We start from the raw sequence: 72,089 nt of genomic DNA, 5'->3' as shown, positions 1-72,089 counted from the left end.
TGAGAAGCCCATCCTGTATTTCTAAGCTAGTTGAGACATTCACTGTCAACACTATGCCGCTAGTGATCGCGAAAAGAAATTGTTATTGAAGGTCAACTTCCATTGAGCTCGAGCAACCGGTTTAAATGTACCCGGTCACATAAAATGAAAACAATAATTGTTAATTATTAGTAGTTTGCAATTAATGGAACACTTTCACCAATTCGGGTACCCTCCCTAGGCCTTCAATATATTTAAACACTTCAAAGACCGCATTGTTGTCGGCTCACCGCTCTACCCGTCGCAGCGCCAATAATTCCGCACCATCGCGAATTTAATGGCCCAAAGCAATGAACTTGAACACAAAACAGCTCTTCAACAGCAGAGAGTGTGGCGGTGCGGTGCGATGTTTACCTACTACATGTTGTCGCTGCTTTGGATGCACCATTCAATTTCGTGTTTTGGATGCTGATTTTCTTTCCGCGCCGCAACTGCACCACCAGGCATCGATCGACTCTTCCACCCCAACGTTTGTTTTCGTGTGCCTAGGCAGGTTGGGACTCTGAAAAACTAATTGTTTTCGGTTGATGAGCAAGGCGCTTGTTAATCGTTGAACAAAAATTACATAATCCGGGATTATCGAATCGATCGTTTTTTGATCAAATGTTAGTCTAAGCAAGAAACCGATGCTTCGTTTAGAGCTCACTTATAAGTAGGTATACCTACTCTTTGCCCACTCCGGGCAGTCCAGTGCAGTGGGAGTCGGAGTTCAGAGCGGTTATTGTGATGTTTGTCTGAACAGGGCCGATCAATGAGAGACCGACGTCGGTCGGTAGATATGACCATTCACTGTTGTTGGGGTCAACCGATTCAAATTTTGCCCAAAAGTACCGCGCGCGCTGTGCCCATCGAGTTCATTGAGATGTTGCATAAAATTGGATCATACCATGGCGGGTGAATCGTTTAATGAACTGAAACTAAAAGCTTATTAGGCCACGTTTTAGTGGGTATATAAAGGAAGACAATGCGCGGGCAAAAAAAGTTTAAACTCAATTACGGAGTCAGCTGTGAAGATGCATCTGGTGGCTTTTTGCGATTTACTTGAACTATTCCTCGTTTATGATGTTTAGTTGTTACGTGCTGCTTGCCCAGTCAGCGATGTGTCAGTGGGTCGCTTCTGTTTGTTTGAAGCGTGAGCAAGACACGTATTAGATGAATATGGAAACAGATGGATAATTTATACATTCGTGACCATTTATGTGCGTGTATCCTTATCTCGCGTGTTGTTCATATAGTGTTTGTTTTTTGAAAGTCAAGCCCTTGAGCACAAAGTGAATGAGATAAGTGAGTATCCTCATGGCGCTGTGTCTGAATGGCGCTATTATGATGGCCCTTGAACGTATTTAATTTTCGGGTATCTTAGACCGTACTAAAAAGGAATAAATCTATCCACGTAACGGTGGTGACACTTGATTTACGAATTTATTTCAACCTCCATGAAGATCCGGTAAAAGAGCCTGTGATAAGGCTCCGCGTTGGTGGCCACCAGCAATTAATGCTATATCTCGGCCTGATAGCAAGACTGGCACATTACCGCGAATTGCGGAACAAAAGTCGACAAGCCATCCGAGATGTCAAAAGAGCCGAAATGTAAAAAAAAAAACTTCAATCCCTATCCCAAGTAACAAAATTAATTTTATAATGCTTTTGAAGTATTCTTCAACACCTGTTCTTTAAAACCATCAACTCAACCATAAACCCGCCATAAGACCAAAGAGGCCCATCCTAAGATGCTCTTGAAGAGTTGTTTTTAAATTTCTCTTAAAACTTAGTGTACTTCCCAAGTTGTCCTCAAGGCGAATTGCTCTCTCCTTGTAGAATTCTTCAAGTGCACGATAAAACGATAATAAATTTGTCAGTGTTGTTGCTGATGACGCTTTTATGTCGACAGAAAAGTTTGGTGAATTAAATTGAAATTAAAAACACAATGAAAATGACACATTATTGTAATCGGGATTAATTTATTACACAAATTGGAAATATTTCCGTGTAGTAACAAGGATGCCAAATGCCAAGCAAAATTCATCGTATATATGTTGCAAGATACTTCCAAAATCTGCAACGCGCTTCCATTATAACGCACTAATAAAATATTTAAAAATATTATTCCTGGTCATGCGAACATTGCTCATGAGTTTTCTCAACATGGCATCCATCGATGGTTTTAATCAACATCACCATAAGATCTTCTTAAATTTCTTTCAACTCATGCCAGAGCTAAAAGCATAACTCAAGACTACTAGGATTTATAACATTCTCAATGCAGCGTAATTGGCCTCCATCAAGAACGTCTTAAATTTATTTCATCTTAAGCAAGGGTAAGAAGTATTACTCAAGAGTACTCAGGTTTATAACGCTCTTGATGTAGAGTTATGCAAACTCCGCCGAGAACGTCATAAATCATGTACGCAAAATTGTAAACAAACAATAAATTATCGCACCACGGTGGATTTTGTGAATATCGTCCGATGAATTTAATAGGGCACTGCACGCCGCGGTTGCTAGGGAAAATTCTTTTAAGTCCTTGACGTTTCGTGGCCTTGTTGTTTACGATTTGGACTTAGAAAAATTTTGCTGGTTTTACTGAGGTGCACCCAGGTGGGCAGGGTGGCTTTGATTGAAATTATCAACGCGTGGTTCGTGGGTGGCGGAATGCGCGCGTTCGGGCTCCTACTTGCAAGATTATGAAACCTGACTTGACTACAGTTATGAAGTTCAGCAATTTGTAAAGCATGATTAGCTGATGTCAGGATGAATCATTGACCACATGGTCACCACTGGCCACTCCGGGAACTTCCGGGATGACCCGAAACAACCTGGAGAACCGGTGATAGGGGTCAATTACGTTTATTTAGCAAAACATGATGAAAAACACCACGGCTCTTTTTTTATGATTTTTCGTCAATTCACTTGTGACTGCATAGCAATACTGGCCATGGTTCCCATGTGCCACTTCCGAAACTTTCGGGATGCCCTGAAGAACCGACATTAGAGGATAATCATATTCTAACAGAAAAATGTGTCATGCGACGGATCTTCCTTCATGAATTTTCATAGATATGTTTGAGGTTGTATCGATGCTAGACATGGCCCCCATTATTGGCCACTTCTGGAACATCCAGGTACCCCGACGGAAACGACAACAAAAGCTAATTACGATCATACAACAAAACATGTAATGTGACTTTCATGATTTTTAATTCCTATGTATGTGGTCGTATCAAAAGTGGCCACACTCTTGGTTGACCATTTCTGAAACTTTCTGGGGCGCCCTGAGGGAACCGATGGCCAGAATCAATTTGGTTCATTCAGCGACGGTTTCATCATGTTTTTCGAGAATATGCTTGTGGTTACTGCTAAAACTTAGAGAATGCCCTCAAGAGACTGATGGCATAATGAACAAACGCGTTCATATGACAAAATGTGGTGTGTAACGCATCTTGGCTAGGTCCAGAGAAATATCTGACAGGATAAAATAATGCCTGATGGAACTTCCGAAGGATTCCCTGGCGTAATTCCTGGAGGAATCCCTTTCAAAATGTTTGAAGGCATCCTCAACGGAATTTCTTGAGAAACGTCCATCTGGGAATTCCTCCGGGTTCTCCTCCTCCAATTCCTCCAGGAGTTTCTCTAAGAGTTCATTCTAAATTTTTTCCTTAAGTTAGTATGAGAGTTTTTTCCAAAACTTCTCCGGGAATTTCTTCTGTAATTCCGCACAACTCCTCTGGGAGTTTCTTCTTAAGTTCCTCTGGAATTCCCCCCGGCAGTCCCTTTTAAATTACACCAGGAGTTTTACGTAGAATTTCACTGTGAGTTTGTCATAATTTCCCCCGAGAGTTTATGCTGAAATTCTTCCACAGGCAGTTTCTCATGAAATTCCTCCGGGAATTTTCCCAGGAATTGCTACGGAAGATGCTTGTAGAATTTCTTTAGTTCATTCTAGAATATCTCTGGAAGTTCCTTCTGAAATTCCTCCGAGAGTTCATCCTGGAATTCTTCCGGGAGTTCACTCTGAAGTTCACGCGGAAACTCCAACGGTAGTTCGACCTAGAATTTATCTGTGAGTTCGCCATAGTATTCCTTCAGAGTACCATCCGGGAGTTTCCTCCTAGAATTCCTCTTGAAATTCCTCATGGAACTTCCTGGATCCCAAAAATGCTTCAGGAGTTTATCACAGAATTGCTCGGATGTTCCTCTTGAAAAACGTCCGGGAGTTCCTTCAGAAAATCTTCCGGAAGTTCCTCTGGAAGTTCGTCCTGCAATTTCTCCTAAAGTTGTTTCTGGAATTCTTTCTGGAAATTCTTCTGGAATCCTTCTAGGAGTATCTCTGGAGTTAATCTGAGAATTCCTCCTAAAATTCCTCCTTTCTTACCGAAATTTCTCTGAAGGGTCACTTTGAAACACCTTCTGAAATTCCCACAGGAGTTGCTCGTGAAATTTCTCATTAAATTTCACAGGGGACTCTACTTTTATTTCTTAGGGGGGTTTGCCTAAGAATATCTCTAGGAGTTTCTCCTAAAACTCTGGGACTTCCTATTGAAATTCCTTCTGGAGTTCCTCCTCCTCTGAGAGTTCACGCTGGAGCCCCTACGAGAGTTCATCCTGAAATCCTCCGGGAGTAAGTCATAGTATTACTTCGGATTCTCCACTTGAATACTCTCCACGAGTATCCTCCTGGTACCTCTATGAGAGTTCCTCGAAGATCTTGGAATTCCTCTATGAGTTCGCTATTTTATGTCTTCGGATGTTCCTCTTGAATACCCTCCTGGAATTCCTTCGAGATTTCCTCATGAAATGTTACCAGGAGTTCCTTCTGAAATTTCTCTAGGAATTCCTTCTGGCAGATCCTCCTGGAAATCATCAGATAGTTCCTCCTAGAATTCCTGCGGAAATCCTTTCGGTAGTTCCTCCTGAAACTACTTCGTGAGTTCATCCTAGAATTTCACAGGGAGTTTCTCATGATATTCCTGCGAGAGTTCATGCTGGAATTTCTTCGGGAGTTCCTTCTTGAGTTTCTTAGGTTATTATTTTGAAATTCCTTCAGGATTTCCTCGAGGAATTCCTGCGGGAGCTGCTCGTGGAATTTCTCCTAGAAAGTCAACGGAAGTTTCTCCTGAAATTCCCACAGGAGTTTGACCTGGAATTTCCGTAGAAGTTCCCCTGGGATTTCCTCCCAAAATTCCTATGGCGATTTCTCCTAGAACTCCTTCGGTAGTCCTTCCTGTAATACCTTCGAGAGTTCGTAAGAGTATTTCTTCAAATGTTCCTCTGATTGTTCGGATCCTGGTGGCCGCTCTAGCTACACCAAAGTTAAGGAACTTCTGGGAGATTCCCTGGTCTTGTTCCTGGAGAAATCCCTATCAAAAGTCGTTTAAAATAATTTGTGGTGCTAGTGATTTCTGACAGATGCTGTGCCAGTTATTTTTCCAGAAGCTCCACCATGTATCATTCCATGAGTTTCGTAAAGGATTGTGCGTAGTGTTTCACCAGGGATTTTTCTGAAGATTCACTACTAATTTATCTTGAATTCCACCACTGACTGCTCCAGAAGTTCAGCTAGAAGTTCTTCCAGAAATTTCTCCAACAGTTCCGGAGGGTATTCTTCGTGGTGTTTATCAGGGATTTTTCCTGGAAATCCATCAGGGGTTGCTCTTAGAGTGCTGTTTCATTCCCCCAACAGCGGGGGTAAAAAAAAGAGTACTGCAGGTGATTACTGCTGCCATTCCTCTCAAAATTTCTTTAGAAATTCCGCCATACAGGAACTCCGCTAAGAAATTCATACAGGAACTCCGCTAAGGACTCCTCTAAAATTTACGCAAATTACTGCTCTTGAATTCCATCTGTTTTTTTTTTTTTAATGAGATTCATCTAGGAGTTCCGCAAGGGCAATGCACTGCATCTGGATTATCTCTGCCAGATATTTATTCAACAATTCCAACAGAGATTTCCTCAATATATTAGTCAGAGATTCCTCAAACATTTTGCCAGACGTTTCTCAAGAAATTCCGTTGAGGATGCCTTCAAACATTTTGAAAGAGATTCCTCCAGGAATTACGCCAGGGAATCCTCCGGAAGTTCCATCAGGCATTTCAAAGGAATGAAGGAATTTCAAAAGGATAACCTAAGAAACTCAAGAAGGAACTCCCGAAGAAATTCCAGCATAAACTCTCGCAGGAATATCATGAGAAACTCCCTGTGAAATTCTAGTTAACTGTAGTCAAGTCAGGTTTCATAATCTTGCAAGTAGGAGCCCGAACGCGCGCATTCCGCCACCCACGAACCACGCGTTGATAATTTCAATCAAAGCCACCCTGCCCACCTGGGTGCACCTCAGTAAAACCAGCAAAATTTTTCTAAGTCCAAATCGTAAACAACAAGGCCACGAAACGTCAAGGACTTAAAAGAATTTTCCCTAGCAACCGCGGCGTGCAGTGCCCTATTATCAGCCCGGTACCGTTGCCAACCAAGCAGACTTTTTTCGATAATTGCCCCCAGGTATCCCTTTTAGGGTTAATAAAGACAAATCAATCAATCAATTAAATCCCTATCTTGGCAACCTATGGCCCAAGGTCAATGTCCTCAGCGAAAAACTCGGCACCGTTGACCCGAACGCCATTGCAAATGAAATTGGCAAATACTGAACCGAATTGGCCTTCCCCGACAGGTAATACGATCAGAGCTTTGTTCCGGGCAGTGGAGCTTCCGCAGTTGACGTGGCCTACTTCAATATTGGTCTCGTTTGCAACCAACTAGGCATTAACCAACCTCTTCTTGTATTAGTTAACTTCAACGCGCCCTGAGCTGCAGCCACGGTAAATCAGGATGACTTTGGATATGTGGAATGCCCTCCGGATTCCGACCGAATGCTCTGATGTGCTGTCTCTCCAAAGTGTTAAAGCAAATGATCAATCGGCGATTGACACACTATCTGTGTGCAGACTGTGATGAGACCCTAAAGCATGTGCTCTTTGAATGCCCAACCCACCCTTCGAAGAGCAAAGGTCGAGTATGCAGGTGGTACAATGACCGTCATAAATAAAGATCAATCATATAGCTGTAACGATTTCTAATCATACCTACATGAAAAAATGATGCAATACACCTTTCAATGATTGCACTTCATCCATTTTTCATTGTTTTAGTAGGGTACATGTATCTAGTAGAAAACTATGTGTACAAAAATAACGAGAATACCAACGATTGTCATCAATATGTTAAAAGATAGCTTAGTTTACATGCTTTACTTGGAAAATATAGAAAAGGAGCCAAAACTATCTTCAGTATTTATTACAGCGTGTGCTAATGATAGGAACCCTGTACCAGTTATGGTTCCATTTTTAATTTCGGTTCCTTTTCGCACTATTTGCATGCATTCCTAATGGGATGAGCCATAACAGATACACTATGGTGAAAAAGGGTGAAACGATGCCGAAATTTTAAGGTAAATGATTTATTTCTACTTTAATTTTTGAGCATAATGTGGAGTTTGAATGAGTGCAACCATGTTTTATGAACGTCATCTGTTGTTCACAAAAAATTTCTTGTTGATTTACATCGTTAAAGGGTGAAAATCAACTATGGCGAATAATTGTTACCTTACCTTACCGGTCAGGCTAAGGCCGGGGTGGCCTCTGCTGTACATAGTAGCCGCCTCCATTCCACTCGGTCCATGGCTGTTTGTCTCCAGTTCCGCACTCTGCGTAGGGTCCGCAGATCGTCCTCCACTTGGTCGACCCACCTAGCTCGCTGCGCTCCACGTCTTCTTGTACCGGTCGGATGACTCTCGAGAACCATTTTAGTCGGGTTGCTATCCGACATCCTGATGACGTGACCCGCCCACCGTAGCCTCCCGATTTTCGCGGTGTGGACGATGGTTGGTTCTCTCAGCAGCTGATGCAGCTCGTGGTTCATTCGCCTTCTCCAAGTCCCGTCTTCCATCTGCACTCCGCCGTAGATGGTACGCAACACCTTCCGTTCGAAAACTCCAAGGGCGCGTTGGTCCTCTGCACGTAGGGTCCATGTTTCGTGCCCATAGAGGACGACCGGTCTAATCAACGTTTTGTAGATGGTTAACTTCGTGTTACGGCGAGCTTTATTCGATCGTAGAGTTCTGCGGAGTCCAAAGTAGGCACGATTTCCTGCCACAATGCGCCTCTGAATTTCTCTGCTGGTGTCGTTGTCGTCGGTCACCAGTGAGCCCAAGTACACGAATTCTTCAACCGCCTCGATTTCATCACCGTCGATATGAATTCGGGGTGGCGGGCGCGGTGATTCCTCCCTGGAGCCCTTTGCCATCATGTACTTTGTCTTCGACACATTAATGACTAATCCGATTCGCCTGGCTTCCCTCTTTAGTCGGATGTACGTTTCCGCCATCGTCTCAAATTTACGAGCAATAATATCAATATCATCGGCGAAACCAAGCAGCTGAACGGACTTCGTGAAAATCGTCCCACTCGTGTTTATCCCCGCTCTTCTTATTACACCCTCCAAAGCAATGTTGAACAGCAAGCACGAAAGACCATCACCTTGCTGTAACCCTCTGCGAGATTCGAAGGGACTCGAGAGTGTCCCTGATATTCGAACTACGCACATCACTCGATCCATCGTCGCCTTGACCGACGTATCAGTTTATCCGGGAATCCGTATTCGTGCATAATCTGCCATAGCTGTTCTCGATCGATTGTATCATACGCCGATTTGAAATCGATGAACAAGTGATGTGTGGGCACGTTGTATTCGCGGCATTTCTGCAACACCTGGCTTTAGGACAGAAGGTCGAAGGACAAATGGTCGAAGGACAAAAGGTCGAAGGACAAAAGGTCGAATGGACAAAAGGTCGAATGGACAAAAGGTCGAATAGACAAAAGGTCGAATGGACAAAAGGTCGAATGGGACAAAAGGTCGAATGGGACAAAAGGTCGAATGGTTCATGTTCTTGCTCATTGAGAGAAACATTATGGTGCGTTTATAGTAATCATATGGGGCTGTCCATAAACCACGTGGTCATTTTTTTGGGACTTCTCAACCCCCCCCCCCGCGTGGTCATTAGTCCATACAAAAAATTTTATTCGTCCATACAAAATGCTCATTGGCCGAACCCCCCCCCCCCTCCTCATGACCACGTGGTTTATGGACAGCCCCTATGTATTTCAGCCACTGACATTTCTATAGGAAATTTTTCCTTCTTTTGTTTATAGGCTATTCTTTCAAGTTGTGTTGGTGTAGTATTTAATGGCAATTTAGTTTGATGTTTTGTTCAGTAACTTTTCCTTCTTAAATTTATAGGCTGTTCTTTAAGTTTTGTTACTGAATAATTTATCGACTATTTAGGTACATATAATTTAATCAGAAATTTTGCCTTCTTTAGATCAATAGCTGTTCTTTCAATCTCTACTGCAGAAAAAAATACTACTTGTGATTAGTGATCATCCAGGATGGTTCATCCCCTCTTGGATTTATAGGTAGTTCCGACGAATTACACTGTATAAGTATAAATAATTTCTTCGAATTTCGACTGCTGATGATTATGTTGGGAGGTATGGCGTTCAGTCTTTGCAAGAATAACTCAAAAACGGATTCTTAAGCTTTCATAAGTTATTCCTCCAAAGATTGAAAGCCATACCTCCCAGCCCGTGAACCGTGGTATAGTACATTTTTTTCATTATAGGATTTTGGAGGCATTCCAAAGAGCTTCAGAGCATTTTTCGGCGGATTTCACAAACGTTACGGAGGCGTTCTATGGCGTTTTTGGGGGTTTCGGAGGGCCTGAGGTGCGTTACATGGGGTTTCTGGGGGTATTAGGGGGATTTTGGAGGCATTCCAAAGAGCTTCCGAGCATTTTTCGGCGGATTTCAGAAACGTTACGAAGGCGTTACATGCCGTTTTCTGGGGTTTCGGAGGGTCTGAGGTGCGTTACATGGGGTTTCCGGGGGTTTAAGGGGGATTTTGGAGGCATTCCAAAGAGCTTCAGAGAATTTTCGGCGGATTTCACAAGCGTTACGGAAGCGTTACATAGCGTTTTCAGGGGTTTCGGAAGGTCTGAGGTGCGTTACATGGGGTTTCTGGGGGTTTAAGGGGGATTTTGGTGGCATCCCAAAGAGCTTCAGAGCATTTTCGGCGGATTTCAGAAACGTTACGCAGGCATTACATGCCTTTTTCTGGGGTTTCGGAGGGTCTGAGGTGCGTTACATGGGGTTTCTGGGGTTATTAGGGGGATTTTGGAAGCATTCCAAAGAGCTTCAGAGAATTTTCGGCGGATTTCAGAAATGTTACGAAGGCGTTACATGACGTTTTCTGGGGTTTCGGAGGGTCTGAGGTGCGTTACATGGGGTTTCTGGGGGTATTAGGGGGATTTTGGAGGCATTCCAAAGAGCTTCAGAGAATTTTCTGCGGATTTCAGAAACGTTACGAAGGCGTTACATGGCGTTTTCTGGGGTTTTGGAGGGTCTGAGGTGCGTTACATGGGGTTTCCGGGGGTATTAGGGGGATTTTGGAGGCATTCCAAAGAGCTTCAGAGCATTTTCGGCGGATTCCAGAAACGTTACGAAGGCGTTACATGCCGTTTTCTGCGGTTTCGGAGGGCCTGAGGTGCGTTACATGGGGTTTCCGGGGGTTTAAGGGGGATTTTGGAGGCATTCCAAATAGCTTCAAAGCATTTTCGGCGGATTTCACTTTCATGAATAACATTACTTTATATCCTTCTATAGTCTAGTTTACGAAACGACAACAGTGTTGATATTGATATTAACACTCACGGGCTTGGGCGCAACCTCCTGTCAAATTTTCATTCATGAAATAAGCGATCAGCTGATCCGAAACGTAGATGGGACACACGATACCTTCCATCCATTCCTCCGGTAATACTTCCTCCTCCCAAATCTTGGTAATGACCCAGTGTAGTGCTCTCACCAGTGCTTCTCCACCGTATTTTAGAAGCTCGCTTGGTAGTTGATCTGCTCCAGCGGCTTTGTTGTTTTTCAACCGGCCAACCTCCTCCTCAATCTCTTGAAGGTCAGGGACCGGAAGTCTTTCGTCCTGTGCACGTACTCCTAGATCTGTTACCACGCCACCTTCGGTACTTGCAACGTCGCCATTGAGGTGCTCATCGTAATGCTGCCGCCACCTCTCGACCACCTCACGCTCGCTCGTGAGAATATTCCCGTGATTATCTCGGCACATGTCGGCTTGTGGCACAAAGCCTCTGCGCGAGCGGTTCAGCTTCTCGTAGAACTTTCGTGTGTCCTTAGCGCGGTACAGTTCTTCCATCACTTCGCGATCTCGTTCTTCCTGCTGGCGCTTCTTCATCCGGAAGACTGAGTTCTGCCTGTTCCGCGCCTGTTTGTAACGTGCCTCATTCGCTCTCGTACGGTGTTGCAGCATTCTCGCCCATGCTGCATTCTTCTCGTTTTTCAACTGTTCACATTCACCGTCGTACCAGTAGTTTATGTAATTCGAAGTCGCGAAGCCTTCCAGCCATCTTCAAGTGTAGCTGCGCCAAGCTGCTCTTCCGTTGGTAGGGCCACTGCTAACTGCTGCGCGTAGTCTTGAGCCACTTCTACGTTACGAAGTTGCTCGATGTTGAGCCGCGGCGTTCGACTTCGACGCGTGGTGATAACTGTCGAAAGTTTTGAGCGCATGCATACAGCTACTAAGTAGTGATCCGAATCTATATTCGCACTGCGGCTAGCACTGCGGTATGTGCGGACGTTGGTTATATCTGAGAAGAATTTACCGTCGATTAGAACGTGGTCGATTTGGTTTTCTGTTTGTTGGTCGGGTGATCTCCAGGTGGCTTTGTGGATATCTTTGCGGGGGAAGAAGGTGCTTCGGACTACCATACCACGGGAGGATGCAAAATTTACGCATCGCTGGCCGTTATCATTCGATACGGCGTGCAGGCTGTTTCGCCCGATTACCGGTCTGTACATTTCCTCCCTTCCTACCTGCGCGTTCATGTCGCCGACAACGATTTTCACGTCACGCGGCGAGCAACCATCGTATGTTTGCTCTAACTGCGCGTAGAACGCTTCTTTCTCGTCATCGGGTCTCCCTTCGTGTGGGCAGTGGACGTTGATGATGCTGTAGTTGAAGAAACGGCCCTTAACTCTCAACATGCACATCCTTGCGTTGATCGGCTGCCACCCGATCACACGTTGTCGCATCTTGCCCAACACTCCAAATCCTGTTCCCAGTTCATTGGTGGTGCCACAGCTTTGGTAGAAGGTAGCCGCTCGATGCCCGCTTTTCCACACTTTCTGTCCAGTCCAACAAAGTTCCTGCAACGCCACGATGTCGAAGTTGCGGGGATGTAATTCGTCGTAGATTATCCTGTCGCATCCTGCGAAACCTAGTGACTTGCAATTCCATGTTCCAAGTTTCCAATCGTAGTCCTTATTTCGTCGCGTGGGTCTTTGCCGATTGTATCGAGTCGTATTTTCTCCTATGTTATTCGCAATGGGGATTTTTACGGGTGGCTTATTGGGCCTACGCCAACACTCCTGTCTCGCCGGAGGGCCATCGTGCCAGTTCTGTTTAACGTCCCAACCAACACTGGGACGACCACGCTGATGGGGCCACCACCTTGGATCTAGCTGGGCGTGGTGCAGCGTTTCTTACTCAGCCGCTGGATGCCAGAACAGACGCTGTTTGAGCCGCACCTCCTTGGTGAACAGACACTCGGATCGTACCTCCTCAATCTAGCTGAAGTCAGAAGGACAACAGTGCCCAGGCTGCACTACCAGCTAAGCACACAACTCTTAGCTGGCGGTCTTTGTCATCGTTTGACCCGTGGAAGCATGAGGTAGGAACTTGTGAGGACCAGAGCTATATTGGACGCTCTCCTTATCGACTCACCGTTTTGCAGCCCGAATAATTGTTACTATAGTCAAAATTGAAACACTTACCCTAATCTTATGTTGAGAAATGTTGTTTTTTGCAAATATTGTGATATCTAATAAGATTGGATAAGTTGCATACACATACGGTATGACAAAAGACAAGATTCATTTAAGAAAATAATTTTGAAATTTCACCAAATGTTCATACGTTTTGTTTCTTGATGAGGCGCATCCATAAATTATGTCACGCAAAAATTGTCCATTTTCAACACCTTTACCCCTTATGTCACACGTTTTGTATGAGACCTCTGATTTTTTTTGTATGTGTTATCACAAAAACCAAAAAGTGAGGAAATGGATCCAGTTTCGCCTTAAGTCATAGTGACCGAACATCGAGATGGTAAATTACAAATGAAATGTAAGGCTTGAACATTATTTTCAGCCATTACTAAATATCACATAATAGGTGTCATAATTATTTGCAGTGTTCATTTGATAAATCGTGATGTTTCTGCTACCAACAACTATGTTCTTACGATGTTGCTGAGAACATATTCGATACTTAATGTTATGTTATAATAATGTATTGAAAATCATCTTTTGTAACATCATGAAGATGTTTTATAAGCCGCCAATTTTTGCGCTTTTTCGGTGATATAAGTGTACAAACATAAGTTTTCCATAGTTAGAACAAAACATACACGTTATATGAAACATGTATTATATACATTATTATAACAAGTTGTGGTACTTGGGTAAGGTTTTGGTCGACTAATGCAAGAAAATTCATGTGCTGTGAGGATTATTAAGAATTCTTTGATAAGAATTCTTTGCTGGAATTCTTTTGGAAGATCTTCCTGGGATTCCTCCAGAAATGTTTCTTCAGAGTCATGGATTTCTCCAGAATACCTATACCGATTCTTTCAGGCATCTCTACCCGAGCAGAAGAAAATAACAAGAGAATAACATATCAAAGTATTTATCTCCAATACTACCATACCTTGATATGCCCTTCATTAGTCTTGTTATTTCAATAATGAATGCATACATAAAATTTTAAGTGCTGTATTTGTTATCCCAAAGTTATTGAATAACAAACTAATAACATGTCTTGTTATTAAATGTTTCATTTGTTCGACGACTTCATGATGTAATAGCAAATCTTGATCTTCGGTTATTTTCACTGCAAGTCCAACAATACCAAACTCTGCTCAAATAGCTCCAGCTATTATTGTGATGTTCTCATAACATTTCGTAGAATGACGCAGCAATAATAATTTGAGGTATTAGAGCACATGTTGCTCTTCATGGTATTTGTAAGGTATGCCCTTCTGCTCGGGTAGGCATTCCTCCTGGTATCTATTCAAGAAACTTCTTTAAGGACTCCTCCGGGCATTTTTGATGGGATTTCACTAGATATTTCTCTAATAATATCTCCTAGGATTTCTCTAGAAATTCCATTAATGCTACCCGGATAAAAACTAACCATAGGGTGTATGGTGAAAACCATTCCTGCACCATACAGTGTACCAGCTACAATAAAGTGTATTGTAATGAAATGGTTCGCTATACTATACATTTACATTGGATTTTTATGTAACAATATATTATACTGTTTTTCTTACGTTTGAACAGGTTTGAACCATTCGCTTTTCCGAAACATTATTTTTCCTTGAATTTTTAATTATTTCTGGTGTTCGATTTGAATAGATCGTATGTTTGCTGTGATTCCTATGCAGATTCGACCTATTTAAATCGAACACCAGATTTATTCAGTTTAAGATTTTTTCCGTGCTTTGTTTTGTTGATGTTTGTGACTTTTTTGATGCAAAGGAAAGGAAAGAAAAAAAAGTGAATAAGTTGAAACATCAATTTAACCTTTTGGAATCGATTTTTTTCGCCGCTGTTGACGCAACCTCGCTGGTGTCGAACACGTTTGTTATTCTCGGTTTCATCCTCGGGGTCATATATGACCCCTCCGGCTCCAAAGGGTTAATGCCAATAACATGTTTAAATCAGTGGTAAACCAGATGTCCTAAGAACTGCAGGTCCAAGCAGGGGTCCAAGAGATATGGCGGGCTCGAGGGCGGGCTAGGTGTGTAGAGTGCGATGAGAGAAATACTAATGCAATGTAGGCCAACCCGGAAAGATGCAGGTCAGATTACCGTAAATCAGTAGATGAGTTCAACACTTCAACACTATTCTTTCTGTATTTGCATTTAGGGGAGTTTTCTCCTCTTCTCTCATGTGAACTTGCCTTCGACCACAATCGAATCAAATGCGGTTGACAAACTTTATCTTTGACGTAGAGCCATCTTTAACATATGGACTGGACTGAACACTGAAATGACTTTTAATATAGGTTCATCTGCGGGTTCGCTTTTTAACCTACCTTATATTTGAATCGAACTTGACAGTTATCTCATGAGTTGTTATGTATTTCAAACTTAAGTCAAACTGGTGCCTCAATATTGCAATAACGGTTAAGCACGCTGTAATGATATTTATGTACCTCGTCACCCACTTCATGCAACTACATTAGTGGTCTAATAACACTTAGCGCGCTCGGCATAGTTCCATCATGCCGCTCAAAGTGTTGCCACAAATAATGCTTAGTTTGCGAAACCCGGTTATCTGGCTGGTGGGGAATGGGAGCCTAAGCTTCAACTGTTAATGCAATCAGAAACTACTCAGACTTAGACGTGGGCGATCCTATATATGAAGGGTTATCCAAAACGCTCTGGGAATTCCCAAAGCGCATTCTAATAAATCTAATAAGCCTAAGATGCCATTAACAGGAGGAAAATGGCAAGATAATATAACAGTATATGGTTTATGTAATGTAAAAAAATTCAACATAACAAAAGAGAACCATTCCAAAACCATTTGATTAAATGTATAACCAGTAGTGAAATTACAATTAAAAACAATTTATTTACGGTACATTTTATTGTTTGAAACCATTCATGTATCATACAATGTACGGTATATTTAAACCCACGTATCAGTATTTTGAACAATTCATTAACAATAAAATGTATGGTTTTGCAAAAAAATATATATGGAGAAAAATATTTTTTTATATTGTTACGATACTTAACAACCTGTATAATATATTGTAAAAATCTTATTTACAATTCACGGTATGGTATCCAACATTACATCTTATTGTTTTTGTATTTTTATTTTTACAGTGGTGTCTATTGTAAAAATATGGTTCTAAATAGTACTGTTACAATATAACGTTCGGTTTTTCTACTGTATTTTTTATTCGGGTATCTCCAGAAATTCATGTAGGGATTCCTCTAGAGATTTCCATTGAGATTACTTCAGCTGGAATTCCTGGAGCATGACCAAGAGAAGTTTCAGGAGGAATTTGCATATGTAGCAATGGATAAAATCTCCGGTGAAATTCCTGCTTGAGTCTTTAGAAAAATCCCTGCAAGATTCACCAAAGGCGTTTCTTGAATGATCCTAAGAAGACTGCCCGGAAGAATCCCACCAAGAATGCCAGGAGACGTCTCTAGAGGGATTCCTGTAGGTATCACAGTAAGAATTTATGGAGGAGTCCTAGGAGGGAAAGCTGAAAGAATCACAGTAGAAATCGCTTGTGGATTCTCAGCTGGGTACCCAGAGGAATTCCATGTGATTTTTTTTGGTAAAATCGCAAACATTGGCATTGCCAGCTTTTTTTCTCATTTATTCTCCTTGATAAACACGAAAAAATGCCGGATGAAAGAAGAGGCCAGTATCCCCTCTTCCATTCTTCTTTTTCTTATGTTTGTTTATGAAAATGATTAAGAAACAAGAAGAAGTTGGCTGCGCCAATGATCCCAGGATAAAAATTCCGCCAATAAAGTCTGCAATGATATAAGTAGAAAGAACAGCCTATAAATTAAAGAAAGGCAAGTCTCATATGGGACCATTCATTAGAACCACGTAGACCAAATTTCGGTCACCTCAGGCCTCAGAACTTTCCCCTCCCCGTCGTAGAATTTTGTCCATACAAAATATTGGAAGTTTGTATGGAACGTAGACTATGGATAGACCCCCTCCCACTGAAACTCTCGGTAGTTTATGCACGGTCCCTACAAAAAATCTGCAAGGGCCAATAAACCAAATGGCTAACAATTTTAGCTCTTGACGTTCTGAAAACTTAACATCAACTGACAAAATTAATCAAAATAAGAAACAAAACATCTAACTACATAAATATAGTGATCTCTGGTTTTCTTTGAATTAAATTTCCGAAAAATGGGACATACTGGAAAATAGTATAGAACCAATACATCATAGTAGGGCATCAGCCAAAGAACACTGTTAGATTCAATCAAGATAATGAGTATATATGTCAACTGGATCGCTACACTACATCATAGCCACGAACCACTCCATTAGGCCGAACAAATGATAGATCGATCGAATATCAGGCTTCGAAAGAACAGTCTATTCTCAAAAGAATGGAAATATCAGATCAAGTTGCCAGTTTGGCTGCCAGTCTATTTTTAAAAAACTTAAATTGGAAGAACGGCCAATTATTAAAAGAAGAAAAACTACCCTATGGAATTAGTCGTCTGCAAATAACTATATGACACATATACTCGAAAGAACAGCCACTGATGAAAAGAAGGAAAAATTCACAGCTAATCTATCCCAAACTTCTTGGATTTGGCATTTATGTTTAAGACTTTCGGCTTAAATGATTTTTGGTAGAATTGCTGGACATCTTTTCTGTCATTCTCATCACCAAAAAGCCAGCCAGGGGGCGTGGTCTGTGGAGTAAGTATTCGGAACTAAATTATATAAGTTTAAAACAAATGTTGTGGGGGTATGGTTATTGGGCTATCCACTTGAATGGCAAGTCAACTTTTTAAAGAAGGGAATATGTCAGATTGAAACACTTGTACTTTTCATGTCAATAACTATAAGTTCAAAAGAACAGCCAGATTAAAAAAATAACGGAGAAAGCGGTCCCTAGGAGCATATGATGGAGAAGAATATTCATACACTAATAACTGAGCGACCACCACCTTTTAATCGGTCAACACTTTTTTTGGTGTTCGGGGTACAGTGTAGGCACGTTGTATTCGCGGCATTTCTGCAACACCTGGCGGATGGCGAACATCTGGTCCGTTGTAGCGCCTTCACCCATGATCCAGCCTGATATTGTCCTATGAAATGTCTTGCGATCGGCGATAGATGGCTGCAGAAAATTTGAGAGATTATTTAGTAGGCAGCACTCAGTAGTGTGATCGCGCGATAGTTCCCGCAATCCAACTTTTTTTTTATTCTTAATCACTTAACCTAATTTACAGCTCTATTGTCCACTGGGGCACTACGTGAGCAATTTCGATTGACAGCTGCACTTACATTTTGTACAGAGCCTAGATTCTATTCTTTTTTTTTCTGCTGCTTTCACTTTTTCTACTTTATACCTAGTAGAATGATGAGCACAAGGATGATGACGAATGACCGTTGTTCCTTTCCAGTCCGATTGGGGGTCCATTATGAGTTGCGGTTCGCCGATATCCAAATTCCGGGTCCGATAGAGCTATATGCTCCGAAGAGGGTCAAGGTGCCAACTGCTCTCGGGGGGAAGAGCAACTGACGAAATATTGCAAGTGCCGGGGCTGGGAATCAAACCCATGACCATCCGCATATGAAGCAAACGTGTGACCAACTACGCCACGGGCCCCGGCTACAATCCAACTTGTCGCCCTTTTTGTGGATGGGACACACGATACCTTCCATCCATTTCTCCGGTAATACTTCCTCCTCCCAAATCTTGGTAATGACCAAGTGTAGTGCTCTCACCACAAGCTCGCTTGGTAATTGATTCCCGAAGGGTTGTCTCCATCATTTTCATGTAGAAACTCGCTAGAACTTTTTTTTTCATGAATTCTTCTATTAAGAATTTCCTACAATGATATCTCTAGAATTTTCTTCGCGGTTTTTCTACCAATTCATTCAGAAATTTCTCCAGAATTATTGTCTAGAAATGTCTACAGAAATTATATAAAAATTTCTCTAAGAGAATTTTTGCAGAGGATTATCCATTTTTTTTTCTTGGTATTTCTCCGGGAATTCCATCTGAAAATTGTCCCAGTATTCTATAATTGTAGATTTTCAGTTATTTTTCTATTGATTTTCTGGTGATAAACTCATCAACTGTACAGCTTAATCCTTCATTTCGTTCTTTGGATTTGTGCTCTTAAAAAAGAGATTGAAAATTTCTTTTGAAATCTAAAGATCATTAACTAGTCTCAAGGTTTTATTTTCAAATAAATGATACTCAGGAAATGAAGGAAAAAAAAAACAAAGGGATAAGTGGCTGCATGAAATTAAGAAAATTAAATGCAATTGCATTTCCAATTATGTATGTTACACTAGAGTAATTGAAAAACTAACATAACAAATAACAGTAGTTCTGCTAGTTGTGGTGTCTTTGACCATGTCTATGCAGTTGACGAACAAACTGCATTTTGCATGTCATCACATTACGATATGCAATCAACGAATTTGTGCAATTTTTATTTTGCAAGTTGAGATTGCTTTCTTTTCTGAAAAATGTGTTTAATAGGTAAAATTTACGATAATTACGTATCCGCCCTTTCCATCATAGCCCAACATAGTTGAGAATAAGCGATTTTAACCAACACCAAGCCCAACACGCCAACACCAACCACAAACTTTTGCAATGAAAGCAACGTATACATCATCAAAGCAAACCACGTGCGCGTCATATCCCTCTGGTGCCTGGTGTCGAAAACAAATCCCTCGTGGTACTGCCGGGGGGCTGCTCAATGATATTCAATGTTTTATTGCAATCAATCTGCATAGGTTTGAATCTACATTCAATGTTCCATTGTTAAGTGCAACACTAATCCAATAGATAGATAGTAATCAAGAGACCATCCACCGACCCCTCGATTGCGCACCACCACACTCAACAAATGACTCACGCGCTTTTGCTCTGACGTTTTCCCAAACATCATCATCGTTCGTTAGACGATTCGCATCAAACAACACCGTAGCGCTAGAAGCACTTGACACTCGCGCGAATCGTTCCTCATTGCCACCAGTAGTGCCAGTTTACTTACGTCTTTAGCTCCGTTGTTCCTTACATAATGAAATAGGCAAACAGAGTGATGGTGCAAACTTGACCCGCAGTCGAAAATCGTTCTAGCGCGCGAGTTCCTCCCCGTTGTCTGTGCAGGATGCTGTTCTTGACGAGAACCTCGATCGGTGCCGTCGTCGCAGGTAGGCAATGTTCCTGTGTCCTGGCCAGGTGGTACAGCCAGCAGCAAACAACGACTACGACGGCAGGCGGCCACTCACCGCTGAATGTGTTGGACGATAAAATCTCCCGCAGTGAAATTCAATCCGATGACCATCAGAGGCGAGTGACGGCGGCCTTGCAGACCGTGTACGACAGTATTCAGGGTTATAGCCCTCCGAAGGCTAGTGGTGGGCTGGGGAAGTGGTTCAGCTTTGGGAAGAAGGAACCCAAGGTGCAAGCTCCCAAGGGGTTGTACATCTACGGTAGTGTTGGAGGAGGAAAAACCATGCTGATGGATATGTTCTACGACTGCTGCTCGGTGAGTTTGAAGGGGAAGGGGGTTGGTGGTATGGGAGGTTGGGATAGGTGAAGCGTTAGCGGATAGACACGGCAAGGCAAGCAGCTGATTCAGTGACGATAGAAAGGTGTGTGCTTTGCGAATGGGGTTGCTTATTGAAAAGATTAAAGTAGGAATTTGCGTTTTTTTTTTTCATTCAAGATAACCAATATAAATAAAAACTCAAAGACTGGGTAACCAAGGCTAAGTACAATAGCATTGAAAAATCTTATCATAAAATGCGTTTCTACAAAATAAACAGATATGTATGTTCATTCATTTATCCACTATTTATTCCACTCTTTTTTCTCATGATGATCGGCAGTGTCTAGAGATTTAATTTGTATAATTTCCGATACATATGTACATACATATTCGGTTTTCCAACTAGGATTGCGGTCGGTCCAGGATCTTTTCGTAAAGGAAATTTCCTTGACTTCCTTGGGCATAGAGTATCTTCGTGCCTGCCACACGATATACACATGCAAAATGGTCATTGGCAGAGGAAGCTCTCAGTTAAAAACTGTGGAAGTGCTCATTGAACACTAAGCTGAGAAGCAGGCTTTGTCCCAGTGAGGACGTTACGCCAAGAAGAGGAGAGAGAGAGAGGATGTATTCGGTTTGCTTTTTGCTCATTGATTACTGATTGTACTGTATTTGCAGAACAATCTTTCTGTAAAAATAGTGTAGGTTTGTATCACTATCTGCTCGGTTGTTGCAATTATGCGATGTTCAATAAAAGTAAGAGAACCCAAAATTTTCAACTTTATTACCACGGTCTCCGAAGAAAACTTCACAAATCAAATCATCATGGAACATATCATCAGAAAATTTTCCATGTATTCCATGTGTCACAAAGAATTCTTTTATGAAATTTGGCAAAATGTACTGGAATATTTTGGCAGTTCTCCCAAGGACTCCACCAGAAATTCCCACAGAAACTTCCAATTTCTCCAAAAATTCCACAAGGGGTTCCTTTAGAAGTTCCACATAGAGTTGTGTAAGAAAGTTGTATGAGTTTCTGCAGAAATTTCTCCTGGGATTCCTTTAAACAGTTCTTCAGAGATTTACCCTTTTTTTCGGGACTTTACTACATTTTATTTCCAAAACATTCTTCGGAAATTCCTTTACGCATTCTCTCAAACGATCTTCCGAGGATGTATTCCAAAACTTTCTCCGAAGTTTGCTTTAGAAACTGCTCCAGATATTTTTTAAGGAAATCTGTATTTCTGTTAAAAAATCTTCCTGGGATTTCTTTAGAAATTCCTCCAGTGACTCTTAAAAAAAAATTAGGATCCGTTTGGGATTTTTCCACAGGGATTCCTTAAGGAACTGCTCTAAGGGTTTCTTCGCAAATTTTTCGAGGGATTCCTTTAGAAAATCTCCCAAGGTTTTTATAGTGAATTCGACTAATAATTTCTTCAGAAATCTCTTCATTTTCCTCCAGAGATTTCTTTACAAATTTCTCCAAAGATTACTTTGAAAAAAAAAAATTTTATTCTTTCATTGACCCTTGCTGAAATCTTTCACGGGTTCCTGAAAAAAATCTCCCAAGAGTTCTCAAAGAAATTCCTCCAGGATCTCCTTTTATCAGAAGGTCGGCCCCAGAGGCACGTTATCCTCCATTTGGGACATTTGTGCCATCGCCTATTTAATCATTTACCTGAAGAAGAATGGGACGAGGGATAGCAATTAAGAAAAGGAAAGGTGATGAAGCAGGAAGGGGTGCCCTAGAAGAGGGAATGAACGCAAAAGCGCAACGAGAGATCATAGCCCATACCATAACGGGTTTAATCAGTGCCCTGAAAAGGACACTGTAAAACCCATAAGCGTAAAGAGAGCCTAGAGCTCATTGGAGGTAGCTTGTGACGTCATACGACTTTCAATTTGACATTGAAAGGCACGCCATCGAAAGCATCATCAATATTCAAGAAATCACCCAAGCAAAACAACGTTTCATCAAATGCTTTCTTGAAAACGTATACATTAAGGTGGCCCACACTTATATGAAAAACAAAAATTTCGAAAAATGCCAAGTCTTACCTCCTAAATCAGTTGTTTTGAACTCCCAGAAGCTACGTTCAAAATTTGAGCAAAATCGGTTGAGCCTGAGAGGGCGCTCAAAACGCTTGAAGTTTGTATGGGAATAGTTGGCCAAATGTATGCAGAAATTTTAAGTTATCGAATTTTGTCGCTAGGTGGCGCTGTAAGCGTTCAATAATCAAACCCTTTGGTATTATTGTAGGTGACTATATGCCAAACAACTTTGTCGAAGACCGCAAAGTGATCCAACGTCTGTGAAAAAAGTTATACCCTCGGTAAGGTGAGGTGAAACATCTATATATAAAAATGCAGTGGCATACGTGGGACCGCGCATAACTTGCGAACGGGTGGTCCGATTTGGGTCGTCTAAGTTTTATTCTGTTAGTTTTTACCCAAGGAAGGTTTATGAAGCCTAAAACATGGGAAAATTGAGAGTTTTTGAAAATCGGGTTTTCATACATTTTGAACGGGGACTTGGGCGCTTGGCTAGGGACTCGAAACGTCAAAAAACGCAGTAGGCAAGACAAAGTTTGCCGGGTACAGCTAGTTATTAATATTTTTCCAGTACATGTAAAGGAATAATATCAATAATGAAATCTCAATTCTTTGCCTCACTTTGCCTAGGGTATAACTTTTTTCACAGACGTTGGATCACTTTGCGGTTTTCAACAAAGTTGTTTGGTATATAGTCACCTACAAAAATGCCAAAGGGTTTATTTATTGAACGCTTACAGCGCCACCTAGCGGCAAAATTCGAAAACTTAAAATTTCTGCATACATTTGGCCAACTTTTCCCATACAAATTTCAAGCGCTTTGAGCGCCCCCTTAGGCTCAACCGATTTTGCTCAAATTTTGAACGTAGCTTCTGGGAGTTCAAAACAACTGATTTAGGAGGTAAGACTTGGCATTTTTCGAAATTTTTGTTTTTCATATAAGTGTGGGCCACCCTAGTATACATCTTTGTGTAAAAAAGTCATTGTGAACATCCTAAATTGGGAGGCATGTGAGTTTACATGAATAGGCATGTTCGCCAGACGAACACCACAGATGTGATAATCGACAATGCGTATCAAGCGTTTCGAAAAGAACGAGGTAACCAGATAAATCTGGAACTAATTCCTTCTTTATTCCACGTATGCATCCTTTCGAGATAAAACTAGATAGTAATTTCACGCAATAAAAATACCCAATAGAAAACTACAAGAGTTTAAATCATGTTTGAAATACTCAAATCCCTCTGATAAAAAATAGGATAAAATCCCCATTTGCCCCTGGAGATATGAAAGTAAGCAGAGCTATTTAGTGCCCACTAAATTGATTCTATAGCTACAATCCTCGAGGCAGAAGCTAGGGATTTGTAGCTATACAAAAGACTGGTTTATCCGAAGATATTTTAACTTGAACAGATCAGAGTTTCATTCAGGAATACCTCTTGTGATCCGCACAGACCGCAGAGGACAAGCTTCTTTCAAAGCAATAGTTATGGTATACCGCAATGGAGGGTGTTGTAGTAACAAAACTACAATGAAACTCTCTTGGAGTTGCAATGGAAGCGAGTTATCCATAAAATGTGATCGCAATCAATCAGTGCAGGTTCCCTCCCAGACAACCAATTTGCACGTATAATGAAGTTTATGTTCACGTTATACGTACTTTTATGCGGTAAAGTTACATCGCATAAGATGCAGTAAAAGTGCCTTATGCGTACAAAAGTGGAGGCGCTATACGTGCATTGACGGGAAAATAATGACGCTATATGACTTAAAGCGATATCTTATGCGATGTACGGTATGCACTATTGCGACGTAATATAGCACCTTATGCGACTTCAAGTATTCGAAATAAAAAAAAATCTTGTCACCTAAGTATCGAACTAATAACCTTTGGATTATCGAGCCGCACTTCACACTTAGCACCAAACACTACTTTTGAATCACACTGATTAAATGTCATGACATTCTAACTCACCTCAGTGCTTGTTGGAATGCCCTTGGTTTCCGTGCGCTGTACGTGTTCAGCAGGCTCTTTGGAAATCCAAATGATGTAGCATGATTTCCCGCACAGTTACCACTACTCCTCTCTTGCGAGCACCACCCATCGTTAATTATAAGGTCAACAAAACAAAAATGATGATTTGGTAACTTGTTTTGTAACCATAATGATGACTTTTCACTTTCTTTTAGCTTTTTGGCACTCCAACAGCACCTCTTTCATTGTTATCACATATCACATCGCAATATGCCAACGTTAACGATTCTAGCTTTTGCGAGTTTGTATGTACATTTGAACGAGTTTATTTCCACTTTTATGCGATTTAGTTTGTGCACCAATGCGAGTTAACCTGCCATAGTTAGAAAAACACCAAGCGAAGTCGTATAATCATCGCAGTACGCAATTATGGGAATTCAATTGACACTTTGCGAGTTCACTCGAACGCTTTTGCGAATAAGCAAAGTTCGTCACAACAAAACATCGGAATATCGTCTACTACGATGTAGTCATGCATTATAAAAGTTAATTTGCACTCTTATATCATTTTATCAGATACTTCGCAGTAAGTTCAAAAAATAACACCATATGCGATGAAAATTGACCCTCAGCCGTACATATATGCGATAGTGACTTAAAATAGTAGTTTATACGATGTACAACGCTCATCCTTATGCGATTCCTGGTTGTCTGGGCTAGTTTATTAGGCAGGGGCAATCAGTCAACTCATGACAATTTCTATTCATGGTTAGGTGTAATTCTATGTTAATTTATCCATGAACTGTACTACCTAAGTATTCCATCAAATTGAATCATTTCAAATTGAGGGGGTTAGAGGCAGAGGGGTGTAAGTGACCAAAAATTCAAAATTGAGATAAATATCGTACGTGATTCTACGAGCTCAGCTTTGCTTGTTGCCAAAGACCCGTAATTTTTAAAAATGTTTGAGCATGTTAAAACATTGATTGAAAATATGACGCTTAACCGTCGAGGAGATTTGCTTGGAGGCAGAGGGGTGTAAGTAATTAATTATATTTACATGAAGTATTGAATTTTTTTTTATGATTTAATGTACATCTATGATCTCGTTGAATACGGTTTTAATCATGCCTTATGTCATGGACCCACGACGCACTTGGCGAATGTGTTCTTAAAAATGTTGAAATCGCATTGAACCTGTTGTTCCAATATAACTGCTCAACATTGTTTCAATCAATTTAAATTCTCAAGTTAATAATGGCAGTGATGGTGTTCTACTAGTTCGAGTCTTACTGAGAGAAGCAGTAACCTTTTCGTCATTTGCCCTTCTCATTATCCATTTCTCACTCACGCCAGTATTTGCGAAGTCTAGCTTTTGGAATAAGGTAAAACTTTCACTCGACTGGCTTAGCCGCAAACATTGATAGTAAATTAATTGACTGATATTTTTGCTGAACTTTTTCACACAAAAATGTGACAATATCACCTTCTTTTAGTTGCTCATCGTGAGTACGAATGACGATAATGTACCAATTAAGATTACAACACTACATTTTATTCACAATTGTTCATTCCAAAATTTAGGATTTTTAACGATCGTGAAGATCAAAATTAGGTTATCAATTTGATTACCAAAAGTTTGTACAGTCTCACGAATTCAACCGGTGCTTTGCTAACTATCCGTCGTTTCGACTGTGTTTGGCAGTCTTCTTCTAGGGAAAATTAGGTCAATTTCTCCTTTAAGAAGGCTGCCAAACACGGATGATACGAAGGGCAGTTAACAAATTACCGTTTGAAATCGTGAGACGTTCAAACTCCTAATTTTAGTACATACTCGTTGGAAACCACTGTCAGGGACGAGTTTACATACGCAGTATTACACTAAAAGTGCATCATTACGTCGTGTATGGTGTCATTGAGGCTCTGTTTTAGAATCCGTATGATAAATAATTAGATTTTAAATCGTATTGTTGTCTATTTCCATAATTAGTAGCGCACGCCTACCAATTTATACATTTAATAATGAGTTTCTGTTTGTCTGTATTACCCGTATAGACTCGCAAATATCTGAAACGATCGGCGTGAACATTTACTTCTCTATGGAGGACTTCTCTATGGAGCTGTATGTCAAAAAACCGCACAGCCGGTTTACTATAATTTTTATCTTTTTTAATATATCAGGTTGAAATGTATTTTTATTTACATTTAAAAATAAAATAAACTTACATTTTTGAAAATACTGTAGGTCCTTAGGGGAGACTGAGGAGACTTGATCCCTGGGGAGACTTGTTCCCCCATATTTGCTCGGAATCAAAAACATTTTTCTTCTAGCATATTTTTTCCAAAACTACTTCCTGGACAAACGAATATGTTTTGGCTACAAGTGATTTCGATTGTACATTGCATTATTTTTTAACGGCTGATGGTTTGTTTTCAGTCCTTCAGAAATCTTTTAGGCGATTCCGAAAAATCTCAATAACTTTGTGAAAATTGAACCAAATCGTGTCAAAATTTCACAGCACATAGTTTAAATAAAGTACTTTCAAACTTATTTTTCCAAATGAGGTTGTTGTTAACATATTTTAATTGATTCAGCTTAGTATACACAACAGTGAGATGGGGAGACTTGATCCCTCGAGGATTACACACACATTATATATGTGAACAATAAAATTCTATTCGGAAGCTTCTATTCACTTGGAATTCTAGTCTATTCAACGATAAAATGTGTCAGATAACTATAACTTTAGTACAAACCAAGAAAAGGGGGATCAAGTCTCCCCATTTTGAAAATACGGCATATCCTTAAAAATTTAAGGAAATCTTACAATTTCAAACACTCCATATTCATCGAAAATGCAAGAAAACTCGAAAAGAAAATGAATAGGAAGATTCTGGAATTATTTTCCCTTTAAATAAACCATGTAATCGAAGGGGGATCAAGTGTCACCCATTTTTGAAAAATACTTCATCAGACATGCCTCCATAAAAACACAGTTTTGAAAACTTTAACAATAATTTAAAGGCCTTCTGTTGTGTATTAACTTGCAATAGATGTTTACCTGCCATTTTGTACGGAAATCGGATCTAGTTTTGTGTTTTTTCTTAAAGTTTCAGGTAAATTAAGAAAAAGGGATCAAGTCTCCCCAGTCTCCCCTACTGACGTAACAATGATCCGACAAAACGGTCACTAAGGTTTTATGTTTGTGTATTTAAAAAAAATGTTACGCTAGACGCATCACGATAGTGCAGTGTTCCTTCAGGGAGCCTGGGTCATAATGACCCCAACATCCCACTAGGGTTAAATTAAGGGCTTTTTCTTAATTTGTCAATACTTCATCTGGTTTTTGAATTCAGAAAAGTAATAATGCTTCCACATCATCGAGGTTGCTTGCATTATTCATTTAAAATGAAATTAAACATTTTAGGGACAATTTTATTCATAGTAATACTTGAGTCTACATGTAGAGTATATGGCCTATTGAGAACTTGTTTGGTGCCAAAGGGGTGTAAGTCAACAGTTTGGTGGTAAAGGGATGTAAGTGACACTAACCCAAAAAATCAAATTTTCCTATCTGCAGAAAAACAGCGTATATAATATCTGTTTCCATCTCAGATGGTGAAGTTACTTGATAGTAGAGTGTTCGGGGCGAATGCAAACTTTTTCGAATATTGTAGATTTTTTTATAAGATGTCAAAGTTTTCGTTCATTATCTCAAAATTAGGTTTTGGTCACTTACACCCCTCTGCTTCTGACCCCCTCAATTAATATTTAAGCTACTTCTGATCATATAATCATCGTAGCAATACTGCCAAATATCAGCGAAAATATGCTGGAAACAAGAGCTTGCTTGAAGGCATCCATAAGGGAAGGTTGGAACATACTGTTAACGTTATTCTAAAATATAGCACGAGGCACGACAATTCATTTATAATGAAAGAAGCAAAACTGGGCTCACAAGGTAACCTTTACAAAAGTTACCCTACGAAAATGAACTTCTTGAAGTAGAGCCACCTGGACTACACACACTTTTTACGCTGAAAATTTACCTGAGGTTTGCTAGCCGTACCCAAACTAGACAGGATTACACTCTTCACAATCACAGCACAAAAAGGAAACATCAACGATAAACCACATCGGTGTCGATTAAAAAACGCCAATGGAGAAACCGTAGCTAGTAATGTAAGCTAATTTACAACATTTGAATAATCCCACCCTTATTTAGCCTTAAATTTAAGACTTAAGAAGGGCAACTGATTATCTCGGAGAAACGCAAGGTCCACTGCATCATTGCTCCGGTTAGCGCAGTAAGGGAGAAATACTGTCGAGGACGCCCTCATTCTTCAAAGGCTCCGTTTGCGGTTAGGTTTTTATTAGACCCCCTAACCATTCGTTCATTGGCACAGTAAGCATAAAGCCGCATAACACCATGAATTAGGGGTCTCCTGTTTAGTGGACTCTTACCACTGGATCAGGCGATCCGTAGTGTTATTCTTCTCAGCCAATTGAAACAACCGCTGTCAACACTACACAGCTATCTAGGTTTATCGGGAAAAGAAGAAACATTGATGGTCAACTTTCAAACGAGCACGAACAGCCACGTCTGCTTTTGAAACTGTTCGTAGATTTAGTTTAGATTGAAAAATCACCCAAAAAATCAGTCTGATATCTTTCACAAAGTCTTCTAGGGACTCCTTTAGACAGAGTGTCCTCAAGAAGTTTTCCAAAAAACTACTTAAGAAAGTCTTACTAATAAAAATAAAAATAAGTCATGCATGGATAGCTACCAGAAATGTTTCATGGACTCCTTTAGAAAATATTTTAAAAATCCCTTCAAAAAACATCTTGCATAGATTGTTCCAGAAATTTATCTACAAATTTCTTCAGTTTGTTTATTTTTATCAAAGAGATTTTTCCAGAAATTTTTCAAAGCATTCATCTAGAAAACCTTCCATGAACTTTCTCGAAAATAATCAATGGATTTTTTAAAAATCGATTCATGGATACATTAAGAATTAGAAATTCAGAAGTCCTTCAAAATTTTCTTAGAAGCTTTCTAAAAAAATTCTCCAATGATTGCTTTAGAAATTCTATAAGAGATTATTAGGGAAATTCCCAAGATTTCTGCACATTATTTTAGATATTCCTTCAAGACATTTTTCTTCCAAAAATTGCTATAAGGATTTCTTAAGAAAGTCTTGGAAATTGCTTTCAGATTTTTTATACAGATTTTTTTAGAGATTTTTAAAAGGATTTTTATGGAAAGGATGGAAGTCATTCTTTAAGAGATTCCTGTAGAAATTCACACATAGATTGGATCTGAAATTCCAGCGGTTATTCCTCTACGTATTTCCATGGTTTCCTCGAAACGTACTTCTAGGAATTTTTATATGTATTGCTCCAGAACTTCAATAAACAAATTTTGAATGTTTTTTATTAGGGGATTTCTTTCAAAAATATCTCAAGAGGTTTCGTTAGGTATTCCACCAGGGGCTTCTAGGTATTCCTCCTGATTTTTTTTTTCGGAAAATCTATCTTCAAATTCTTACAATGTTCCTGTTTGTTTTTTCAGAAATTCTCTCAGGAATCCTTTTAGAATTTCTTCAGATTTTATTGTTGATTCCTTCTGAAATTTCGTCAGCGATACTTTTGGAAATATCTTCATAAGAAGTCTCTTAAGATATTTTCGAAAGTATCGCTGAAGAAACTTAAAAAGTAATATAGCTAGAATTTCTACAGAAATTCAAGTAGGGATTTCTTCAAAAGTTGTTCCAAAGATTATTACAGAAGTTGTTCCAGCGATTCTCTCAGAGATTCCTCTAGGAATAATGTCTAAAAGAATCTCTGGTAAATCAAATTAGGAATTCCTGATTGAATCCCTTAGTAAACTCCTGAAGAAACTGCAGGAGAGATTGCCGAAAAAATCCGTGGAAAAATTCTAAACAACTCCTTGGAGAAATCCCTACACTAGTTTCGGAAGGAAATCCCTGGTAAAATTTCTGAAATAATCTAAAGATAAGTCCTAAAACAATCGCTAGACGAATCCTTCGAGGCATACTCCGAGGAATTTCTGAAGAAATCCCTTGACTATTTATTTTCTGAAACATCCCTGAAACGCTGAAGGGCTTTCTCAAAATACACCCTCAAAGCATCCTTGGAAAAAACTCCTAGAGGAATATATGGAGAAGTTCCTGAAGAAATCCTCAAATAACTTCTTGAAAGATTTGTTGCGGAAATAAACTCAGGAAATATTTCTGAAAAAATCTCAGGATGAATTTGTGAAGGAGGTATTCTTGAAGAAATTTGAGGATGGATTCTTGAAGAAATCCTTGGATGAATTCCCAAAGAATTTATTGAAATAATTCTTGGATGACTTCTTAGAGAATTAACTGACTTTTGTTCGCATCCTTGTAAAATTATTAATAAAAAATACTAATCTAAATTTCTTGAGGAATTTCTTTAGAACATTTTGATGTTAATCAAATGAATATGCGAATATTCCTGTAGGCATCCCTTTGAAAATTCTTGAGTGCATCCCTGAAAAAAAAAATGATGGAAGGATTTCTAAAATATCTGAAGGAATCCCTGAACAAAGTTTTGAAGAGATCCCGAGAGGAATTTTTGAAGAAATCACGAAAGGAATTTCTGGAGCAATCCTTAGAGGAGTCTCAAGAAAAATGTCTGGAGGAATCCTTGGAGAAATCCCTGAAAAAAAATATCCTGGAGAAATCCCTAGGGGAAAGCCCTAGAGGAAATCTTGGAGGAATTTCTGTAGGAATCCTTGGGAATCCATGGAAAAAATTCTGGATAAATTTCTGTAGGAATTCCTGCATGAATCTTGAAGGAATTCCTGGAAGGAGGAGCAATATCTTAAGGAACCCCTGCAATAATTCCTAAAAGAATCACTGAAGCAATTCCAAGAGGAATCCCTGAAGAAATTCCAGGAGAAACCCTGGAAGAATGCTAAGAGGGATCCCAGGAGCAATTCCTTAATGAGTTCCTGGAGGAATCACAAGAGAAATTTGGAAGGAATCCCAGCAGAAATTACCGATGAAATCACTTGTGGAATTTCTGGAGGAATTCTTAGAGGACTTTTTGGAGGAATTCCTGGAGGAATCCTTGGAGATATTTCTGGAGGAATCTCTAAAGGATTTCCTGGAAGAGATTTGAAGAGATCCTCAGAGGAATTTCTGAAGAAATCACAAAAGGAATTCCTGGAGCAATCCCTAGAGGAATGTCTGGAGAAATTCATGAAAAAAATCCTGGAGAAATCCCTGGGAATCCATGGAAAAAATCCTGGATGAGTTCCTGTGATTTTCTGAAGGAATTCCTAGATAATTCCTGGAGGAATTGCGGAAGAAATTTTCAAAGGAATTCTGAGAGGAATCTCCTAGAAATTTCTGAAGAAATGCCCTGAGGCGTTCCTGGAGGAATTCTTAGAGGACTCTCTGGAGCATTATTTTAAGGAATCCCTGCAATAATTCTTTAAAGAATCACTGGAGCAATTCCAAGAAGAATCTCCTTGAGAATCTCTGAAGGAATTCCAGGAGAAACCCCTGGAAGAATGCTTAGAGGAATCCCTGGAGCAATTTCTGGATGAGTTCCTGGAGGAATCCCAAGAGAAATTTTGGAAGAAATCACAGCAGAAATTTCCGATGAAATTACTTGTGGAATTTCTGGAGGTATTCCTAGAGGATTTTTGGAACAATTCCCGGAGGTATCCTGGGAGGAATCACCACAGAAATTCTAATGAAATCCCTTTAGAAATTCCTAGAGTTATCTTTTATTCCTAAAGGAATCTGGTATTCTTGGAGATATCACTGTAGATAGGGTCTTGTACCATTTGGGCAGGTGTACCTATTTTGGGCACTTGAAGCAATAACTAAGTCAATTTCAAACCGATTGATTTGAAATTTTGTCCAGAGTTAGGCACGCACAATATGTAACTCTGTACAAAAATTCAAATCAATCGGTTTGAAATTGACTTAGTTATAGCGAGAAGTGCCCAAAATAGGTACACCTGCCCAAATGGTACAATACCCTATTGCTAGGAATTGGGTTAGCTATAGAAAGTGACCACTGTATATTCGAGTGTATCCGAAAGATTAGGCAGGCTCCAATATTGTGGAGATCCGAGGCATGCCGTTAGGTTAGGACAAAAGGAAGAAATGGCCGGGGTTCTGCTAAACCGAACTAAAAGCCAACAAGTTTTTTCCGAGATATTTAAGGTTAAAGTTCAACCACTCACAAATAAACAACAAGCTAAGATTATTTGAAACTTTTCCGCACACATGTAACTTACAAGCCTTTATTAACCATCAGAAATGAAGAATATATGTAAAATAATTGAAATCATTGATATAATTACATTTAATTTCTCAATACTTTGCACTCAGTTCACTCTGGCTGAACAAAAACATTGGAATATGGTTTATAGTTCAGTGTGGCTGACTGTGTTTCTTTGGTTCAGAGAAAACCAGTCGGATTGTGAAAAAAATCTCGATTTTTCATCGTCTATGAAGTTTGAAATCGATATCACTCACAATCCTTTACATGAATCAGAGAGGACGCGTATAGTATGGTAGCACGGAGGTCTCAAAACAAGTTGGAAATATGAAAAGCGGAAGCCCATCCAATTCAGCCCTTCCCACCCATGTTTTTTTTTTCATAGGCAGTGCATGTGCAGGCACAGAGCAAAAGTGAATATGTCAAATGACGTCCTTGCATGTCCTGAGGTCCTGAGATGTGAAGGTGGAGCAATTTGTGTACTTCAAATTTATGCTGGTCGAAGAAAACCATGAAAATGTTCTGCCAAAGTGAACTAAGACAAAAATCAACAATCAAAAATATTAAAGAGATTCAAACTTGGGTCATTTCAATGATAACCAAGCGCGTTACCTCTAGGTCAGTCGTTAAGTCTGAATCAAGTTCTAAACATTCTTCTGAAGGATGGTTTTCGTGAAAACGCTATTTTTCGATCAGCCAAAGTGAACCAAGTGTTTGATTTTTGTTCAAGCTCTATAATTTTAATTAGCCTTGTTGTTCAATGACGGCTTCTGTGTTAAATTATCAGTATGAGGAGTGTCGACATATTGCAGGTATTCAAAAACAGTTGATTTTTGTATTGTTCAGAATAAATTGATTCTAAAATGCAGTGGATTTGGTTCGGTCTGGTTGAATGTGATTTGGAAAAATGGCGATCAGCGCCATCGAAACATAATTGGATCCTCCAACACCCACATTTCTAATTACGTGTTCAATTCTATCAAAGATTGTTACTATGAGTCGGTTAGAAGTAAGAACGGTGACGGTGATGAGGAGAACTTGAAATGTTCATCTTCTGGACCAAAACTGAAACATTTCGCTGATTCTATAGAATGGTTTACAGTTCGCTCTAGTTGGATGCAATTTTATTTTTTTGTATGTTCTGCCACACAGAAATTTTAAATTTACTCCACGACGAGCTGTCAGAATTACTAGATTTTTACATGGAAGGAAGATCATCTCATTCTTCATCCAATGGTTGAGAAAACTCAATTTTTCAAAAAAATGGTCTTTGGTTCGGTTTAGCAGAACCCCGACCAAATGTGAAACGATCAGGACTCCAGACATTATCGTTGTAGGCAGGCTCATTGAAAAACTGTAAAACAATATCTCTTTTTTCTCCTTCAACAGATCGATCGCAAGCGGCGTGTTCACTTCAACTCCTTCATGACCGATGTCCACACCAAAATTCACGAGATAAAGTCGAAACAGGTCCGTGACGCGAGCAACACCAAACCGCAGCCATTCGACCCGATCAAGCCAGTCGCCGAGATCATCACCCAAGACTCGTGGTTGATTTGCTTTGACGAATTTCAGGTGAGTAGAGCCAACCCTCCAACCATTGGCTGTGGTTACCGGGTCACACGTCATTATCCCGAGATTACCTCTCGATGCCATGCATCGGCCAACACGCCCATGGACACGCGACCTTATCAGTATCAGCGTTTCGCTGTGCAATTTGATTAGCACACTCACGCCAGTCAATTATCGTAGGTCACAGACATTGCGGATGCGATGATTCTGAAGCGGTTGTTTACCTATCTGTTCGACAGCGGAGTCATCGTGGTGGCAACAAGCAACCGAGCCCCCGACGATCTATACAAAAATGGCCTTCAGCGCAGCAACTTTATACCCTTTATCGGGGTGCTGAAGAACCACTGCCGTGTGGTGACGCTGGACAGCGGCGTGGACTATCGGACGGCGACGCTCAAGGGCGAAGGGATGCACTACTTTGTGTGAGTTTTTCATTGGAATTGTAGTGCGTAAGCTGTTCTAACATTTTTTGTACAATTTCAGAAAATCTCAAGTGGACGCAGACGGCGCCATGGACAAGATATTCAAGGTTCTCTGCTCGCAGGAGAACGACATGATTCGGCCGAAAACTTTCACCCATTTTGGACGTAACATATCCTTCGCCAAAACCTGCGGACAGGTGCTGGATAGTACATTCGATGAGCTATGTGATAGAGTAATGATTTTTGTGATGCATGTCGAACCATTCAACTGATCTTTACGATTATTACAGCCCCTTGGTGCATCGGATTACATTCAGATATCGCAGTTCTTTCATACCGTACTTATCAGGGACATCCCGCAGCTGAACTTGAAGCTGAAATCGCAAACCAGACGATTCATCACGCTCATCGATACGCTGTACGATAATCGTGTTCGGGTGAGTAATAAACTACGTGTTAGATATAATGACTATTGCTCCACTCGAAATTGCGTAGTTGTTTTGAAGGAATGATTCACTTTTCATGTGCCTCACGTTTAGGAATCTACCAATTTTTAATTCAAATGCTAAGAATATTTCACATTCTGGACCATTTAAAAGGATACTGTCTTCGACAAAGTTGTTTAGAAGACTGAGAACTTTCATATATAAAGCAATTAAGTTCAATACTCACTACGTGGCGTTAGTGCTCTTAGGAGCTTTAAATTTAATTTTAAAGTAGTATACACCCAAACCTACATTCAGGTAATGAGTCGGGACTGCCTAAATAGAACTTGTACCTACCTAAAAGGATTCAGTTTATTACCTAAATGAAGTACAAGGTTGCAAAGAAGTTTAAAAAGAAAGAGTGACTAGGAGAATGAAAGAAGGTCATGCGGAGTTTCAGAGGGCTTTCAAGAGAGTTTCAGAAGGGAGGGGGTTCTGGGTTTTGGAGGGTCTCAGAAACGTTGCATGGGGTCCGAGGAGGGTGTCGGCAGCATTTAGAGATGTTTCAGAAGTTTTCAGTTGGTTTCTTTGGCGTTACATTGAAAACGTTCAATTATATCTGAGGGTCTCAAGTGCGTTACAAGAGGTCCTAAAAGAATTCTGGAGGTTTTGGTGACATTTCAAGAATTTTTAGGTTTCCTAAAGCGTTACAGGAGCGTTTAGAAAGCTTTGAAGGATCTCAGGTGCATTACATGGGGTCCAAAGGGGTCTCAGGGGGTTTTCGATGGAATTTACGAAGTTTCAGAGGGTTTTCAGCGAGTTTCTCAAGGTGTTACAGGCGTTACAGTAACTAATAAATCTTTTTTGAGTATTTCTTTCTACTATTCATATTCTGAACGATTTCATTCAGCTCGAGCAAATGAGATCAAATGAAAAGCGAATCCTTGTCAATTGATTTTATTCTCATTCAAATGACCAGCTGGGCAAAAAACACGAAATACCCCGAAAAATTCCGCCAGACTGAAAAATTATCGAATGTCGGGTCAATTTTTATCGTATGTTGGGCCACTGTTGAACCTTGAGATACCTTAGACACTGTTGGGGTTGAGGAGTCATCCCTCAACACTGGAAAGCCCCCACCCTCCTCTCATTTTCACCTTTACTCCACTTCCCACTTCTTTCCCGTAAACCAACCTTATACCTAATCTTAAGTACTCCAACTCTTCTGAACACCTAAATGGAGGGACCTAAATAGATTTTACCATAATGGAATCTACCTAAATGGAGGTTTCTATTTATCTTTCGTTCTGTACCACTTAGAAGGATACTGTCTTCGGCAAAGTTGCTCATAAGACTGAAAGCTTTTACACAGAAATCAATTTAATTTAAGAATCACTCACTATGTGTTACTAGTGTTCTAAGGAGCTTCCAATTTAGTCTAAGCGTCGTATACCTCACGTTGAAGTGGTCAACCACTTAAAAAAATCTGTCTTCGGCAAAAATGCTCAAGAAACTAAGAGCTTTCACCTAAAACAATTGATTTCGATAATTTCTCACTGTATGGCGCTAGTGTCCTTGAAAGCTTCCAATTTAGTTTAAACGTCATATATCTCACGTTCTGGGCCTCTTAGAAGAATACTGTTTTCCACAAAAATACTCAGAAGACTTTACCTCCTTAATTCCTAGTATGAAAGAACAGGAAAAAATGCTTGAGAAATTTTTTGATATATTTCTGGTGAAATATTCAACCATCCGTAATTCGTGCGTTTGGATACCATCGACAGCACTGCGCTGGTGTAGTGTACAACAAGCGTACAACACTATTGGAGAGTGATTAAAACTTTTTAAGGGAACTCTAAAAAATGGCTCCATAAATTGCAAACAAAGGTACTGATGGAGCTCTTTAAAAGATCCTTCAATAAATTTCTAAAGGATCACTGCAGTAAACTCTGGAAAAATCATCATAAGAATATCGTGGAGGAATTTATTGCAGAATTTCATATCCAATTTTTGACGAAAATCCTTATTTAGGATTTTTAAGAGAACCACCAGAAACGATTTTTTTAAGGAAGCTTTGAAAAAAATACTGGAAGGACTGGAGAGCCCTTTGCAGGTATTTATGGAGGAATTTCTTGAAAAAATGATGAGGGATAGAGTAACTTTTTCAGAATTTATTGCGATAGTTTTTGGAGAAATTCTTAAAGCACATTCTGTAGAAACTCTGAAAAAAGGTTTTTATGAATCCTAGGCAATTCCTGGAGGAATACTTTGAGGAACTTCTGGAGAAAATCCTGGAGAGAATCCTAGAAGAATCTTTGATTATATAGAGTATTACCTGAAGGAACCTCTGGAGTATTTCCAACAAACAAAAGAACTCTTGAGAAAATTTCCTCTTTGAAAGTTTTAAGATGAGTCTTTCGAGAATCTCTTGAAAAAATCTTTAGAAGATTCCTGATGAAATTCTTGCCAAAGTCCCTGAAGGATCACATGGAGAGAAATCCAAGAAATATACGGACATGAACGGATTCTATAGGAATACTTTGAGGAGTCTTTGGGCGAATTCTTGCTGCAATAATTCTAGGAAATCCTGCATGAACCCTTTTTCTTGACTAGGCGCTATATTGAAGTCATTCCTATGGGGTTGTACCAGTGAAGAGGGCGCTGAAATGTGGAAACCTAGAGTAATCAGCTCTGATGTTGTTACTATTACAGCACTAGGGGTTTCGGTAGTACATGATTTGTCAACTAGCTTCAGTAGATGTAACTTTCTCGAAGGGGGATTTTTTTTAGGAAAGGATTGTCGATATTGTCCAGATCAGTGGATTTAGAGCATTTCAGCGCGAAAAGGAGCTTACCGAGTGAGAAATGTTCATTTATCTTCGTGTTGTTTGAAGCTTGATTGTAGGCTGTGTTCGGCCTTGGCTAAAGGAGGTCTGTTTTTGGCTGTCTCCAAAGGGTCAGGGGTTGTGTCTGTCGTTTCCCAATGAGAGAGTTTATTCGGCATTACCTTCTTGCGTTCAAGGCGCGAAATTCGGTATATTCGCTGGCGTGCACTCCGTAGGGATGCGCTTAACGGCACGCAGTATTTTCCGCCTGGCTTTAACAGCCCTCCGACTTTCGTCCACTCACCAATGGCCTTATGACCTGGTCGGTTATTTGTGCGAGGAATGGAATGCTTGGGAGCTATGTACATGTATTGATTGTATTAACGTAGACTTTCTAATTCGTTTGCTCGTGATTCCGAGCTAGTGCCTGATGATAGTTATCCCAATCGGCATTTTCGTATATTCACCTCGAACGATGGGTTATCATTGCGGTAAGTAGGCCTTGACCAGGTTACAGGTCTTTTTTCTCGCGCTTGTCATTTTTTTTCATTTTCAGGTGAATTTTTTCTCCGTGATACTGGATTGAAGGCATAGTAGTAGCTGATTTGGATTTTCGTTTCGGTGGATCCTGAGGTGTTTCCCGAGGTGGATCTCCCCCCATTCAAGTTTATTCAAGTTTACCCGTTTGCGTTGGCAAGTTTTCTGGCGTTTCAAGTTCAAATTCACTGGTGTTGGTGTTGGCTGTGCCCCTTTGACGTTCAGTTTGTTAAGTTAAGTACTTTTCCAATTAATTATTTATTCATCGTAGCTTAATTTAGAATTAGTAGTTTGGTATGGATATTGATGTTTCAAAAGAAGGTGACCCTCCTCCAGGACCTTCTGATATGAATTCATTTAGAATTAAAGTGTACCCTCCCTCATTTGATGGACCGTTTGTGGTTTATTTCAGGAAAAAAGAAAAACCGATAAATGTTTTGCTTATTTCCTCCGAAATTTATAAAAAATACTCCTCAGTCAAGGAAATTAAAAAAATTTCCTTGGACAAATTGCGAGTTATTTTTAGTTCAAGAGACGATGCTAATTCTCTCCTTGAATCTAAACTATTTATTAGTTCTTATCGTGTATATGCTCCATGTGATTTTTGCGAAATCAATGGAGTTATATATGATGAAACATTAGATTGTGACGATGTTAGAAAATTTGGCATTGGTATTTTTAAAAATAATACTATTGCACCTGTTCAAGTTTTGGAATGCAATAGATTATCAAAATTAGTTGTGAATGACAAAGATACAAAATATGTTCATTCAAACTGTTTTAAAATAACGTTCGCTGGTTCAGTTCTCCCTGACTTTGTCATGGTTGACAATGTAACTTTTGATGTGCGGCTTTATTTCCCAAAGCTAATGCACTGCGAACGTTGCCTTCAATTTGGACATACTTTAAAATTTTGTTCTAACAAACCTAAATGTGGTAAATGTGGTGAACCTCATTTATCTACAAATTGTAGCAAAATTTCTGATATTTGTATTTATTGTAAACAGAAGCATATTTCTTTGAAGGAATGTTCTGTTTATATTAGTAATCAAAAACAACTTAATCAAAAATTGAAAAATAAAAACCAATTTTCTTATTCACAAATTCTAAAATCATCAGGAAATTTTTGTGATCCAAATATTTTTGACAATTTAGCTGTTGATGAGCAGGACGATTCCTTTAATTCAAATGAATTCATTTACAAACCTCCCACAAAAAGAAAAAAGATTGTAAATTCAAATAAAATACCTTCGGCAAATTTTTCATCTCAGCCTACACAGTCTTTTGACAAACATTTTCCTCGTTTGAATTCTTCTCCACGAATTATTCCTGGATTTCAAAAAGTTGATTCTCCTTCATCGAACAATAACAATAATACAAATGTTAATGAATCATCTAATGCGGAGAATAAATCATCAATTTTGTCAATTTTGGAAGAGTTAGTTGAACTCCTGGGTTTTAGTGAATTTTGGAAATCTTTAATAAAGAAAATTTTACCCTTTCTTGCTTCCCTTTTTGAAAAACTGAATTCATTTGGTCCTCTCATTGCCTCATTTTTTGCATCGTAATGGCTTCCAATAATGCTGGTAAATTGAAAATTTTGCAATGGAATTGCCGTAGTATAATTCCAAAAATAAATAGATTAAAAGCATTGATTGCGATTAATAGTTTAGATATATTTTGTTTGAATGAAACTTGGTTAGTAGATACTAAATTTTTCCGAATTCCATCCTTCAATATAATTAGAAAAGATAGGAACGATTCATTTGGTGGTGTTTTGGTCGGTATTCGAGAAGGAATTAAATTTAAATATTTAAATTTTTCATTTCATACACAGATAGAATATTTGGTAGTTTCTGTTCAAGATAGAGGGCTCAATTTTCACATAGTTTGTTTATATATCCCTCCAAATGCATCATTTTCAATTTTCGACTTGAAGGCCATTTTAGATAAGGTCCCTTCTCCTTTTTTCGTTTTGGGAGATTTAAATGCCCATAATTTTGCTTGGGGTTGTGAAAAAAAATGATGGTAGAGGTTCCTTGATATTAGATTTGATTGACGAGTTAAATCTTAACATTTTAAATGATGGGTCATTCACTAGAGTTGCTATTCCACCTTTAAATAATTCTAGTGTGGATTTATCTCTTTGCTCAAGTAGTTTGTCGTTTTGTTCATCTTGGAAAACAATTGATGATCCCAATGGTAGTGATCATCTACCTATATTAATTGTAGTTAATAACCCTGAGCGTAATAAATTGTCATCAAAAATAATAGTTCCTGATTTATCGAAAAATGTGGATTGGGTTAAATTTGCTGATTTAATATCCTTATCATTAATAAACCTCAATGGTTCAGTTTGTCCAATTGTTAATTATGAACAATTTAAAAATGTTCTCATACAATGTTTAACTAAATCCCAAAAATATATTCCAAATTGTAATGTTAAAATGAAAAGTCGTCCAACGTTTTGGTGGGATAATGAATGTTATTTGGCATTGAAATCCAAATCTGATGCTTTCAAAACATTCCGTCGTACAGGTGCTAGAGAGGATTATTTTTCGTATTGTAAAGCTGAAGCATTATTTACCAGGATTACCAAATTTAAAAAACGTAATTATTGGAAGACTTTCATTGAAAGCCTTGATAGAGAGACTTCTTTATCTACATTATGGTCTGTTGCAAAAAATTTAAGAAATTATGATTCTTCTACGCCAAATTCTCTTGAGTATTCTGATAATTGGATTGATCAATTTGCATCAAAAATTTGTCCTGATTTTGTTCAACATTCAGTGAAATTCAAAAATTCACAGTCCATTAATTATTTTCCTGAATTATCTAGTGCTTTTTCGTTAGAAGAATTTGATTTGGCTTTATCTATTACGAATAATACTGCTCCTGGTATGGATGACATAAAATTTATTGTACTTAAAAATTTACCAATTGAAGGAAAAATGTATTTACTTTCTATTTATAATTCCTTTCTTTGTCAAAATATTCTGCCATTAGAATGGCGATCTATAAAAGTAGTAAGTATATTGAAACCTGGAAAAGATCCTTCTATGGCTGAAAGTCGTAGACCAATTAGTTTATTATCATGTCTCCGGAAATTAATGGAAAGGATGATTTTGAATCGTTTGGAGTTATGGGCAGAAAAAAATAATATATTTTCATCGTCTCAATTTGGATTTAGAAAGGGTCGTGGCACTCGTGATTGTACTGCTCTATTAGCATCACAAATTCAGTTAGCTTTTAATAGAAAACAAGATGTTATTTCCACCTTTCTTGATGTTTCCGGAGCTTATGATTCTGTGCTAATTGATTTGCTTTTTCATAAAATGAATCATTACAAAATTCCAGTTATTATTTCCAATTTTATTTACAATTTATTTTCATTCAAAATAATGAATTTCTTTCATAATGGATCTTCCAAAATGATTCGTTATAGTTATTTCGGTCTTCCTCAAGGTTCTTGCTTGAGTTCTTTCTTATATAATTTATTTACTTGCGATTTATATTCTGTAATTCCTAATGGCAGTTATTTTATTCAATTTGCTGATGATAAAGTAATATCGATCAGTGGTAAAAATAGAGAAATTATTCGACATTACATGCAATGTTCATTAGATAATATTACTTTATGGGCGCATGACAATGGTTTTACTTTTTCAGTTCAGAAAACTAAATTTATTATATTCTCGCGTAAACATTCCACTATCAGTGTAAATTTGTATCTTTGCGGACATGAAATTGAACAAGTTTTTGTTTATAAATATCTTGGAATTTGGTACGATTCTAAATTAGTTTGGAGTTCATATCAAATACATCCAAAAAATTTGTGCCAACCGAATTAATTTTCTTCGCACTATCACTGGTACTTGGTGGGGTGCTCATCCTTCAGATATGATAACTCTTTACATAACTACAATACGTTCTATATTAGAATATGGATGTTTTACTTTTGGATCTGCATCTCAAACACACTTTTCGAAGCTTGAAAAAATTCAATTTCGTAGTCTTAGAATTTGTTTGAAATTAATGAATTCTACCCACACTCAATCAATAGAAGTTTTAGCCGGGGTTGTTCCACTAAAGATACGTTTTCAAGAACTTAATAATAAATTTTTAGCACAATGCTTTTCCAATAATCATTCAATTATTCATATATTAAAGGATTTATATGAAATTAACCCTTCATGCAGAATTTTAAATTCATTTATTTATTGTTCCACATTAAATATTAGTCCCATTAAAACAAACTATTTCAAAAACTGTGACATTCAAGTTCATTCATTTATTCCTTTAATTGATATTTCCCTTCAATTAGAATTAAAACAAATTCCAAAATATGAACACTCACGGTATGCTAAATTATTATTTGAACGTAAATTCATTGGAATTGATCCTAAACAATTATACTATACTGATGGTTCTTTTATTGCAAACAATGCCGGATTCGGAGTTTATAATTTTTGTATGGCTCATTTTTTTAAACTAGAATCTCCTTGTTCCATATTTGTTGCTGAATTAATTGCATTGTATTTCACATGTCAACTAATTCAGAAATTATCACCGGATTTGTTTATTATTTGTTCAGATAGCATGAGTTCCATAAATTCAATCAATTCCAACCAGTTCAATTGTAAACCACATTATATTATACTTTTGGTAAAAGAATTGTTATATAATTTACACTCCAGGGGGTTTATAATAAAATTTGTTTGGGTTCCGGCTCATTGTCAAATTTATGGAAATGAGCAAGCTGATTTGTTAGCTAAATTAGGTGCTATTCGTGGAAGAATCTACAATCGTAAAATTTTTAGTTCGGAATATTTCGCTAAAATAAAATCACATTCAAATGAAACTTGGCAGGCTGATTGGAATTCTAGTGAGAAAGGTCGTTATTGTCATTCAATATATCCAGTGGTAAAAAATGATGCATGGTTTAAACATTTGAATGTTGGGCGAAATTTTATTTGTACATTCTCAAGATTAATTTCAAATCATTACATTTGCAATAATCATTTATTCCGCATCAATATTGAAGAATCTAATTTATGTGATTGTGGTGAATCATATCAGGATATTGACCATATTGTTTTTAATTGTAAACGTTACCATTTACCTCGAAGAAAATTTATTGAAAGTATTCAAAATTCAAATTATACTTTACCCCAATCCGTACGTGATATTCTTGGCAGTAAAAATTTATCAATAATGAAACTCCTCTTTTCATATTTACAGGATATTTCTTATAATGTTTGATACTGCCTTTGTTTGTTTTTTTTTTTCAGTCTTCGAAATTCCGTTCCAGACAGAGTACATTGGCCTTTGATCATCCCTTAGCGAATCTCATTCAAGACTGCGGCTCGGTTATGGATTGTTTTCCGGAGGAGCCTTTAGATATAGTTTATATTGTAATGAAAAAAAAAAAAAAAAAAAAAAAAAAAACGATGGGTTATCACCGGCGGGTAGTAATTTGTATGGGGAAATGATCACTACCGTGTTCGCTAAATCGAATACTGGATTTTTCATATCAAGTGTAACTAATTAGCCCCTTCTTTCTTTTCCATCTTCTCATCCCCAGTTGGTCGTCTCGTCGGACATGCCGTACAAGAGCCTTTTCTCGAACGAGAAACCCGAAGACCTGCACACCTCGGACGAACACCGCATGCTGATGGACGATCTGAAAATCACCAAAGATTCCACCGACGCCACCTCCAATATCTTCACCGGCGAGGAGGAAGTGTTTGCCTTCGAACGGACCGTATCCCGACTGGCCGAGATGCAATCGGCCGAGTATTGGTCCCTGTGGGAGAAGCACCGATAGAGCTGGATGATAACGACGCGCACAATATGGCCACCATCGCTGCTGCTGAGCAGTTACGCTTATGGGCGGGTGACATTCGTCATCGCCTAACTTGAGTCACGAGTAATAGAATAATTAATTGAGGGACAAACTTGGAGAAGACCTGTACATATATTTATTCGAATAAAGAAGTATTGATGAAAGAGACGGAACAGCAACATTTTGTGGAAGTGTTTTATTGCTTAATGGGTTTGAGATGAAAGGGCATTTCATTCATATTTTCTGTGTATAAACTACCAATACCTAAAAAGACATAATTAATTGAACAAACGCTGATTTTCATACAGAATTGCCAACTTTTAAATGCAGGAAATGGAAAAAAAAAAAACTGGAGAACTAAAGAAGTCAGCCAGCAACGGCTTAACTATTCAGCAAGACCACGTTAATTATGGAGCTTGAACATCTCTGTATCTCTACGATTGTCTTAGGACAAAATTGTTGTTAGCTTAGACAAGATAAGACAACTAATCAGCCAAAAAGGGATCAATTTGATCAATAGTTCAAGCGCTGAAAAACAAAACAAAAAGCTATGAAATGAAAAAGAGTCCGGCCCAATTTACTCTCAGAGGTTCTCAGGATTGATGAGTGGCAGTGTGATATACTCTCGCTGGTGAATCATGCCACTGCTCTGTATATTTTTAATGTCAAATTGCTCGATAGAATGGAAACATAAAAAACAAAAATCTTCCTTCTGCTCTTTTGAGATAAATATGTACCTAATACATATTTTTTTTTATCTAGGTTTCATTTTTTTTTTTCAATGCTTAACAGTTTACTGAGCTCATATAATTTTCAATAAATTGAATTCAATAACAAAAGGAATCCCCTTATTCCAACCCATCTAAACAATTCCAATTGGAAATGAGCATTGTATCGCAGCTGACGAATCCCTCGCTCTAGTGCGTACTTCTAGCTGGCATCACTGTCTACAACTTTAACGTCACCGTATAGCAGGTACATTAGCTGTTGATGTTGATAAGCTACAGAAACATTCACGATTATCGCATCTGTTTAGTTTGCGGATCGCTCTTACTATAACTTGCTATCAGTATTGCTTCAAGTTCAAGAACAGCCAGTTCAGTGTAGTACATTCCTCTCAGTACAAATCATCTACCTCATTAGCAATATGGTTGAAAATAAGGAAATCCCTTTCGGTAAGCTCCGTACACAAGGAACGATCAGCAATGGTGCCTTTTCTGAGCAACGATTCTATCCATCTTACAGACCCCGTTCCGCTGGAAAATGTCTACGTCAATCTACGCAGCGTCGAGCAATCGGTTGACCTTTTGACGTCGTCGCTTATCAAGCGACAAACTCCGGCACAAATGCTACACTGGACGCTGAAGGCGCTGCGTCTGACGGATCTGACCACCCTGAGTGGCGATGACACGCGAGCCAATGTGGAGCGGCTGTGCTTCCGGGCGGCCCATCCGTTCCCGGAACGGCACCTGGTCGGTGCCATCGAGGGAAGCATTCATACGGCGGCCGTTTGCGTGTACCCCAGTCGGGTACGCGATGCGTACGAATCGCTGAAGGCGCTGGGCAGAGAGACCGAGATCGGAATCGCTGCAGGTAAGACGAGAGAACAGGTTTAGTGTGCGAAGTGCAGATGTGGTACATAGATGTGTTGATCTATGCTTACAGTTGCAACCGGCTTTCCGTCTGGTTCGTATCCGCTGAAGACCCGTTTGGCAGAGATCGAGTATGCCATTGAGCAGGGAGCATCGGAAATTGATGTAGTCGTAGACCGCAGCCTGGTGTTGACCAACAAATGGGAGCAGCTGTACGACGAAATTGTGCAGATGAGACATGCTTGCGGAGATCGCGCTCATCTGAAGACGATTCTAGGGATTGGGGAGTGCGGAACCATGGTTAACGTAAGACTTTTTAAATGAGTTTGATGACAGCAATGTATTTTCAACTTTCCTGGATATTTTAGGTATACAAAGCATCCATGGTCGCCATGATGGCCGGATCGGACTTCATCAAGACTTCCACTGGCAAAGAAGCAGTGAATGCAACTTTGCCAGTAGGATTGGTCATGATTCGTGCCATTCAGGAGTTCCACAGACTAACAGGAAAGAAAATCGGACTGAAGCCCGCGGGAGGAGTTCGCACTGTAAACGATGCCGTAGCTTGGATGATTATGATTCAGGAAACCCTTGGCGATGAATGGCTACAACCGGAGTTGTTCCGTTTCGGAGCTTCGGGGCTTTTGGATGACGTCGAAAAGCAATACTACAAACTCGCTGCGGAGTACATAAGAATCGCTCACGAAAAAGCTGCCACAGCAGAAGCTGCCAGTATGAAATAAGTAGCATTTAACACGTTTGACATAAGTGATTTGTTCGCAACACACAGTTTCCAAGATTTGACGAGTTTTTACTTTGTTTTATTAAAATTTGTACAATGCAATAACAATAAATAAACTAGAAAAATTGCACGCTCCTAGCTCTCGACTCGAAAGCCCTTCTCAGGTGATGAACTATATTTCACTGTCCGGAACTTGCCGCTCTTGGTGTAGTATCCGTACCGACCTCGCACATTCCCGTCGTTGTCGCGCTCCTCTACGTGAAACTGCCGATTCTTCCTATAAAAGAAAAAGTAGAGCTTTAAATTGAAATTCCAGCTAGTCTGATGATAACACAAATATCACACGAAATCCAAAAAAAACGAAAATATGCTGAATGGTCACTCTTTTTTACTCTAATTAGCAAACATCTTTCGTTTCTTTGTTAATAAACATCAACAGTAGCACAAATACGCCTGATTTGGATTATGCAAGTGTTGTTCAGCCAGGATAAACAAAAGTAGCGTGAATCAATGCTACGTTCATCAAATTTGTGTCTCCAAAGTCTGCACAAATAGAGGTTAATGCCATTTCCAGTTATGCTTAGAGCCGTAGCGTGGTCCCATGGCGCACGGTGTGTTGAAACAGGATTATTATCGCACTTTCATGAACCTTAAATATTTTTTCGTTATAAGTTAGCCTTAGCTGTATATATTAAGATTCTGGAGGTTAAAAAATCTTTCATCGGGGAAAATTAAAATAAATTCGATTTTAGTAGTTTACCACTTTTCCCATATGATATGGTATTACGCAAAACTGATGAGCCTAAATTCCGCTACAAAAAGTCCCCTTTCTAATAATAAATTTGGATCCATTTAGAGAGAAACTAATGTAAAAGTCTTCACAACGAGTTTAAATTTGTTTGGCGTTCGTTTCATGTGTCCAGCCCACTACAGTCTGCCGAAAGTCATACATCATAAAAGTCCACATTTCTTTCATTTGTGTGGCACATAGATATTTGCATTGGAGGTAAACAAATACTTTCCATTAGTACGACTCATAAATTTGAGGAAGCGCCATACACCTGTGACCGTAGCATTTACTCTCCATGTGCTAATTTGCCTGAAATGGTGGGTATTGGTTGCATGTCAATTTCTTTGCATGCCAAATCGTGTAACGATACAGCTAAACGACGATCACACCGCCAAGAAAGATGCTTCGATTGGAAAATCATGAAACAAATTTGGTGACTTAATCACGCCTATTTTTAACATTCATGTTAACTTGTTTTGAGCTAGTTTAGCAGAAACTCTGATAGCTCTTCGAATATAATAAGAACTTTTATGTATATTATGCTCTGATTTTGCTGGGCTCGATGTTTTACTAACTAGTGAAAATTCATCCTATAAATACTTTTGTTGGCATGTAGGGCACATAGGGCCGATTTCTTCACCCTGGCTTAAGCGTTAAACCTGGTTTAACTGTATGGGTAATCCTGGTTTACAGGTTAATCAGAGGTAAAGAAATCTGCCCTTAGAGAACAGCTTTTGATTACTTTTTCGGTACACGTCCTTGATACACGTACTTAAAGATAAGCATAAGATTTTGGAATCTTCTGCTCTCAGTCTAATAAATTGCGTTGATTAATCTTCTATCATCGCCGACATTTCGGTCCGGCTATTGGACCATCTTCAGGGCTCGATACACAAATCAACAGGTCACACAATTTTTGCAAACATTTAAACAGTCGGGTTGTAAAGGGTCACACCGTCTGGTACACTTTTGGGCCATCCGTTCCGGTTTGGTTTTGGGGGATTCCCTAGCTGGTGTACGGATACTACCTGCTATCAGCCGGTCGGTTCAGACTATTTCCCCTACTGATCTGCTGTTTACAATCATTTATAAAATAAAACTACAGATAACCCAGACGAACATAGTAAAAAAATCACTGCACGAGACTACCATTAAAAATTCATCAGATTACTTGTAAATTGATATGTTTCCAATATATTTTAGGCTTATGCTATAAGATGTCATTCACATTGACATATATCAAGCATGCGTTGAATTCGGTAAATTCTTAATAAAAACTTATGATGTTTTGAAAAAGATTTCAATACAATTTCTATAATTATTCTTGACCAAATGATTGTTTGATTAAAAAAAATGTTATGACATTCAAATGGGACTAGATAATATCACGTTAACCCGCTGTTTATTCTTACCCTACCCGTTTGAACTTGGCCCGGTGTACCTTATTTTAAACCAAATGTTGAATAATCATTTTTGAATGCATTTACATAATATGACAACGCCAATCTAATGTATTTTGCGTCAACTTTTTGTTGTTTGAGACTTAACAGCACACTTAACCCTAATGGTATCATAATTTTAAGATTTTGTATGGACAAAGTCCTCAACGGTTCAGAGGCAGAACTTTTACAAATGAGTCATGCTCTCTCAGTATAGTCGACTCATACTTTTTGGCAAATATCCATGTGGATGTGGTTTGACATGCAAAGTATGTGCAACAAATAACCGCCATTTCAGACAAATTAGCACATGAAGGGTATGTGCTGCAAATGCTACGAGCAAGGATGGGATCATTCATTTGCAATCATTGACATTCACTTGCGAATAACTTGCTTCAGAGACGTCGTATGGAGCACTTTTTGATTTTTGTTTTACCTGAAACTTTGTAGAACATTGTACTAGCGTAGCGTCAATAATAAAGTCAACAGAAGGCAGCAAACGCAACTCTCCATGGCGTGAATGTAATTTACATTCACCGCGTGGAGAGTTGCTTTTACAGCTCGTACACGAATTTGGTATGCGTGTCCGACCCTAATGCTATTCGGAAAACTATCAGATAAAACTACAAGGTTCAATTCATCCATACATTGTTTTTCGATAGAATGCTTCTGAATTGAGATAGTATCAAGTGAATGTAAAACTCTTTGCAAATAAATGATCCCATCCCTGACTCTTAGCTCACAGGTGTATGGCGTTTCCTCAAATGTATGAGTCGCACTAATGGAAAATATTTGTTTACCTCCATTACAAATATCTATGTGCCAGACAAATGGAAGAAATGTAGACTTTTATGATTTATCACTCGGCAGACTGTAGTGGGCTGGACAAATGAAACGAACGCCAAACAAATTAAAACTCATTGTGAAGACTTTTACATTCGTTTCTCTCTAAATGGTTTCAAATTTATTATTAAAAGGGGACTTTTTCTAGCGGAGTTTAGGTTCATCAGATTTGCGTAATACCATATCATATGGGAAAAGTGGTAAACTACTAAAATCGAATTTATTTTAATTTTCCCCGATGAATGATTTTTTAACCTCCAGAATCTTAATATATACAGCTAAGGCTAACTTATAACGAAAAAATATTTTAGGTTCATGAAAGTGCGATAATAATCCTGTTTCAACACACCGTGTGGCGCCCTTGGCAAGCATCCAGGTTGGCGCCCCGCGACATTGTTAATTTGCTAAATTTTGTAGTTAGGTATTCATTTTTTTTTTCAAAGTTTCTTTAAAAGTTGCACAAGAAACAAATTCCCCTATTTTTTTTTGTTTTCTCATAATGTTTTTCATTCGTGTATTTTTTTAGGAATTTCAATGGGAATCACCTAACAATATTCCGAAGTTGATTTCTTTTATACGAGTATAAGTACGAACATTTAAGATTTATAACATAAATGATGCATAATTTTCTTCAGCAAATTTTACAGAATTTTTTGAATTTTTGTTTCTGGATTTTTCAACTCAATTTTGTTACAAAAAATATTTAATTGTATTTTAGGGGTTTTCAGAGATCCTCAAACGATGTATTTTATAAATTTTCGGCGATTATTTTAATAGGCTCCGCCAAAATTCTCCAATAAACTCAACAAAGAAGTGTTCTCAAGTTTTTTCAAAACATTTCACAAAAGATCTGTAAGAAAATGTTCAGTAATCATTAGACAAACCATGAACATTGTTGAATACCAGGTTGGAATTAAATTCCAAAAGAAACCTTTACATCAGTTTTTGTTGATATTTCTGTAAGAATTCCCGCTGGAATCACGAGAATAAATTATCCTAGAATCTCTGGAGAAATTCCTGCAGAAATTTCCGGAGGAATACTTGATGAAAATCCGGGAGAAAATATCAGCAAGAATTTCAAATAGAATTCATGGGCTAACTCTTGAAGGAATTGCAGCAGCTGTTCGTGAAGAAATACTTGATAAAATGTTAGAATTAGTAGAGAACACTTTTGGAAGAATTTCTGAAAGAAATCTAGGAAAGAAAGGTTTCTTGAGGAATCTTTGGGGAATTTTAAAAATCCCTAGCAGATTTTATGAAGAAATCCCAGGAAGAAGTTCTTAAAGAATCCACGGAAGGCTTCCATAATAAACCTTAAGAAAAATTTTGGAAGGAATCAATGTCAGATTTTCCAACGAATACCTGGAGAAATCCCTGAATGAATTCGAAATTTATGATTTTTTGAAGTAGTTAATAAGGAAATTCATGGGAGATTTTCTAACGGAATTCTACCAGAAATATATGGAGCAATCCCTAGTGAGCATGGAATAAGTTTCTTAGGCATCAATGGAGGTTTTTCTGATCGATGTGATAGATTTTTTACAAGGGAATCTATAAATGACTTTCTGAAGAAAAAATTAGTCGAATTTCTCAAAAATTCCATAAAAGACTGGAAGAATTTTCATGAAGAATTTTTGGGATTTCTAACAAAACCTATGCAGTATTTTCCAGAAGAAATCCATGGAGGAACTACTGACAAAATCTATTGAAGGGTTTGTAGGCACCTAATCCTTAATTATATTTTTGCAGGAATTACTATACGAATTCCAAAGAAAATTTTGGAACTCTAAAGAAATTATGGGAGAATATTCAATAACATCCTTGGAAAAATATCGGGAAGAATCATTCGACTAATTTCTGAATAAACTTCTAGATAACTTTCTGAAAGCCTCTCTGGAGGAATTTCTAAAGGAATTTAGAAACGTCTTCGAGATATTTCAAGAAAAATCTTCAGAAGAACTTATGATTTGAAATTTGTTTTAAAGAACCCCTGAAGGAGTATCTGAAAGAATTTCTAGATAAATTTCAGATATATTTTGAAAGATTTTCTGAAAAAAAAAATCCAAACAAATACCTGGTGGAATTTATAAAGGAATTCCTAGAATATTAAATTTGTTTTGGGGAAATGAAAATAAAAAAGTACTCACTGGTAGTTTTTATTTTTGGGTAAAAACAGCTTGAAAGATTACTGCTAGATTTCCTAGTTTTAAAGTTTAAGCCTAAAGAAACATTTACTGGAAATAAAAATTGGTTGAACTTAAAGAGCATTAGGAATTTTCAGAAAGAAACATTCACTAGACTTTCGGAAGCTTATTGGTTTTGTTTTGCTCAATAAAAACTAAAACAGCTTCTCAAAACAAAAAGCACACTCTTAAAATCGTCTAAAAAATCTATTTTTTTGAAAATACGGAAGGACGTAAAACACATGATCAATCTTAGATACTTTAAATAATTAAATCTAATTGATAACATTCAAGAAAACAACAGCAACATCCTGTTTCCATCTAGCCTTATGCCTTTTCGGCGCCCCTCTGAAACTGTCGCCCTTGGCGGGGGCCAACCTGGCCAACCGCACGCTACGGCTCTGCTAACCATCACACCAGGTCCGCTCCACACATAATATCTTATTATTGTACTTTCAATTAGAAAATGTTATGTTTTACCGGTAAGTTCTCTTTAAAATATGGAACGTTTTCAATTAATTATTAACTAATGGCGAAGGATTTCCTGGAAGAAACCTTGAAAGATTTCAAGGAGGATTTCCATAGGATTTTTAGGTCGAATTATATCCCGAAGAATATCCGAAAGAATTCCGGAAGGAAATCCAGAAGGAAAACCTGAAGGATTCCCTCCATGAGGAAATCCTGGAGATATGGCAAATTATAGTCCTAAAGAAGCTCTTGAAAAAACTTCCAGCAGGAACTCCTGTAGGAGTTCCTGAAAGAACTTCAGGAGAAATTGCTGATGTAACTCCTGGAGGCTTCCCAGAATTCTCCAGGAAAATCTCCAAAAGAACTCCAGGAGTGTTCCCTGGAAGAATTCCTGAAGGAATTTCTAGAGGAATCTTGGAAGGAACTTCTTGATTAATCCCTAAAGGGACTTCTGCATGAATCTTTAAAGAAACTTCTGTGAAATTCCTGCATACTCCTGGGGGGTATGCTTGGATTATCATAGAAGAATCTCTGAAAGAAATTCTGGAGAGGTCCCTGAGGAACTCCTGGAGAGATCTGTGAAGGAACTTCTGGAGAAATCTGGTGGAATCTCCGAAGAAACATCTACACGAATCCCTGGAACACTTGGAGAAATCTCTGAAGGAACTCCTGAACTTATCTCTGTAGGAATTTCTGAAAGAGCTTCTGAAGAAATCTCTGGAGGAACTCCTAGACCAATATGTATCTAAATCTCAAATGATACACCTGCAAGCAGCCCTGAATCCCTCTGGAACTACCGGAAAGATTTCTAACGGAACTTCAGGAGAGATCCTTGGAGAAACTTTTTGAGCAATCCCTGAAAAAATATGCTATACTGCAGGAATCCTCGAAAGTACTCCTGGATAAACTCTTGGAGGAACTTCTGTAGGAATACCTGAAGGAACTTCTAGATAACTCCTGGAAGAATCTCTAAAAATTCTCCATGATGCATCCCAAGGAATTTCCAAGAGTAATCCTCGATAGAATTCTAGAAGGCATTCTCGCCCAAGCAACAATTTAATGCCCAATTTGCAAAACCTCTCGAAAAGTTTTGAGAGCCGTCATTAAACCAAGATGATTTTATTTTGACTTTATGATGGTGTTGGCATCTACTCGATATAAAGTTGCATGATCGAAGAAATTCTAGGAGGGCTCCAAAAAGGATCTACTGTGGGAATCCTTTATGTAACTCCTGGGTATATCCCTGAAGGAACGCTAGGAGAAATCCCTGATTGAAATTCTACAAGAGTTCCTGACGATACTCCTGGAGGAATATATGAAGTACTCTTGGACTGGAACTTGAGGGAACTCATGTTGAAATTCTCAAAGGAAATTCTAGACTGATCTCCAAAGGTTATCCAACGGGAATCCTTAAAGGATCATGTATCATGTACCACTAATTGATCTCCTGAATCCATATCCGAATCCTCCTAAAAGAGCCTGGAGGCATCACTGAATCCTTCTGGAAGCATCGCTGAAGAAACTTGTGGAGCGATGTGAATGATGAATGAAATTCAACCAAAAAAGAAAAAAAAATAGTTGCAAGAGTTTCGCATTCATATGGATACCATGGTATGCCATTTGAAGTTCTTCAGAAGTTCTTAAATAGAGTTTTCTGAATAGTTTTCATTAAACAATAGAAAGAGCAAAAACAGACCAAAGTTTTCGTGATCAGACTTAGTAAGAACGTAGTGTATTTTTCAGTTTAATTTCATGGTTAAATACCCAGTAAAAAAAATGCTAAATCTAAAATCAATGTAAAAAAAATGGAAAATGGGTCACTATCTTAGATGTTTTTGTATTCGTTTTTGCACTCCGGCCATTTTCTCCATACCTAATAGAATCATCTTTCACGAGTTAATGACCTAAAACTCATTTTAGGGAGAGGTGGCAGTCTGGGATTATGTGACGAGCCATGTTTATAATATTGCCATCTAGGGTTTGTGTTCCATCAGTAATCTCACGCTCCCAATTTCATCCTATTCGAAAACAAGCGATTACGGCACCGATTGATTCCGTTCTTTTTGTTTTCGTGGGTGCTCACTTCTAACAAAAAATACAAAAATAAGAAACAAAACAAACAGCGCTTCAATCCTTTGTTTTTCGTAGGATGAAAATGGGAGCCACATGCTTAATAAGGGAACCAATACCCTATTAGGTATGGGATAATATGCTACAAGGGGGAGGGGAGTAAAAAATCGGCCAAAAATGCTACGTCATTTATGGAGGCTCCCTTCACGCAAAAACGGCTACGCTCAAAAATGTGTTCGGCCTGCACATTTTTAGTAAACATCCATGCCGCACATGACTGTGTTGGAAACACACATTTGTTTTAAATTGCTCGTACGCTCACATGAGCATGTATTTTGCAATAATTTCGACATGGCAACCTCACTGGGTTTATAAACTACCTTCAAATACCGAAAAATATTGAGATTTTGCAAAAATGTGAGCGTACGAGCAATTTAAAAAAAATGTGTGTTTCCAACACAGTCCCTGTGCGGCATGGGCGCTACTCAAAAATGAGAGTTTTTATTTTAGAGAGTTATCTTGAATTTTGGGCCGTCAACTTGGATATTCTAATCGCCATTTTTTGACTCCGGAGTCCGGACATCTTTCTCATATCAAATATACTCATATTACATGATTTCAGAGCCTAAAATTCCATAAAACAGTCGCTATCTCGAATTTTGAGCCTCCATCTTCGATGCTCTGGACGTTAATTTTGATCTCCGGGAATCATGCTCATTCAAAATATACCTATACATATTGCATGGTTTTAGAGCCAAACACTCCATTAAACAGCCACCATCTTTGATTTTGAACCGCCATCTTGCATTTCCCATACCAAACCCTATTGAATGGTATTAGAGCCTAAAACTCTATTCTATAGCCGCCATTGAAATTTGAGCCGCCATCTTAGATTGATTACCAGTGTTGATTTCCTTACAAAATTCTGCAAGCGTGCTGTAAAATTTGCATGTCAAAGGCTACGAACATCGGCACAGTTTGAAGCGTCGCATGATGGGGAATCCGTTTTATTTTATTGCCAGTTTCACCGGTGTTGGCCCGGGGGGAAGCGCCTCAAAGTGAATAACTTCTTTTGCGCATAGTCATACATACACTACAAACGGACATCATCTTAATTCGTCGAACCGAGTTGACTGGTATATGTGTCTTGACCTACCGAACCTTCTATCGAAAATTATTTTTTTGAGACAGCATATAACCTTTCAGTACACTTTGGTGTACGAGAAAGGCAAATACGTGCCGATTAACAGGGGTTAGATGGTACCGAGTAATTATCAAGCTTGGTACAAGTTCAGAGTAGGTTATCCAATGAATTCAGTGAAGTTCCAGATCATCCAAACTCTTTTAAAGTTTGAATTTTAGGCCGAAATGTATAATCGCTTGTACTTGTATGTAAGCAAAAAATCTTTTGTTTACATTGCATGTAAGATTTACCACAACAAGTTAAACAAAAAGTGGACAAAAACCGTAAAACATGAAAAAGTTTTATCTGTCGCATATTTTTTATTTCCAATTTATCTAGGTAGGTAGTCAAAGCAAGAAACCGAAAGATAAAGAGTAGTTCTTCCAAACGAGGAACAATAATAGTTGTTTTGTTGGGAAATTGAAGAGTTCTGGAGAGCCATTTGTATGGAAATTTTGCGTTTTTGCGCTCCGTCCCGATAGGGATATAACATTTTGGAGCTAAAAACTCGAGTGACGAATTTGTTAGTACATGTATGACTTTGCACAGCTCATTTTGTTCGATACATGTAGATTATTTCAAATTTTTCTACAATCGTTCTAGCAACGTCGTAGACCACTGATATTATGCAGGAGTCAAGGCCTCCAGCTCTACACTCGTAATGAAGATTCAGGTACACTTGAAACCATGTCGAGTACATTATTTGTGTTCAGAATTAACAATATGAAACATAACATATGTTCTTGTACCGACTTTTCGAACCCTCTAAGCAGAATACCCTCTACGAATGAGTGTAATTAGTTTCGTGCCTTTTAATTCCGCCCTAATTGGCTTCTTTAGTGGTGTTGAGATAATTCCATATTCTGAATCTGCATGCCAAACTGAGCCGAAATCCAAATTTTCATTAATTTTGGTGCCCGGGAACCTATTTAAAAATCAATTTTAAATTTGTATGGGAGCGATTTGTCGAATCACCCCTCGTCGCATTTTGTACTGAGCGGAGCTGTCAAGCAGTTGCCCAGCTGTCAAAAGGTGATTTCAAAAAATCTCTTCGAAATTGATTTTAGATACCAAAATAAAATTCTAAAAATCTGAAAAAAATCATAGCGGCTCAGAAAAAGGTGCTCTTTCGTTTAAAAATAAAAAATCATTGATTTTTTCTTAATTTAAAAACCCAATTGCTTATCCTTTGACAGATACGCGTATTTCGACTACCACTTGTAATCTTCCTCAGTGTCAGTTATCCAGAGTGGATAACCAGGGGACACGCATGCGGCAAGGTAGGCCTACTGCTCATCTTTTGCGAATGTGTTAGTGTGACTGGCAACACGACCAGAAGCCTGGTCGAATCCTGCTTGGAAATCGGTTTGTTTTGTCGATGGGGATGGCCCGCGAAATCGCATTGTGATGTTTGGGAAGGCCCACTCGATGCATGTTAGGTAGGCGTACACTCATTGCACAATTATGGGTCACTCAAAGAACAACCATTTCATAATATGAATCGTTTTTCATACAAAAATAACACTTTCATTATTTTTATTTTATATTCTCATCATTGAAACCCCTTTTGATTGTTTTAAATAAAAATCTGCTTGTAAAATTCACTTTAGGCGGTGAAAATTACTAAAATTTTGGTGAATAATGAAAACCACAATAATGGGTCAAAATTGGCTGTGTAACAATTATGGGTCAATTTGTTGCCTATTATGGGTCACTTAAGAGAAATCGGCTCAAAAATAATGTTTTGTCTATTTTTCAATGAATGATCACTTATTCTCGATAGATCAACTATAGTAGAATCTAAAACTGGTTTCAAACCTCTTAACGAAGCGTGTTTTCACGATTTGGAATCAATTTTTCAAAATTGGGTCAAAATCTCCAACACAACCACCGATAAACGCCTAAAAGTATGCAATGCCCATGTACGCAGAACTGTCAATATTATGCTGCACAAAAAGTGACCCATAATTGTGTGATTTTCGGTGTTCCTTGGCACAATAATGAGTCATTTATATTTTGCCAGAAATAATTTTTAATTAGCTGCAGTCACATGAATTTCTACATTTAGAACGTTAATTATACCTTTGTTCTGGTGACGATACCATTTCGCACATGAAAATCACTGAAGCTCGCTTTTACAGAGCTTACGAAAGCAGCGCACGCACTGTCCGATATTCACAATCGAAGCGTTACTTTGACAGCTAGTTTTGCGCCGAAAAAAAAATATTGAAAATATGTATGTTTTGATGTATAAGCCCGTGTGCGATACGTATAGTGACACAAGACAAATCAACTTATGTGCGAAAAATAATAATAGCTAACAAAAGCTTGCAATTAATTAGTATTTATCTATTAAAGTGGAAAGTGACTAATAATTGTGTGTGACCCATAATTGTGCAATGAGTGTAGTTTGTTCGTGTTTGACGTGCCTGCACCCTCCCTGTGGATAACTGAGGCAGATTACAAGTGTTAGTCGAAATACGCGTATCTGTCAAAGGATAAGCAATTAGGGCGGAATTAAAAGGTACGAAACTGATTACACTCATTCGAATAAAATATGTGCATAAACTTGACTGATGCTGTGAATGATTTCAATTGAATGATCAGAGACCGGTTCATTGATATATTGCAATGATAATTAGATAAAAGTGGTTTCCTATTTTAATTTCAATTAGATTTGGTTGATATTGAACGCTTCTAGAAATTTTTCAAAATTTGAACGAAAATTCAACAGAGTTATCATTCTACATATTTCCATTCTCTGTATCCGCCCTAACTTGCTACTATCCACCAAAACCCCACGTGCTATTAGTCATCCACGCACACACACACACACAAACCATCCCCCAATTTACCCGCTACCCGTGTCATATCCAAACGCATAGCTGTCCGGCCCCTTGTGGCCGTGCAGCTGATAATCAACTCGGGCACCTTCGTTCTCACTCGGCAACCACCGGGTGTTCTCGTCCATCCGTCGCTGCTGACTCGGCATGTACTCGCCGGTGTTCAACTCGGCCACAGGCGCCGGTTTCGCTGGTTCTTTGGTGGTGATCTTTCCCTTCGCCGCTTCCGCATCGGCGTCGGCCTGCGTCAGCCAAGCCGATGCCAGCAGCTTCTCCAGATCCAGTCCTCCGAGGAAGTCAACCTCGTCGATTTCGCCGCTGCTCGGTAGCCCGGCGTTCTGTCTGGATCGTTCGTTCTCCGTCTTCTCGATGTCCTCAATGTGTTCCGTGGTCTTGATGTTCACCAGCTTCTGGTTCGGGATGTATTTCTTACTCTTGCTCTTCCTTGGCTTGGCACTGTAATAGTTGGGTTCGTTCTGTTCGACCGGTGGCGGCAGCAGTGGTTCCGTGAGATCATCCTGCCGGGGACTATAGGAGCCGTAAGACGTCTTTTGGGGAGATCCGGCTAACTCGCTGGGCGAATCGATCTCCCCAACTGCGAAAAAATCCATCAAACGTTCGAATTCGTCCTGCTCCTTGGGGATCACGCGGATGAAATACCCGGTGCCGGGCTTCGTGGGTGGGGATATGTCCTTATTGATGGGGCCACCGTTAGCAATCGGGGCTACAGGGCTCAGCGAGCGGTCTTCGCGGCTGGTGACCAAGGCTTGTGGCTTGCTGACCTTCATAGGTAAAGCGATGGTTTGAACGATGATGCTGAATAAGCATATCGTTGACTGAAACGAAACAATGGCAGTTGTTCAACATTAGGAAGGTTGTCAGGTAATTACGAAGGTTAGCATTTCATTGGGTCCAGCTCAATACATTTGGTGTATAGTGATTCTCCTATGTGAGACGCTCTTCTTTAACACGGCTGTATTCTCGGATGTCTTACATCCCATAGAGCAATGTGTTAAAGATTGAACATAAATTGAATTTGGAAATATTCAAAAAACATCGCTCACAGTCACAATATTTGATAGTTGATGGTTCAATAATCAATCACTAATAATTTAATCAATAAACACAAACATTTATCCAAACTTTTGAAATACTTTTCATTAATTATTCCTCATGATAAACTTTTTTGGTGAAAATAATAATTGTCCGATTCCATATACTATAGATCAAACACGATTTCCTTCTATGAATTTAACACAACATAGCATTCCTACATCGAGGAATTGCTGTACAACTAGGTATTTAACGCCACCACCATGCATCGTGTTTCAAGGCGGTAAACATCATATCCAGACCAGAGACTGACGAGATCAATTAATATCAGTTCCATTTTCATCCATCTATCATCGTTCGTCATCATGTACAACGCCAATGAAGGCTTTCAGGTGGAAAATTATGAAATTATGGCCATTGCATAAGCCAATTTTGGCCAATGAGCGTTCAATGAGGAATGCATGTGTGAGATTGTTGTGAAAAAAATTGACTGGCGTTTGATTCGATTCTTCTCTTGCTGGCAGGTGGATCTTATTGACTTGTGAAATTAAGGGTTCGATAGGTTTTCCATTCTACATTCTATATTTGAATTCGAGGGTGAATTCAATCATTGAGGACAAATTTGATGAAGCAGTGAGTTGTTATATTACTCTATTCTGAAAGTACATCAGCATTTCATAAGAGAATACATTTAAATATTAATTAAAATATAAAAATTGAATTGATTGAATGAATAAGACAAAATCTCCTTGAATAAATGAGACGAAATATCCTACCAAATTGTGGTTCAATGGATTCTGTGATGATTACGACCTTCACTGGTTTAGTATTTGATAACAAAAGACACTGAAAAAAAAAACATTTGGACATGAAAAAGTTTTTGTTAGAGAAACTGTTTCTCCTTAAAAGTTCTCATCTTGCGCTGTATGGACGGTTGGTAGGGAACATAATTACCTATCCTGGGACAAAATTTCGTCGAAATCGAAGATGGTGTTTTTTTTTGTAAATCGATTTTGAATTTTTTTAAACAATTTTTTTCAGTAAAGGACTCAATTTGGATTTTTTTCAATATTTTTTTCATGAAACTTGACGTATTTTGTGACAATCACCCATAGAACATTTACTTGTAGGAGCAGCCAGTTTTTTTTAAACTCATTTGAAAAAAATCGGTAAAAAAGGTTTAGCCCTTTTCAAAAGATAGTCTAGATAAATTTTGAAGGAACTAAGTATGCAAAGTGGCTTATCTAGTCAAGGTCTACAGATTTATTTTACAAAAATTGGAAATGTTATGAGTTCGTTGTTGGAGAATGATCGTTTTAGCTAAGAAATAATCATGCCAAATTTGAAATCCGTATCTCAAGGCTAAGTGGTTCCTCAAGGGGCCTAAAATGGTCAAAAATTCTATGGGACTGGAAAATTTTTTTTTCTACGAAAAAATACGCTATTCTACTACTTCTGGTGATTTTAGGATTCTGAAGGGCCTTTGGCCCGAAGGGCCCAAAATGTGCTTAGAATTGCGATATCTCCATTCGTTTAAAAGTTATTGGCCAAAATAGGTTAGGTTTAATTTAAGATTTAAAAAAAATCTATTGCAAATAAGTAATAAATGCAATTCTAAATGCATTTTTAGCCCTTTAGGGTCCTAAGATCACCAAATTTAGTAGAATAGCTTATTTTTTTTTTGTCGAAAAAGAAATCATATTTTTTTTAGTCCCATACAATTTTTGAAAAATTTAGACCCAATGAGGGACCCCTTAGCCATGAGATACGGACTTCAAATTTTGACACGATCATTTTCCAACAAGGAATTTATAACATTTCCATTTTTTTTGCAAAATAAGGGACGGCCTACTACACACCCAGAAAGTTTCATTGGAATCTGAGAGGGTACTGCTAACATTTGTTCGAGTTGGCGCGAAAACCGTCAATAACGTTAACAGTATGTTTCAACCTTTTCTCATGGATGCCTTCTACCAAGCTCTTGTTTTCAGCTGCTTTTCGCTGATATTTGGCGATATTGCTATATGATGATTATATCATCTGAAGTAAATAGCTCAAACAGTAATGTACGATGCTTCTGTTTGATGGAATACTTAGGTTGTACAGTTCCAGGATAACTTAACATTGAACTGCACCTAACCCAACCCTGCATGAGCAGAATTTGTCATGAACTGACTGATTGGCATGTGTCAGATAAGGAGTCTTCATTTGCCAGTGATGGAATAACGACGGTTTGGATGGCAATTAGCAATTACAAGCGCGTTTTCGGTCATCGGGGTGCATATAAAACAACGGTTTTCACTATAGCCGACTTTTCGATCGTTTATTCACTCATCTTCAGGGCAAACTACAATTTACATACAAAGTTTGAGAAGTCAAGTCATTTGTTACATAAAACATAAAATGACTCACAATCAAGGTTGTTTTTTGGTCAAGTGGGTTTGAACATGGACAATTTGAACGACTGACAACATTACACTAAAATTATAATCACACATATAAATTTCGGACGTTATGGCTTGATTCATTTTTAATTAACAAAACTTTGAACGGATCACAAACTTATACAGCTTTCACCTGGGCACATCTATACAGGTTTGAATCAAAATGTCTGTGAGTGGAGACGTCAAAACGAAACGATGGAATAGAAAAGACATTAACAGAAATTAGGGATGTGGGGGAAGACGGGGTAAGACGGCCACCCTAAGCCAAAAAAATCATAACTTAAAACTGACAATTATTTACACTAGCTTCAACACAGCATATCTTTTTTCGAAGTGTTAGGCATGCAAGAAAATTATCTTTCGATTCGTGCTGTTGATACTTTTCTAATTTAGAGCCATTTGAAAAAGTGATAAGAAGGACCATAGCGATTTTTCAAAAGAATAGTGATTAGATATGTTTGAATTCCATACATTGAAGTAAGATATGACTCCCTTAAGTCCTTCACATGGAAAATTGGTTGACATAATTGGGTTCTTTAGGGGTATCCGGATTATTTCATAATCGGATTATCCACCCAAAAATTAATCGGAATCCAAAACTTCATAATTTTTGAAGTGCGGGAACTATTTTTAAAATGCATTTAAAGTTCGTGTGGGAATTTTTTTTTGTTCGGGTCGAACTGTCATTTCATCGATTGAACTGTCATTCTATCCACGAAACTTAAAACTGTTTTGTTATTTTAACCATCAAAACAAAGCTATTGGAATCCAATAAAATCACGTTATACTCAGAAAAATGAGCTCTATCGATTAGGCTATGAAAAATACCTATATTTTATTCACTAAACAACCCAATTGTCCGAGGGTTACCATTTATTATTTTCATTGAGGTACTGTAAATATGGGTACTCTAACACCCATTATTATTACACAAATGTTGTTTCTGCTTACCTCCCTTGTAAACAACGCAAACATGAGTTCATTTATGTGAAATGGCATATTTGCAATAAACAATTTTTGTTAAATTGGATGCAGCTTTATTTTTCTATGAACTGAGGGGTGGCCGTCTTACCCCCTTCGAGGTGGTCGCATTTACCCCGCTAAGCGGGGGGCATATTTTATTTATGAGGTTAATTCCTAACGATCCTAATAATGGCAATCCCGCTCCTCTTTTGCTTTATTAACATTCCTGGTTAGTTTTGAACGGGTTATTGTTTTTGACTTGATGATTTTGTGGCTATATCGGTCTTTTTCTACCCATAGTATAAGGGAGTAGAGATCAAAGTGGATGATGAAATGTTAGATATGATAGTATTCGCTAGGTAGCGAACAAGTGTGAAAATTTTATAGAAGGGGAAATTAGGCAAGTAGGCCATGTATTGAACGAATGCAACGAATGCGTGAAATTTCTGCCGTACGACCTGTGCTTTTTAACAGATCGGCTTGGTTGGTAGTTAATGCCACCTTACCAAGGCTGGCAAAAGTTTCAGGCACCCGACTGCCTATGTATTGTTCTGTTTTCACCACAAATTCTATCGATCGGTAGCTTTTTCGGAATTAGCACTCCGTTCATAGGGGTATGCCTCTATCGCAGCGTGTTCTTCCTATTAACTTGCAGGTCGCGCGACTCCCTTTCGCCAACTGACGTAGTTTTCGCGACCCCCCATAGAAATTCCCTCATTTGTTGTCTGTTACAGTAAAATATTTTACTGTCCCTTGAGACCCCCTGGATGAACGCCGGCGACCCCCCTAGGGGGTGACGACCCACAGTTTGGGAAACCATGGTATAGTCAATATGCAATGGAAATGAACAAACACATTTAAAACCAAGTACTTCCAGGATATCATAGCAATGATTGGTTTAATGAACGTTGAATTTTGAAAATGGATTTACTAGCTTAGAATAAAACTTGTTAGTTTAGCGTTTCTTGTTATTTCTTCAGTTTTTAGAATTCATTGATAGCATCATCAAGCAGAAATCAGTTAAATCTTCTTCTGTCTTCATCTTGCAGCTATCTTTCTGATTTTGATACAGGAAAAGGTTGTTCTATTGCAGTATAGACTGACCAAGATGCTGCCTGTGCAGCTGCACAGAGGCTAAAGAATAGGTCCAAAACTGTTTCATACAACTTATTTCTTTCTATCTTTTTTGTTTATCTATAAGGACTGTATCGGAAATTAACTATAAACGTTCACAACTGCCTTCGAAATAAACATAATTTTATTTTTGGAGATACTATATAAATCTTTTAAATAGAGAATGGCAATATAAATGTAATCATTTATATTGGACTTTTATCTCAAAGATTGCACATATGTTTTTAAAATTTTGGACATCTCCTAAAAATTTGAAATTGCGAAAACTGTGGGAAAAAAAATCATTTTTTTCTCTTGTTTTTGCACAAATATATTCTTTTCCAGAATGCTCATTATATAGGAAAATTATTTTTAACATCAAAAATTCCCTCCGCAGTTTAGGGCAATTCTTAAAATTGAAAATAGGCCATTTTTCGAGGAACTCTTTTTTTATGCGTCTTCAAAAAACGATTACGCAAATAAAAAATACATAAAGTTGAAAATTTGCATTTTTTTTCAATTGGGTATGTATTTCAATCTACTGAAGAGGTAGTTTTAACAAAGAACGGAATTTTATAACCTCTGAAAATATTTAAAACAGAGCATCAAAGTTCGACCAAAAAGTAGGTGTTTTTTTTTTGGAATAGACCATATTATCATTGTTGGAGGTTTTTCTATCCAAAATAAAAATTTTTAAGGTCGGTATTGAGTGATATGTTATGTGTACATATCTGCTAGTAAAAATCATTGTTTTCCAGATTTTTCCCTGTACAATTTATTGAAACGCTAAAAAAAAAAAAAATTGCATTTTGTACAGATTGTTATTTTGTGCGGTGTACTCATTGAATCATATTATCAATAATACTAAATATTTTCCAAATTTCTTCAAACTTCTTTAAACTTAACTATATTGTGAAGATTTCATAGAAGAACCGGAATAAAAAGACCAACCGTGCTTCGAGATAGAGCATTTTCAACGTTTATAGTTAATTTCCGATACAGTCCTTATTTTTTGTTTAAGGTGAAACGGGACGCCGTGTTTTTTTTCTATCTTGTCTCTCTTTCTATCATTTTGCCTCGCAATTTTGAAGATGGTAATCTCGAGTTCTATCGCACTAAAGATGCTGGAAGCCAATCAGCATATGCACTGCAAGTGAGCATACAGGTTTTTGTTGCAAAATATGAAGTAGACTCTGAGATTACCATCTTAGTAGCAACAGAGCAATGGCGGATATTTCCTAGACCGTCCCGTTCACCATTAATTTAGTATTTTCTAGTTAGCTTATATGACATCCCTGAAAACCGGAATTCACAAATACCTGGTAATTTGTAGATTTCCTGTGCAAAATAGATTATTCTTCCTTCATTTTAGTGAAACATTTTCCGGTACCGGTATTTTACCGGTATTACCGGTACTGCAAGCCCCAGTACCGAAATACCGGTACTCACCAAAAGTGGTCGGTACTGCGATCCCTAACAGAAATAGAGCATCACAGCGTGCTTTACCGATGTTCTGCTTGTATCTCTGCTATCGTGCGTGATTGAGTGCAGTAGACCCGGGAAGACAACACTCAGATTGCTTATATCGGTTCGTTGTCACAAACAATGTGACACATTTCAAGATGGGTTGACTGGGTAGCTCGCTTCCATTGCAACTCCAAGAAAGTTTCATTGTGGTTTTGTTACTACAACACCTTCCATTGTGGTATACCATAACTGTTGCTTTGAAAGAAGATTGTCCTCTGCGGTGTATTCTTGACTGCAATTCTGATCTGTTCAAGTTCAAAATATCTTCAGATAAACCAGTCTTTTGTATAGCTACAAATACCTAGCTTCTGCCTCGAGGATTTTAGCTATAGAACTGATTTAGTGGGCACTTAAAAGCTCTGCTTACTTCAAATCTCCAGGAGCAAATGGGGTTTAGTTTTTTTTTTTCTCCAAAGGGATTTGAGTATTTCAAACATGTGTTGAACTCTTCGACTTTTCTATTGGGTATTTTCATGGCGTGAAATGACTCCATAGTTTTATCTCGAAAGGATGCGTGCGTTGTATAAAGAAGGAATGAGTTCCAGATTCATCTGGTTATCTCGTATTTTCTGAAATGCTTGAAACGCATTGTCGATTATCACATCTGTGGAGTTCGTCTGGCTAACATGCCAATTCATGTGAACTCACATGCCTCTCAATTTGAGATGTCCACAGTGATTCTTTTACACAAAACTGTACAGGTCGGACTCAATTATCCGGAGTCAGGTTCTGAAGCTTCCCAAGCATGTATCTGGAAAACGGATTGATGTACAAAGCTGCAGCAAGCATTCCGTTCCTCAGATACACGTTTGGGAAGCTTCAGAACCTGACTCCGGATAATCGAGTCTGACCTGTATACGTTTTCAAGAAAACACTCGCTCAAACCTCCAATGAGCTATAGGCTCTTGTCGTGACCCAGTGGACAAGTACGGTGGAATCAGTTATCCTGGGGGGCTTCCGTCCGGACTAAAGAAGAGAAAGCTTTTTTTGATAATCTTTTCAAGTTTTATTGTCTTCATCTATCTCCTACAATTTCTGTCTCAAAACTGATTTTTTTTTTCTCTCAAAATCATAGCCTACTAATTATTCTAACTATCCATACTTCGTGTTACTTTCCTAAATTTTGAAACATTTACTTTTTAATATTCATTATTGTTAATCTCATTCTCTACAGCTCTCTTTACGATTATGCGTTTTACAGTGTCCTTTTCAGGGCACTAATTAAACCCGTTGTGGGCTCTCGTTGCGCTTTTGCGTTCATTCCTTCTTCTAGAACACCTCTTCCTATTTCATCACCTTTTCCTTTCCTAATCACATTCCATCCATCGTCCCATTATCCCTCAGGTAAATGATGAAATAGGCTTATATGTATGGCGATGGCACAAATGTCCCCGTGCCTCTGGAGCCGGCCTTCAGATACCTGATACCATAGCGTTCAAAATATATTGATGGCCATGATGAATGTCAGGAACATAATCGTCCGCACTTTAGATGATAGAGGCAATTTTCAGGTTGAGGATATAAATCATAAAACGAGACTATTGATTTACAGTTTTGTTTTGATACAGTAGCGAAGCTGAGTACAATAATGGCACCATTCATTTGCGACAATCACTTTTTGCTAGCTCACGTATGCACAGTAGTACCGCTATTGGCCAAAAATCAAAAAATGATTTTCAAATTCATGAATTTGAACGATTTTCATAATCCCAAGGATGCAGAAAAAAACATTTATGGATGTTTCTGTCGCATATTTTGTTTGAGAACGTGAGTAATGTAAAGCAGTTTGAAATTCTCAAAATCTGTCGAAATATTACATTACATCTGAATTGTATGTCTCGCCTTCGTATAACAAAACTAAGTGAATTTTCGTATTTCGTCTAACTGTGACTGTCCTGGTAATATTTTGTTAGTACATGTGTCAATGGATTATTTCACCTTTAAACGAACAATTTTCCGCTAATAGTTTAAAACAATCCCCTGAGACTTGTTCTAGCAAGTTAAACGAATTACAAGACCAGGACAACCAAGTTAATTCCACGCTGAAGAAGACACCCATGCCGTGTAAGAACTTTGGGCAGTTTATAAACACCGTTTCTTTATTAAAAGATTGCGCCGTCATTTCTAACATAAAGCCGAAACTATACACTGGAGCCACCAAAAGAATCATTGTTTTGTTTAAAAATCCTTATTGAAGAAAAAAATCTAATGTCATTGAACTTTCAGCTTTTTTAAAGTAGTTTTCTTCATCACTTATCTTCATTTAAATAATAAAACATTGTACGCTCATTGCATTGTGAAATTCCCAGAAAACGATGCCAAATTGTTTCGAAGCACCCCACGTGCTGCCGGTGCGACATAGTTTTCTACAAGCTCAGTTCTTTTTTTCGCCAAATTGAAAACTCACTCTCATTGGACCAATTAAACCCATTCACACCGCACACTTTCATTGCACAATAATGTTCTTCATCGCCGTCCACACAATAATCCACGAAACGAAACCGTTTCGATGCTGATGACGATCATAAACGGCGGGTAAACATTGGCCCAACCTCCATCACATAACCACGCTTACGTCCAATTACATGCAATAATTCGATCAAGCCCATCGATCGACACGCAGCCCGAGGTACGAGTCAACACCACTCAACTGGATCACTACACCGCACCCGAAGAAACAAACAAGTTCAAAATTACCAGAAGTATGAGCTTCATCTTGCACGTTGCAACCCACTGCGCCTCTCCGGTTCAAGATTTTCGTTACTGTTTTCCTTCACAACAAAAGCACAACTGAATTTTCTTCCACTCGAGCACCACAAAGTCAATAAACTGTAGCGCCAAACTCCAACTCCCGACAGCGCAGCGCTTTCGGTTCTCCTTCTCTCTCCCGGCGCCGACCAACCGACCGATCGACCGACCGATCACTCTGAATTCGTGAGCTCACACGTGATCTCGGCGATCTGGCGAGGGCACGTTTTCAGGCTCTAGGTTGAACTGAGTCTGCTGCTGCTGTTGATCTGCTCACCATCGATCGACGTCCATCACTTTTCACCGAAGACATGTAAATAATCACGCCGATCAGCAGTTCTACCTTACTTATATAGATTAAAAGGCCCCGGGTGGTCGGCTGGTGGACACACGTGCACGATTCGTAAGGTGGAAAACCCTACCACACCAACCCGACTGCAGTGGTATGCCGAGAAAACACGCACGAATGATTGATGAATGATCGTAGAATCGCAGATATCGGGCCGATACATATCCTTGTCGCGGAAACTGCCAAATTTCTCTTATATGGATATTCAACTAATCGAATTAAACATTTATAATCGATCAATTACTGAAAATTAGGTGATAAACTCCATTCTCTAATTGTTTTGCTTGCATTGTGTAATCCTTCGAGAGATGTTTGACCATTGACAAATACATTTTGATTGCAAATTATTTTCTGTGGAATGATTTACCGAAAATACGGATGACTCGAAGCCCATGCACAGAAGAGGCGAAGAGGGAAATGCATTGAATCAGTGCATACAAAGAATGAGTTTCATGCAAACATTAAATTCATGTGTGAGTCAATATGTGAAATGAGAGAATTGAGTTTTGTTCCTGGAGTTTGTTTCTAAAACAGATTTGGCTTCTGGGAGTTCAAAATAAGTTAATAAATAAGGTTTTAGTTGGATGGTGTTTGGTTGAGGGACAAAGAAGAGCAAGTCTTCAAGGGTCTAAGAAAGAAATTAATAAGAAGTTCCAGGGAGATTGAAAAGAGAATGGGAGCTACAGGTGGTCTCAGAGGATCTATAGACAAGCAAATTAGGTGGGAAGGGGGAATCGGAGTACAAAGGGCAAAAAACGATGTAGGAAAGTTTGCATGGGAATACCTAGAAAGATTTGACACGCTAAAATAATCTGACACAGTGAATCAGACCTATTGTAAGTTTCCTTAGCTCCCTGATATGCCCTACCTCCTAGCAGTGCTGTCATGGTAAAATCAGAGCTGGTTACTCAAAGTTTCCATGTTTCAGCGCCCCCTATACAGGTACGCCCTCAACTAAATGATTTTATTATTGCGCAGAATTAAAATTTTTTTTTGGGATAACCTTGAACCACAGACAAACAGACGTAACACTTCGAACATTTTCCGATTCAAATCATAGTCACGAAAACATATTCGCCCAATGCTAAAAGGCCTATGTTTGGCCGACCACCAACTAGGTGGCGGTAGTGAGCAAACGTCAAACTCGAACAAAAACGATGCGAGCGCCACGGTTGGGCAGTTGGCCAACTATCAAATTTTGAAAAAAGACCGTTAAATCGGTGTACGATGTGAATTATCAGAGTGTTACGTATGTTTGTCTGTGCTTGAACTATTACTATTATTCACGGACTTTTTCTGTAACTATCGCGGAAGGGACATTCTCACTGGGATTTCTTTTATGAGCTTTGCTAGAATTCTTCTTAAAATTTCTAGAAAATTCTTCAGGATTGCCTCCAGGAACACCGCCAGAGATTCTTTCGGGGATTCTTTGAGGATTTATTAAAAATGTTCTTTACTGTTTACATAAAGAAGAATGTCGCAGGATTTCTTAGACTGATTTTAGCAACGATTCCTCTAAAGGCTCGCCTTGGTATCTTTTCAAAATGCATTCTTGTCCATGGATTTCTTTGAGGATTTCTCTGGGGATTCTCTCAGATACTCTTTCAGGATTTCCCACTGGAGTTTTCCTTGGCACCTATTTAGGAGTTTTCCCAGGAATATCTTCAAAGATTAATCTTAAAACTGGCCCACGGGTTTCCTCAGAAATTTGTTCCAAAATACCTTCATATTTATTCTTAATTGATTCAACGGACTTGTATGGAAATACATTGTCTACTCCTAGGATTCTATATATCTTCAAATATTTCTGTACCAATTCTTTGATAATCATAATTTGTACATGAGTTTTTCTTTGATATTTCTCCGAAAATTCTACTAGAAATACCTTAAAAGGTTCTACTAGGAATTTCTTCAGGGGTTTCTCCAGACGTTTCTTCAAAAGATGCAATTTCAGGAGATATTTTTAACAAATATTTAGATTTTTTCACAAATCCCACAAAGGTTTTTTTTTGAAAATTAAGATTTCGTTTCAGAGACATTTTCAGAAATTATTTTTTGAATTTATTCAAATGTTCTTTTAGATATGACTACATTTATCCAGGGATTTTCCCGGGTATTTATTTGTAAATTTCTCTTAAAAACTCTTTTCTTCTAAAAGTTCCTTCAAAGGTTTCTCTAATATTTTCTTCAGGTATTCATTCAGGTATTGCTTTGGAGTTTTTTTTTCAGATTATTCCAGGGTTTATTTTATATTTTACTTTCATAAATTCTCTCAACATGTTCAGCAAAAAATACTCAAGAATTTATTCCATTGCATTTTGCGCTGAAAGCCTCTGAAATAAAGAAAATCAATCAATCAATCCTTTGTATTTTTCATGGAGTTTTTCATTTTTTTTCTATGAATGCCTGCAGAGGAATCTCCAGATCTTCCAGGTGTAATTACAAAGATTCTTTCAACAATATTGTGTTTTTTTAATTATTTCTACAGGATTCTTTCTAGAAATTTATCCAGGTAGGGTAGCGAACCACTTGGGCAGCGCCCGGTATTTTTGGCACTCTTTGCTATAACTCAGTCAATTCCAAATAAATCGACTTGAAATGTTGTACACTGCTAGATACTATACGTATCTCATCGTGTTCCAAAAAATTGTGTCCATTGGTTCAAAATTGGCTGAGTTATAACAGAAAAGTGCCCAAAATAGGACCCCTGCCGAGATGGTTCCACTTCCCTATTTATTAAGGGATTTTTGGGTACAACTCCCTTCATAAATTGTTTAATTTTTTTTCTGGGGATTTCATTCAGAAACTTATTTAAAGATTTATACAAGAACATCACCAGTTCTTTTGTCTGAGATTTCTGCAGACATTGCTTCGGAATTCCCACTATAAATATTTCTAGGACTCAGACATTTTTAAGGGTCTGCTTCGGAATTTCCTCCATAAATATTTTCAGGACTCCCTACAGAGGTTTCTCAAGTATTTTTTTTCCATGATATTATTAGAATTTTCCCAAAGAAAATCCATATCAGTAAAATTCCAGTAGAAATCTAATGAAGTACTTCGAATGAATCTCTGTAGATTTTTTCACATAAATCCAGGTAAATTCTTGAAGATATCCCAGGAGGAATTTCTTAAAAACTTTTCGGTAAATCCTTGGTGAATTTCCTGGAAACAATATTGAGGAATGTACTGTAAAATTCCTGGAGAGATCCATGAATAAAATTATAAGAGGACTGTCTGAAAGTATATTTTCGAAATCTGCGGACGAATTTTTGGAAAAAAAATCCTAAATACATGGATAAGCGTCTGCAAAGATCCCT

The 72,089-nt window shown here is 38.5% G+C and overlaps 3 protein-coding genes across 5 annotated transcripts; 2 read left to right on the top strand and 1 right to left on the bottom strand.

Moving 5' to 3' along the window:
* The first annotated feature begins 19,881 nt into the window (after positions 1-19,881).
* On the top strand, positions 19,882-44,598 carry LOC115253938 (putative ATPase N2B). The gene is made up of 6 exons (XM_029852996.2): positions 19,882-20,476; positions 34,183-34,368; positions 34,546-34,787; positions 34,849-35,020; positions 35,078-35,224; positions 44,159-44,598. The coding sequence occupies exons 1-6, from the start codon at positions 20,096-20,098 to the stop codon at positions 44,399-44,401; spliced, it is 1,371 nt and encodes a 456-aa protein (XP_029708856.2). The 5' UTR covers positions 19,882-20,095; the 3' UTR covers positions 44,402-44,598.
* An 811-nt stretch (positions 44,599-45,409) lies between these two features.
* LOC109420708 (deoxyribose-phosphate aldolase) lies at positions 45,410-46,881 on the top strand. Its single transcript, XM_019695164.3, has 4 exons — positions 45,410-45,594; positions 45,665-46,012; positions 46,085-46,317; positions 46,380-46,881. Exons 1-4 carry the CDS (start codon positions 45,567-45,569, stop codon positions 46,752-46,754), a joined length of 984 nt encoding a protein of 327 aa, XP_019550709.2. The 5' UTR covers positions 45,410-45,566; the 3' UTR covers positions 46,755-46,881.
* Positions 46,809-68,750, bottom strand: LOC109420709 (uncharacterized). Of its 3 annotated transcripts, none has more exons than XM_019695165.3 (3): positions 68,370-68,750; positions 58,585-59,408; positions 46,809-47,030 (listed from the first exon to the last, which is right to left on the bottom strand). In XM_019695165.3, the coding sequence occupies exons 1-3, from the start codon at positions 68,385-68,387 to the stop codon at positions 46,889-46,891; spliced, it is 984 nt and encodes a 327-aa protein (XP_019550710.2). In that variant the 5' UTR covers positions 68,388-68,750; the 3' UTR covers positions 46,809-46,888. The 3 variants fall into 3 exon arrangements, with proteins under 3 accessions (XP_019550710.2, XP_062706251.1, XP_019550711.2); XM_062850267.1 differs by having other exon boundaries at positions 58,592-59,408; XM_019695166.3 differs by having other exon boundaries at positions 58,661-59,408; positions 68,370-68,748.
* Between the last annotated feature and the right edge of the window lie 3,339 nt (positions 68,751-72,089).

This window comes from Aedes albopictus, chromosome 2, assembly GCF_035046485.1.
Source record: "Aedes albopictus strain Foshan chromosome 2, AalbF5, whole genome shotgun sequence".
In the NCBI taxonomy this organism is placed as follows: Eukaryota; Metazoa; Arthropoda; class Insecta; order Diptera; family Culicidae; genus Aedes; species Aedes albopictus.
This window is presented reverse-complemented; position numbering and strand designations above follow the sequence as displayed.

Bases quoted from the DNA above. Each gene is read 5' to 3' on its own strand.
- LOC109420709 (XM_019695165.3), bottom strand. The intron at 47,031-58,584 runs GTAAATTGGGGG...TTTCTTTTATAG, and splicing joins GGATATGACACGGGTAGCGG to GAAGAATCGGCAGTTTCACG.
- LOC109420708 (XM_019695164.3), top strand. From the start codon at position 45,567: ATGGTTGAAAATAAGGAAATCCCTTTCG. The intron at 45,595-45,664 runs GTAAGCTCCGTA...TCCATCTTACAG, and splicing joins AAATAAGGAAATCCCTTTCG to ACCCCGTTCCGCTGGAAAAT. The intron at 46,013-46,084 runs GTAAGACGAGAG...CTATGCTTACAG, and splicing joins CGAGATCGGAATCGCTGCAG to TTGCAACCGGCTTTCCGTCT.
- LOC115253938 (XM_029852996.2), top strand. From the start codon at position 20,096: ATGCTGTTCTTGACGAGAACCTCGATCGGTGCCGTCGTCGCAGGTAGG. The intron at 20,477-34,182 runs GTGAGTTTGAAG...CTCCTTCAACAG, and splicing joins TGTTCTACGACTGCTGCTCG to ATCGATCGCAAGCGGCGTGT. The intron at 35,021-35,077 runs GTAATGATTTTT...CGATTATTACAG, and splicing joins TCGATGAGCTATGTGATAGA to CCCCTTGGTGCATCGGATTA.